The 72,089-nt window shown below is 44.7% G+C and overlaps 2 protein-coding genes across 2 annotated transcripts; both read left to right on the plus strand.

Moving 5' to 3' along the window:
- Positions 1-9,352: 9,352 nt before the first annotated feature.
- LOC116524616 (spermatogenesis-associated protein 31E1-like) lies at positions 9,353-35,223 on the plus strand. Its single transcript, XM_032239896.1, is given in 6 exon segments — positions 9,353-9,554; positions 13,086-13,203; positions 32,824-33,389; positions 33,392-33,793; positions 33,796-34,309; positions 34,311-35,223. Coding segments are annotated over 6 exon segments (2,715 nt in total).
- A 13,327-nt stretch (positions 35,224-48,550) lies between these two features.
- On the plus strand, positions 48,551-49,822 carry LOC116524617 (putative UPF0607 protein ENSP00000382826). The gene is given in 2 exon segments (XM_032239897.1): positions 48,551-49,415; positions 49,418-49,822. Coding segments are annotated over 2 exon segments (1,119 nt in total). The 3' UTR covers positions 49,672-49,822.
- Positions 49,823-72,089: the final 22,267 nt, after the last annotated feature.

Below are 72,089 nucleotides of genomic sequence, written 5' to 3' on the forward strand. Positions count from 1 at the left end.
ATATCTATAATCCTAGCACTTTGGGAGGCCAAGGCAGGAGGATAACTTGAGGCCAGGAGTTCGAGACCAGCATGGCCAACATGGTTAAATCCCATCTTTACTAAAAATACAAAATTAAATAAATAGCTAAACATGGTGGCACATGCCTGTAATCCCAGCTACTCAGATGGCTGAGGCATGAGAATCACTTGAACCTGGGAGGTAGAGGTTGCAGTGAGTCAAGATTGTGCCACTGCACACCAGCCTGGACAACAGAGTGAGACTCTGTCTTCAAATAGATATATAGATATCTGCAAATATATATTATATAATAGTTTTATATATAATACATCTGCAAATAATTATATATAAATTATAAAAGTTATATAAACATATACATATGATTTATCTTGATGGCTGAATTTGTTGGTACCCCCTTAGATTTGTCTGCAGTGAGTGCCTCACTCTATTCACTCTAGTCTTGGCCCTGGATTAGTAACCAACAGCTACAACGGTCTAATCTGGGTTTCTCTCATTCCAAACCATACTGCTTCCAAAGATCAAAAAGACCAGACAGTATCCAACTCCTGGAGGAGTTTGTATTGTGACAGCAGACCATGACAAGTAGGTGGGCAGTTACAACAGAAGTGACATCTACCACCATGGATATGACTACAGGGGCTGTGTACAGAAAAGTGAGTGTCTAACCTTGCCCGAACCCATCAAGGAAGAATATACAAAAGAGAAAAGGCTTGAGTGTAAAGAATTTCCCTGATGTGGATCCACCCACTCGCCTTGGAAGGCAGCAGTAGCTATAGCAAATTTCAGACAACTATTCATCTTTCTAAAAACTAGATTATAATTGTCTTTTACCTTTCCTGTGTTTCCCATCACATTCTAAGCACATCTTAGAACAAACGCTGAGTGGCATTCAGCTGAAGCTCGGTAAGTGCGGGTGGAATGTATGACTGAATGGATGAAGGAGGAGGAGTGACCATAACATCACCACCTCCCCCTTCTGTATACAGAGGGAGCAGCAAGGCTTCAGGTACCACGGCACTGTATGGGGACATCTGTTGACAGACAGCAGGATACAGCCACACTAACCTCTCCTAGGAGTCATTCTAACAGACTGATGCCAGGGACTTGGGCAAGTGCACACATGTGGGCCCACACAACACTGCCTTTGAGCAGTGTGTGGAATGTGGCCTCTGGAAGGCATGTGCTCTAAAGAGCCTCCAGTGTCCACCAGGCAGACAGATGGCACTGGCCTGGGAAAAGTCTAGCTCTGTGTCCACAGCAATAAAAATACCATCTACAGCCACATTGGGCAGGGCTGGAGACACACCAAGGGAGGCGGCGGCACGGGACAAGGGTGGAATAAGAAGCCACTGTCAGATCAGACCATGGCAGAGGACAGCTGCAGGAGCCACCTCTCCTTCCTGAAGAAGGCAGCCCTGTTCCTAGATGAGCCTGGTGTCCACGTAATAAATGTGTGACCTGAGCAACTAGCTCTCCTTCCCCATCTATTAATTGGGGGTGAAAGTTCCCACCTGGTTATGAGAATTAAAACAGGTACAAAAATGTTTCCCTAGTGTTGGTACCCAGTAGGTACCCAATAAATATTAGCTCTAGTTTTTAACAGATTTTAGAGTAGTTTTAATTTTACAGCAAACTTGATAGGAAGACACATTTCCCACATGCCCCTTGCCCCCACACACGCATAGTGTCCCCCATTATCACTAACCCCCACCAAAATGGTACATTTGTTATAACTGATAAACACACACTGATGCATCGTTATTACCCAAAGCCCATGGTTTGCATTAGGGCTCATTCCTGGTGCTATACATCCTATGAGTTTAGAAAAATGTACAATGCCATGCCTCCATTATTATATACCATCCAGAGCAGTTTCACTGCCCTAAAAACCCTCTGTACTACTCCTATTCATCCCTCCCTACCCCAACCCCTGAAAACCACTGACTGCTCCGTAGTTTTGTCTTTTACTGCCCCTATAGTTTTGTCTTTTTGTCAATTGTATTTTGGATCTGCCTTCTCACCCAGAAAAATAAAATATGGCTTCTAATTAATTATCACTGGGGGTTTCTCAGAGGTGAAAATGTTGTGCTACATAGAAAGACGTAGCCAATCCACTCGTGTTTCTCCTGAACGGAGCCCCAGAATAAAACCCAGCACTGCCAGTTCTGCAAGTGACTAGATCTATAGTAGACTGTTTCATTATCCACGTAGTGGTGGTAACAGCGGTGGGAATTAACAGCTCTTTGAAAAGCATAAAATTAATTGCAAGTTTGCTCATTCATTCATTGATTGGGTGCACTCTTATGAACCTCTTGTGGGCCAGATACTGTGGGCCCCTAGCTCATGCAGTGCTGCAACAACTCTACAAGGCAGAAACAGAGCTCAGATTGGTAACAGGATGTTCAAGGTACCAAAGGTAAGAAAAGACAAAGCTAGATTTGAACTAATGTGTGTCTGGCTCCAAAGGCCCAGATTATTTCATTACCAGCAAGCAATTCACATATTGAACAAGGCAGCAAGTTCTATGCTTGTAATGGTAAAAACCAATAATTTTTCAGCCCTGCCCCAGTGAGTCACAGAGGAGGTGATATTTGAGCTCCATCTTTGCAGCAGGAGCTGCTGGTACTGCTGGCCCAGCTCTCCTCTACCCAGTGGGCATACCCATCCCCCAGATGCTTTTCCAGAGAACTGCTTGTAGCAGACAGAAGTCAGCTAGCCTGACAGTGCCTGAGAGGTTATGCCCCCTCCCCATTCATCAAAAATCCAAGAGCAACCCCTCAGTCAATACCTGGCTGATTCAGAGTGGAAAAGTCTGATTATTCCCTGGCTTCCAGCGTGCTCTGTACACTCTGGAACTCCTTATGGGATCAACATGAGGCTGGACCACCTGCCAATCAATTGAAGCAGCTGAAAGCATCGCCTTGATTGGCATCATCCCCGCCTTATCCTATGTCCCTCACTTCCTTACAGGCTTTTCTTCCAGGAGCACTCGCTCACTGAGCCACAAGGATAACTATCCCCATTACAAGGATACTTCTAGGAACCTGACCCAATACAATCTTAGGGATGAGTGGAAATGATTTTTAATTAAGAAAAACAAGAAAGGCATTTCAGTAAGAGGAGACGTCTTTGATGGGGGAAAAAAAAGAAACTATTAAAACTTGGGTCTGACACAGCAGTATTCACTGAGAGAAAAATCAATCAAAACATAATTTAAAAAATACTTCAAACTTCAAGGTGAAGAGGGGCTCGCAGAGTTCTGTAAGAATGGAGGGGTTCGATGAGGAGAGATTTCATCAGGCTTGTGCTCAAAAAAGATGTTCCTTCTCCTAGCAGGACCAAGGGAGATTCATTGGATTAGAAGAGAAAGCCTAGAGGTGGAAAAATTGGATGCAAGAGGTGTCATCCAAACGATTTCTTCATTAGAATCAGGGAGCATCATGGAAAGGAGCATAGTATTTTTAAAAACTGATAACTAAAAATGTGAAACATTCATAAATAATATTCTTCCAATTTTAATGTGATCTGTTCTTGATGACTGTCTCTCTTTCCAATGATGATTTATTCAAGGTCTCAAGGGGTGAAAATCATCTTAAATCCAATTTTCCTGTGAGTCCCCTGCCTGCCAAGCACTGGGCACTGGTCCCTACCCTTGCTGCACCTACAGTCTGGTGGACTTGAGACCATGCGACAGCTGCCTCGAGGATTAGAAACAAACCAGCAATAATCTTTTCCTTCATCATGTCAGCCCTTCCCCAATTTGTAATGATATTTCTCATTTAATGCACTCTTATCCAATGTGTCACTGATTAATAGCATAATTTAGGGAAGACCAGAGAGTCCTGAGAACCCAATGTTTGTATAAGGGCTGATGCAATTTAAAGACCATGAGCTCCATCATCAGAAAGACACGGAATCCAATTCCAGTTATGTCTCTTGGTGGCTATTTGCCCTAGACAAATGTGTTAACCTCTTTTGAGTCCTATTTTCTCCTCTAAAAATTAAGGACTATAATATCTACCTTTTAACGTGTTTGAAGAAATGAAGTAGGACAAAAGAAATAGAGTTCTTAGAACAATGTCTGGCTCAAAGTAGGTGCTCAACAAATGGAAACAACTGTATCACCATTATTTAAATACTGCTGCAGTGATTCCTAACTTTGGACCAAGGGGATACACTATCTCTAGCTGGCATCTTCATCTGGACTTTCATCACCTGATTTGCCAACCACCTGTGTCATTTGAAGGGCGACTGTTAAAAACGAATGTCATCATGTGCCATGAGAGCTGGCATGTGGTTTCAGGACAATTATGGCTCAGACAGGCCACGTGGCATCTGAAAAACGCATAGGAAATATGTATCCTGGCATAATACTCTGAGAAGCGAGTCTTTGTCCCCTGTGCTGTTTTACTTCCAAAGCAAGAAGGTGACATCTGTCCATGTTCCACCTGCCTGGGATGTCAGAAACAGAGCAAATGGGTAGGGCCCCATACCAGAAGAGCCCAAGCATCTCAGCTGCACTCAGATGCCAGGAATTTAGGGAAAATGGGAGTGACTACCTACCCCAATGCCCTGCAAGTCCTCCTCCAGGCCTTCTGTAAGAAGAGACAGAAACCTAGGAGGCCATTACTGCAGCCCCTTTCTCCCATCAGGATTCCAAGGTCTGGGGCTTCAATATCTCTGCCAGTTTAGCTCCAAGAAAGTTGGCATCTGAAATCTCAAGGCCCTGGCGCATCCCCCTCTGCCGCCTTATACAGTCACTCCCCAAAGTCCTGTTGAGCAGCTTTTAATATCTCAACAAGAAACCACACTTCTGCCAGGTGCAGTGGTTCACACCTGTAATCCCAGCACTTTGGGAGGCCAAGATAGGTGGATCACCTGAAGTCAGGAGTTCAAGACCAGGCTGACCAACACGGTGAAACACCATCTCTACTAAAAATACAAAATTAGCCCAGCGTGGTGGCACATACCTGTAATCTCAGCTACTTGGAAGGCTGAGGCAAGAGAATCCCTTGAGCCCAGGAGGCAGAGGTTGCAGTGAGCCAAGATAGCGCCATTGCACTCCAGCCTGGGCAACAAGAGCAAAATTCTGTAGAAGGGAGGACAGGAGGTAGCAAGGGAGGGAAGGAGGGAGGGAACAAACAAACCACACCTGCTTATACCTTACCTGGACTACAGCAGCCTTATGAGGTCTCTCCCGGACACTGACAGGGAGAAAGCTGCAAACTCCTACCCTATCATTAGGGCCCCCTTTATGAACTTTCTGGGAAGCAGCAAATGTTTATATCTTGATCTGAGCAATGTTAAAGGTGATGGATGTGTATGTAAGTAAAAATTCATCTGGCTGTAAAGACTCTTAGTTCCATTTATGCACCCTACCATATATATGTTATTCCTCATTGGAAAAGAGTTTTAAAATGCCACTTAAAGTTCTGCGTGTATACTTGGGAAGAAAAAAAGATTACGAAGAATAAAAGCCAGGGTAACATAAAAATGGGGAAACAATGAACATTACCCATACTTGGTGATTTAGGAAAGAGGGTGTTAAACTTGAGTGGCAGGGGAGATGAGAAAATCATATGGATGTGAGGAAAACTGGACTCTTACCCAGCCAATTAAAATGTTTGAAATAAAAAACTAAAACAGTAGACTCTCTACTAAGCCTTGCAGACTGATTCTAGCTGGACTTTACCCCGAATGGTGGAAGGAGGCTTTCTATACTGGGGCAGAATACCATGTGCTTAAAAAACACAGTGGACAATGCTTTGTCATTTACCTGGTCCCCCAGCTCAAGATAATCTGAAAGTACCAGCTCCTCCCATGGTGAGACAATATCCAAGTCTTTAAACCATACCCAAATTTCAGTGTAGATGGGACCCAGGCGGACGTGTGTCAAATACTTCCAAAATATATTATTGGACTCTCAAGATTCCATTTACTGTCATTAGTGAAACAGGCCACATTATAAAGCAGTGGGTTTCCCATTCAGAGGGGAATGTGAATACTTGGGGAATAACACTGAGAAGTGGACTCCAGTCTGAGGAATAATCTTTCTCTTCTCAAAGAGCTCATGTTTTATGGCCTCCTGATGCTATGTGAGGAAAGCCATGGAGGGAGTTAGAACCACAAAAGGGTGAGGGCCTGACCCTATGTTCCACTGACTGTCATTCCAACCAGCTTTTCTTCAATGTCAAGGGCTAGTTTGAGGCAAACATTTTGAGGCAGGGTAGGTTGGTGGGGAAGAAAAATTATATTCAGAGAACAAGCTCACATTCCCAAGTGTTTGCTTGTACCTGAACAGGAACACCAAAATGAATGAAAGGTAGTGTCATCTATCGGGAAAAGAGTGAGCTGGGAGTTGGGCCTTTTCCAAATCTTGGCTCTGATACCTGTTCTGTTTGACCTTAGCCTGCCTCTAGCCCTCTCTGGTCATCAGTTTCATCTGCCATAAAATAAGGCAATTACTTTTTTCCAAAATTCAGTCATGTAAGCCCCATCTTCACTGTTTTCCAGGTTGACATATGCCACATTGTGATTTTTGTCACAGCCACATGTCATCTGCACTGTTTACATTTTCAGTAACAGTTGTCTCACTTCCTCACATTTTTTTCTCGAAATTGACTTTAAAAAGGAAATTTCAGGCTGGGTGCAGTGACTCACATCTGTAATCCCAGCACTTTGGGAGGCTAAGGAGGGCAGATCGCGAGGTCAAGAGATCAAGACCATCCGGCCAATATGGTGAAGCCCAGTCTCCGCTATACAAAACTTCGCTGGGCATAGTGGCATGCACCTGTAGTTCAGCGACTCAGAAGTCTGAGACAGGAGAATCGTCTTGAACTCAGGAGGCGGGGGTTGCAGTGAGCCAAGATCACGCCACTGCACTCCAGCCAGGCAACAGAGCAAGACTCCATCTCAAAAAAGGAGGAAATTTTATAGAATTACCATGGATAGAAATCACTATCGCTTGTCTGAACAGAGGCAGTGATGAACATAAATAAAGAATGATGCTTTTAATTATCTCTGGAAAGTGCTGCCTGTTGAGGACTGGCTGCCTGAGATTCACTCTGTCCTTTGGAAGCAGGGAGATTAGTAAATGGTAGCTGTGTTGAGGACATTCCAGCACCCACCTGAGATTTTCCTCTTTTCTAATCAAAAAGATTGAGAGAGAACTTAAAAGAGAATAACTTCTCACTACAGAACTCAAAGTTAATATCCTACTATATCATCTAATTTATCTCAGTACTCCTGTGAGGTAGCAAACAATTGATATTATCTAAGGTCTTCTCCTGCACTGATATCCCATTTATGCTTTCCTATAGAGAAAGAATGATCACAATTACTGGAAAATCTGAGATACAAACTATTCTGAGAAATAATGTCTTTCAATATCCAAACAGAAATGTTGTCAAAACATTTTCCAATTAGAAGGACCTTGAACACATATTAATAAGCAGATAGAAATGATGTGTGATTTGCATGGTCATCATATATTTTCAAATAAACACTTCCACTTGGTTTGGCAGTGCCTAAACCATTGTCCATCCTCTTGAGTAACTTAAACACTGCCCCCCTAAAATCTTGTTTACACCATTGATTTGCTTAATGAGGCATTTTTTCAGGCAGTATATAAATTTAGCCAGAGCCTATGTCATCAAATTAACACAGCTTCAAAATTAGTGAAGTTCAAATGACTCATGATATCAGAGATATTATTACAAAAACAGATATCAATGGATGTTACGGCCATATATTCATTATAACGAATTAGTTGGATTGACATGGCAAAGCCTTCATTATAGGACTCTCCAAGGGACTCACTTCTTTGGAACTATTTAAATATGACAATACTTAGTTGGACAGAAATCAAATGAAAAAAGCCTCAAATATCTTTGAATGATCTTACATTAATTGATACGTGTAGCCTTTCAACTGTAGCAGAATATTCACTAATCTTAGTTTTTTTCCTTCCTAAGTTTTTTGCCTTTTTGCTTTTGCTAATTATTTATGTGATCTTGGGAAAGTTCCTTTCTCTTTCTGGAATTAATATCCCACATTTGTTTTTAAAAGGGGTTGGAAGTTGGACTGGAGCAGAAGTTAGAATACTTTTTCTGTGAAGGAGCAGATAGTAAATATTTTCAGCTTCATAGGCCATCTGGTCTCTGTTACAACTCAGTCATTACAGGAAAGCAGCTGCAGGCAGTATGTAAATGAATGAGCATGACTGTGTCCCAATAAAACTTTATTTACAAAAACAGATGGTGGGCCAGATTTGGCCCATGGGCCCATAGTTTGCCTTTCTTGGACTAGAAGATCTCTGATTTCCAGCCCTGACATTGTCTTTGTGTTGAAGGGAAGACATTTGCCCAAAGTCTATCATTTAACAGAGCTGGATTGAAACCTGGGTCTCTAAATTTAAGTTCAGAAATCATTTCCCACAGCAGACTACCTGATCAACCAACAAAACTGCAACTACAAGACAGAACATCAAGTAATTACAGTCACTTAGTAACTGGCATCAGAGGCAAGAAACAATGATTTAGGCCATGGCTGCATTTCATTCATCCACCCCTTCACTTGTCTATTCATCCATTTAGACAAATATTTGACAGACAATTGACAAGGCAGGCAATAAGCAGTTAAAAATAAGCCACATTGCCCCTGCCCTCATGCAACTTACAGCCCAGTGGGGGAAAGATACAATGAATGAAAAAAAAAAAAAAACATTAACTACATCATTATGAACAATGCTAAGAAGGTGCTAAGAAGAAAACACACGGAGAAAGGATAGAAGATTTATCTGGGAGTGTCCTCAGGTACAGGAGTCAGAAGAGGCTTCTGAAGAAGAGAGTTTGTAGCTGAGCCAGGAAAGTTAAGAAGCAGCCATGGGAAGAGGAGAAGAACTTCATGGGTTCAAGGAACTGGGGGGAAAAAAAAAAAAAAAACCTGGTGTTGGAGTCAAAGAGCTGACATCCAGGAAGGTCATTTCCCAATGCGAGCCCCAGACTCACGATCAGCAGAATGGAAGTGCCAACGCCTTCCAGGGATGAAGCCATGATGCTGGGGTTCATGTCCTCTCCTCTTTTAATGATATATGAGTCCATTTTCACACTGCTATAAAAATAATGCCCGAGACTGGGTAATTTATAAAGGAAAGAGGTTTAATTGATTCATAGCTCCATATGGATGGGAGGGCCTCAGCAAACTTCCAATCATAGCAGAAGGTGAAGAAAAGGCAAGTAACTTCTTCACAAGGTGGCAGGAAAGAAAAGAATAAAGGAGGAACTTCCAAACACTTGTACAGGTATTGATCGACTTACCACCTATGCAAGTTATGACCATTCAACTTTACGACCACAATAGCCACGACTGCTCCACGTCTGGCAGCACAAACGTTGCCCAGCTGGGCGTACGACAGTGCGGACCAGCTTCCGGCAGCACTACCATCTCCGCGTGCACCGTTTCAACTGTACATATAGCCTACTCAATTTACGACCAAATCATGTTACGACCGGTCTGCGGTCCCAACCATGGTCGTAAGTCGAGCACTAGCTGTAAATCCATCAGATCTTGTGGGAACTCACTATCATGAGAAAAGGATGCGGTAATCTGCCCCCATAATCCAACCACCTCCCTCTCTTAATACATGGGGATTACAAGTTCCTTCCTCAACTTGTGGGAATTACAATTTGAGATGAAATTTGGGTAAGGACACAGAGCCAAACCATAGCACGTGAATACAAGACCAGTAGCAAGTTACTTAACTATCTTATGACTCCGTTACCCTGCCTAAAAGCTGGCATGGTAATCACGATACCCACCTCACTGGTGAGTGGTGGTAGAGAGGTTTAATGAGGTCACCCTGAAAGTGCTTAATAAACATACACTGTAGTTAGGATCAGAAAAATAATGGGGAGGAAGGAAACCTTTTTTAAACTACTCCATGCACAGGCTGTATTCAGTGATTATTTTCATTATCCTCACCATCCTATGTTACAAGTAAAGGATAAATGTATTCCTCAGCCAAAGTCACATTATGATTAATAGTGAGACCAGGATCTAGCTCAGGTCTAGATGATTTCATAGACCACAATTTACCTTGCCTTTCACTGTCATTCCAAGGAAACATCAGAGGCCCAGTTCTGTTCTACAGGGAAAGCCACCCACCCCTTGCTGGTGCCTGAAGAGCCAAGATTCTGGTGCAGGGGCTACAGTTCTGTTCAGAGCGAACAGGGCAGCCATCTAGGCTTGTGAGGAGGGCTCCCTGTCAACCAGGATCCAGGATCCATCCATCATCTCAGTTTCCGTTGTCCATCCCAGTCTCCATTCATCATTGCTGTCTTCATCGTCCATCCCAGTCTCCAGCCATCCATCCCAGTCCCCATCATCCATCCCAGTGTCCATCCATCCATCAGTCTCTATCCATCCATTTATCTATTCCAGTCCCCATCATTCATCCCAGTCTCTATCCATTTATCACTGTCTTCCATCCATCCATCCCAGTCTCTGTCCAACCCAGTCTCCATCATCCATCTCAGTGTCCATCTACTTATCAGTCTCTAATCTATTCAGTCTCCATCCATCCATCCATCCATCCCAGTCCCCATCATCCATCCCAGTGTCCATCCATTTATCACAGTCTCTATCCATTCATCCAAGTCTCTCTCCATTTATCACTGTCTTCATCCATCCATCCCAGTTTCTATCCATTTATTGCTGTCTTCATCCATCCATCCTAGTCTCCATCATCCTTCCCAGTGTCTGTCCACTTGTCAATCTCCAGTCTATCCATCAGTCTTTATCCATCCATCCCAATCTCCATCCATTAATTACTGTCTCCATCCCTCCTACCCAGTTTCCATCATCCAGCATATAGTCTCTGTCCATCTAGCAGTCTCCATTCCATCTATCCCAGTCTCTGTTCTTCATCCATCACTGTCTGTCCTTCACAGTTTCCAACAGATGTCCCCTGTCAGTCAAGTAAGCCAAGCGCCTTCCCTCCTAGGGCTTCCTGTGCTATTTTGTCTCCCCCTTCTACAAACAAGGACCCTAAGGCTCAGAGAACTGAAGTGACCAGCTTGGAGGTCATACAAAAGGGAGATGGCAAAGTCTGAATTCAAACCCAGATCAACCTGATTCAAAATCTACATCTTTTGGTATTTTGTCAAGAAGTTTCTCCTTAAGGATAGAAAACACTTGGGGTAGTGCATGGCACTTTAGGGAGTCCGGTTTTAAGGAATATGATAGGAAATGAGAGAAGGAGAAAGGAGATGGTAGAATAGGGAAGAAGAGAACAGGGCAGAAAGCATTTTCTGTCACAGAACAAAAATGTGGCTAACAAAAAAGTTATCTGGTGAATTATACCACTGTTTCCTCTTTCCTTTCTAAGCTTCAGTTTCATCCATCTACCCCATAGAGGTGCTCTTGTGAACCTCCCTGAAGATGCTTAAAGAATTAACAGAATAGCCTTTTGTTATCTGCATAATCACCAAAGAAATTCTACTGAGAGTTAGTTACCACTGGCTGGGCACAGAGACTCACACCTGTAATCCCAGCACTTTGGGAGGCCAAGGCAGGTAGATCACCTGAGGTCAGGAGTTTGAGACCAGCCTGGCCAACATGGTAAAACCCTGTATCTACTAAAAATACAAAAAAGTAGCCGGCATCATGGCAGTACCTGTAATCTCAGCTACTTAGGAGACTGAGGCAGCAGAATCACTTGAACCCAGGAGGTGGAGACTGCAGTGAGGTGAGATTGTGCCACTGCACTCCAGCCTGGGCAACAGTGAGACTCCAACTCTAAGAAAATAAAAATAAAAATAAAAATTTAAAAACCCATCACTAATTTATTGAGTGCCTACTATGAGCCAGGCACTGTACAAGGTATTTTCCCAACCTTGATTCTAAAAGACCTCTAAAATGAACAACATTAGCCCCATTGTAGAAACAAAGCCCAGAGTGGTTAGGGTTCCACAGTCACAGACAAAGGGCCACAGCAGAGATCTGTCCCTGGAGCTAATTCTAAAACCCCTGTTCTTTGTGCTCTCTCAAGAAATCGATGGGGTTGGCTTCAGTTGGGGAGAAGGCGTGACCTGGTCATGAGGAGGGAAGCAAATCCTCATCCAGAAGCCCCTTCAGAGCACCGTCAGAGGACTACCTGTGATAGCCGTACACCAGCGCGACTCCATGTGGTCCCCCAAATGGCAGCAGCAGCATCACCTGAAGGCTGGTTAGAAATCACATTCATGGACCCCCACCCAGACCCACTGAATCAGCAGCACCTCTGAGTCTGTCGGCAAGCTCTCCAGCTGTTCTGATGCCTGCTAAACTCTGAGAACCTCTGCAGAACACAGCCCCACGTTGCAATCAGTGGCAAGGAGCAACATTGGGCAACCACAGATTGAGAAAATTAGACACGGAAAATCATGCATCCTCCACCAAAGACTCAGAGTTCCTTGTGGAATGGGGAAGTGAATCCAGAAAGCTTCACTTCACAATTAAGAGTTCCTCCATCCTCGCAGGGTAAAGGAATAGAGGCTGAAGCCAGTACGTTAGAATATTCACTGGTGAAGCTAACAAATTAGACTCTTCACTGGCAAGCCAGTCCTGCTTTAGAAAACTGTTGGCTGGACATGGTGGCTCATGCCTGTAATTCCAGCACTTTGGGAGGCTGAGGTGGGCAGATTACAAGGTCAGGAGCTCAAGACCAGCCTGGGCAACACAGTGAAACCCTGTCTCTACTAAAATAGAAAAATTTAGTTGGGCATGGTGATGCACGTCTGTAATCCCAGCTACTTGGGAGACTGAGGTGGGAGAGTCGCTTAAACCCAGGAGGCAGAGTTTGCAGTAAGCCAAGATTGTGCCACTGCACTCCAGCCTCAGAAACAGAGTGAGACTCCGTCTTAAATTAAAGTTCTGCGAAAAAAGAAAAAAAAAAAAAAAGAAAAGAAAGCAAGCTGTGGACCCTGCTGCACCCTCAGCTCATTGTGGGAATTCTATCTCTGGTCAGGTAGTGAATCTAAACCCTCCACAACACAGGGCTTGCTTTTTCTTTGTGGTTCTCGCAGGAGATACTGCGCGCATACTCGCAGCAGATACTGAAAACGAAAGTTCTCTTCGCAGTTCCCAACTTGGCAGCCCTTTTGCTTTTGAGTTTATTGATTGCCTTGGGACTGAAGCTACAAAGTATGGATTACAGATGCTTGAAGAACATTTATTAACTCCAAGGGGGGAAGAAGTTGCGAAATGAAGTAGTTATTTAATCAAATTCTACTACTACTAATATCTTGCCTTCTTTTTCTTAAATCAACCTAAAATGTGTGGTCAAAAAATATCTGACTTCACTTTATTGTGGAAACATTCAACATTGAAAAGCAATGGCCCATAATCTCGGCACACTAACAGATTTTCATTTTTGCCCATTCTGTTTCAGGCCCTGTTTTCATAATCATACACAATTTTGCATGGTTGTGATTACACAGAAGCGATATTTAAGTCTTACTTTCTTCCCAGTTAAAGTTTCAGCCTGAATGAATTCATGCGTTATCTTCAGGATGATCATTTTCAGTTTCTGGACCATGGACACATGTTTTGGCATAACACTTGAGCATGTCACAGTGAGTCGGAAAGTATTTATTGAGCTCCTGCTATGTGCCTGATGCAATTCTAGGCCCCCAAGGATCTAGCATAAATGAGACAAAGCCCTTGCTGTCCAGACTCTAGCAGCCTACAACTCTAGGGAATGCCATTTGCATCCTGCGTAACACACTGGGGAGTTACTTCGTTAGGGCAGATTCCTTTCCTTCCTCTAGGGGGCAGGTAAATAGAACTGAAGGCCAGAAGCAGGCCGAAGGATGCATGCACCTTCATGACTGTTACTTCCATAATATTACTACTGATAAAAGAAAAACGTCACCCAAATTTATTTTAAAGGAGTTTAATGGGGCAATGAACAATTCATGAATTGGGCAGCCCTCAGAATCAGAGCAGATTCACAGAGACTCCAGCACAGCCACGTGGTGGAAGAAGATTTATAGATAAAAGAAGGGAAATGACGTACAGAAATCAGCAGTGAAGTACGGAAACAGCTGGATTGGTTACAGGTTGGTGTTTGCCTTGTTCAAACACAGTTTGAACACTCGGCAGTCTGAGTGGCTGAAGTATGGCTGCTGGGATTGACCAAGACTGAGTTACTGTTACAGATGCATACTCCTAAGTTAGGTCTTCAATCTTGTCCGGCTGTTAAGCTAGGTTACGGTTCATCTACAAGGACTCAAATATAGAAGTACGGAGTCCTTCTCAGGCCACATTTAGTTTGCTTTAATACTACACTGTTCTCCCAAGACATTTTACCAATTTTCACTACCAACAGAGACAGCAAATGTGTCATTTTCAACAGAAACTCATCAGCATTGAGTGCTAACATTTTTTTTCAAATATTTGCCAACTGAGTTAGTTTACAACAGTCCCTGGAGACAAACTATGGATTTAAATGTGCTCCCTGGCAGTCTTATTCTTCCTTCAGAGGCTTCTTTCAGTATATGAGATGATACTGTTGTGGACTGAATGCGTCCCACACCCAAGTTCTTATGTGTAGTCCTAACCCCAATGTTATGGTATTAGGAGATAGCAACTCTGGAAGGTAATGAGGTCATAAGAGTGGAGCTCTCACAAATGCGGTTAGCGCAAACACAAAAGAGTTTGCTTCCACTCTCTCACTCTCTCTCTCTCTCTCCCTACCCTCCACCATGTAAGGACACAATGAGAAGGTCATCTGCAAACCAGAAAGTGGTCCTCACCAGACACTAGACCTGCCAGTGCCTTGATCTTGGACTTCCCAGCCTCCAGAACTATGAGAAATGTTTGCTGTTGAGCTGCCTAGTCTACAGTATTCCATTATAGAAGTCCAAACTAAGACAGACACTCTCAGATGATGAATGTAAAACCATCTTTGCAAAAGTTATGTAAGAGAGAAAATTGTAATAGTAAGCTAACCCAAACCCCATCTAGCCCTTCCCTTAATTATTCCTGGGCTACTGGGCCAGGCTAACTTTGGAAGACATTTAGGCTATTAGACATTTAGACATTTAATCAGTTTTTCACATGCTATGCAAATGGCATACCTGGTCCAACCAATCTTTTCCACCCTAAATCAGATACCACCTCCTCAAGCTCAACTAATAGACCTTGACCAAAACTCAACCACTTTTGTAAAGCTAATGGCAGGCCATTAGGCTGCGAGGAGAGAAGGCTGAATCCTGTTAAGGCACAGACATTATTCCAGAGATTACAAGATAGGCAACTTCCCCAATTACTCATGGAAGTAACAATACTGTTGTAGGTTGGCCTTTTGGGATATCTTTCCAGGTTTTCTGCATGTCTGACACACATGGCTCCACCAAGACAAGCTCCTGTGGTCCCCACCCAGAAGCGATTCAGCCCACAAGAGGAGAGTTTTAACCCTCTATGAGTTCATCTCAACCAATCAGCAGCAAGCATCTGTTACCTGATCGCCCTGACCCCTTCCCCCAAACCACCTTTGAAAATCCCCTACCTATGAACGAGATGATTTCAGTGCAAACTCCATCTCCCATGTGGCATGGCTAGTCTTGCGTCTCTTAAAGTCTTTCTCCACTATAACACCATACTCTTTCTTTATGTAATGGGTAGGAGAACCCCTCAGGCAGTTACAAATGTCAGAGTTAAAACAGGCACTGATACACTTGAATGGTCTTCCTAGAGCATAAGGCAGGAGAAGAGTTTCCCATCGGGGTTTAAGTTTTCTCTGTGGAATAATCTAGACTCTCGTGTTGGGCATGAAAAGGAATGAGAAAGAGAACAGCATCCTCCAAAAACCCTGACCACCCAGGCAACACCCTGCTCCCCAGGAGGAACTGGCTTCCCTCCCATCATTGGCTCCCTATGCCCTCAGGAGCCCCCACTTCCAGCCCAGACACTTCCTCCTCGCGCAGGTCTTTCCTGACCTCCGTCCAGAAGGCAGGGCTGGAGGTTCCCCACCATCCCTCCTTGCTGGGGCAGACCTTGACTGAGGCCCTTTGCTATAGGAATAGTGAACTTGCCTTTTCTCCTGGGTTTTTTCCTATCAGGCCAAGAAGGCCCAGGACCTGTACTCAGCTGCCTAGTGTCCCCAGCAGTGACACATTCCTGGCTCAGTACAGGTTCTCAGCCAATGTTTGCATGACCCAATGCAGCAGAAGGGTTAGAAATAGAGTAGATACTCTGGAAAAATTGTTAATAGAAGATAAGTCACAGTCACCAGCCTGATGTGATCCTTGCCAATCTAATCCTTCAGAAATCCCCAATGAACTCCAGATTCCTGGTGACGCAGGAGCTAGAAATTATTTAGACAGATATAAGGGTAAAAGAGTCCTCAGCAGACTTTCCCTTTTAACAAAAAGCAGTCCCCAAATCATTTCTTTTCTAACAAAGAGCAGCCTGAATAATTGAGCTGCAGACATAGATAAGCAAGCTGGAAGCTTGCACAAGTGAATTCCGGTAGCTGTGACAAAAGAAAAGAGCTACATGGGGGCAGGTATGTTCAACATGGAGGCTCCATCTTCTCTTCTTTGTCACCATGTGTACAGTAAAGAAACAGGCAACAAGGCACCAGCCAGGCAGAGAACCATTTGCAAAACAAAAGATTAGGGTGAGGACAGCCAGAAACTCACACCCTATGCAAATGGCACACCCAGCCCTAACCAGTTTTCACATGCTATGCAAATGGCACACCTGGTCCAACCAATCATTTGCACCCTATGTAAATCAGACACTGCCTCCTCAAGCTCATCTATAAAACCTCTTGCAATTCACCGTGAAAGCAGCAACCCACTTCTCCAGGACCCCCCTCTGACACAGAGAGCTCTTCTCTTTCTTTTGCCCATTAAACTTCTGCTCTGAACCTCACTCTTTATGTGTCCACATCCTAAGATTTTTGTGGCTGTGACAGAACAAATCTCGGGTGTCACCCCCAGACAATAACACCACTTCAATGGATTCCCTTCCCTCAGCAGCTCAGCAACATTAGCAGGTCTTAGGTGTTTTTCCCATTTAATCCCAATCACTCTTTTCCTTTTATTTAATTCAGATGTCCTTAATTCAGACTTTGCTGCTGTTTACTGACATTCTTCAAGTTCTCACATGACTGTGTTCCATTTTCTAACACTACCCTAATCCTGTATTTCAGAATAGAAAAATGTATTTTACGATTCTTGGGCTTCAAAATGAAAGAAATAAAAATAGTCTCATATTTCATGAGCACTTTACACAGTACTACCCTATTCTCAATCCTCAAAAACAGCCCTGAACAGTGGTAGGGAAAGGAACCAGGTTACCTGCCTGAGTCACACAGCCAGTAAATGGCAGGTAGGATGTAAATCCTGGCAGCCCCTGCCCCAGGTCATGGGCTGTTTCCTCCATAGTCTTGCTGTAGTCAATATCAAATGCCTGACAACTCTCCTTTAGCTTGGTCACTGGCTTCCATGAGGATACCGGTAACTTCTCATGCCTGTTGTCCTGCTGTTAGCAAATGGAAGTAAATGCTAATGCTGTCTCAGTGTCACAGGACTATAAAAAGGAGAATCATGGGCTCCAAAGCCAACTGGAAGTTCTGGAGCCTTTGATGTGTCTTTGTGTTGCTCATCAGAACAGCTTGTTGCAAGGTATAATGTCTACTTTGAGAAAGCCCCAGCATGGCTCCTAGGCCTAGGTTGCCACAACACCCATAAATTGCAGCGACACTCATGTTTACTCCATCTCTGTCTGCTCTTCACAAATGGAATTCACACAATTCAGGTGAGCTGGAGAATCAGGCTTATGGGCATGCCATCTGGATTTGAAAGTGGAAAAATGTCCATGCTAGAAAGATGTTGGAAACAGTCAGCTGAGTCCTCTTGTTTTACCCATAAAGTTCAAGATCCTAGCCCCACTTTGGACCTCAGACTCCTCATCTGAGGGAAAGTTGAACTCACTCCTCCATTGAGGTTCATTCTAATCTAACCATCTAAGAGACTCGAGGCCCCACTGGGGCTCAAATCCAGCTCTCTGGCCTGGAAGTGCACTGATCTCTGGCCTGGAAGGGAACACGGCAGAAACAATACACAAAAATGAAGCCAAGCATACTTCTTCTAAGACAGCAAAAACAAGGAGCCGTGGCCCATTTGGGGGCTACAGATGACTGTCCTTTGTTGCACAAAACACAATTGATCAAGACTGGTTTCACTTTCCTTCCCACAAATAATCCAAACCTTCGGACCAAGACACATGCTGTCAGCCAGGGTGTTGAATACACACAGAACAAAGTGAATGCCAAGATTGAGGTACTCAGCTCACAGGGAGCTGGTACCCCACACAGAGAGCAGCAGGAAACAAAAAGGTGTCAACTCTTCACTGGCCGGCTACACTGTCTTAATCTTAATGACAGTGACTTCAATAGAAAAGGAATGCAGGAGCAGGCCATTTATCACTCTTAAATAATAAAGGTGCAGAAATTGAATTGGGCAGACTGGCTTTTAATACAGAGGGGGAAAAATATCAATTATGGAACTCGCACGCCTCCTAGTGGCAGACATGGATTACTGCCGTGGAGGATTCCTCTCCCACTTGGAGCTATCGGCCCTACCCCAAAGTTCACGGGACATGATCAGTCCAAATCAACTGACAGCCTCCCATGGACCAGGCTCTGGGCTATGGGCCGTTGCATACTTAGTATCATTAATGCTCACATTAGGTGACTCTCACTAGACCTATTTTATAGACAATGAAAGAAAATCTCAAAAAGCTTCAATCACTTGCCCAGTTACCAGGCTGGAAAGGATTCCAACCAAGATTTGTGGAATTCCCAGTTCAGGGCTCCTTCCCCAGCATCACACTGAGTACAAAGTATTGAGGATACAGAGATGAATAAGATCCAAAACCTGTTGGGCTGTTTGATCTTACCGAGTTCACATATTTTAACTGGGCAGGCAGACTCATATTAAGTAACCAGAATGCAAAGTCCTAAGTGCTGTTTGCAAAGGGGCAAGAATTGAGTGCAGTTAACATGCTCTGGGATCCCAGTCCTCCCAAAACCCGGAGCATCCCTGACCCAGCACCCAGGCCCGGGGAAGCAGGGAGTTCGGGCGTAGACACTGCATCGTTAGTGGGGCCAACTTGAAGAACTTCCTGCCTCACGCTTATGTAAGAAATGAGGCCCTGGGTTGAATTGCTGTAAAAACAACAGGCATCGTTAACCAGCCTAAACCTTCAAAGGCTCTAAGTCAAGGCAGAGTCAAATGAGAGTTAACAAGCTTTCCAATTTGTCTTTTACAGGGTTTGACTTGTCAGGTCAAGGAAGATAGGGGATCCTATGGGAACTCCACACAGAGAAAGTCGGGCTGTTATTTTGGCTTGTTGACAGAACTGACAGGTTAAGGAAATGACTGTGGTCAAAGATCTGGGCATCTATTTTTGCAAGGTAACAGGGTGCCATTTTCTGCTTGGCACTGGCAGCAAACTGTCTCACAAGAGAGAAAAACAGTCACAGATTTCTTCACATGCTAGCCTTTTACATACATAGAATTTATGTGATGGGGACTGTTTTCTTTTGCTGACGTATATAAATACATTTCTATAGAAATAATATACTTTACACACTATTTTGCAAACTGGCTTTTTCCACCTATACTGTGAATAGTTTCTCAATAACTTAAATATTCCTCTTTTGATAATTGTTTGAAATTCTAATTTACAGATTTAGCTCATTTTGAAATGTACAACTATTTAAAAATAGAAAATGAAGCTTATACAACCAAATTTTTGTAAAAATCCTTTTATTCCATTTATTTATTTTATTATTATTCTTGGGTTTTTTTTTTTTTTATTCTTCTTCTTTAGCTTCTTCTAAGGAAAACAACACTAAAAATTCCTTAAAGCTAAGGTGTTGTTACATTTTCATCTTTCGCATTTAAATCTATGTGTGACATAGATTTTCAAACATTTCACGAGTAGCTCCACATCTTTTATTCAAATACTATAGAGGTTAAGGGTGTGAACTTCGGTGTTAGGTCTGGGTTAAAATTCCAATTCAACAACATACTAACTGGGTGGCTTTGGGCTGGGCAGACTGCGCCTAAGCTTCATCCCCTTCTTTGTAATACATGAGTAATGACAACCCATGCTTCCCTGGGCTACTGCAAGAAGTAAATAAATAATGCAGCAATAACACTGCATTATCTTTTTGCCTGTCCCGTGTAAACGTAAATACATACATTATTATTTTGAATGGAAAGCCCTTTACATGAGACAGGGAAAAAGATAACATTCAATAAATGTTATTAGTATTTCTTCCCTATTAATTCAAACTACAGTTGACCTTGAACAAGAAGGGTTTGAACTGCGGAGTCCACGTATGTGCAGATTTTTTTCAATAAGAGTGTGCGCACCTCACCTCCCTCCCCTTCCACCTCCTCCACCTCTTCTGCTTCTGCCACTCCTGAGATAAAACCAACCCCTCACTTTCCTCTTCAGACTATTCAATGCTAAGACAACAAGGATGAAAACCTTTATGATGATCCACTTGCACTTAATGAATAGTAAATATATTTGTTTTCTTCCTTATGATTTTTTTTTTTTAAGTCAGAGTCTCGCTCTGTTGCCCAGGCTGGAGTGCAATGGTGCGATCTCAGCTCACTGCAACCTCCACATCCTGAGTTCAAGCAATTTTACCACCTCAGCCTCCGGAGTGGCTGGGATTACAGGCATGCACCACCATACCCAGCTCTTTCCTTTTTTTTTTTTTTTTTTGGATTTTCAGTAGAGACAGAGTTTCACCATGTTGGCCAGGCTAGACTTAAACTCCTGACCTCAAATGATCTGCCTGCCTCAGCCTCCCAAAGGGCTGGGATTACAGGTGTGAACCACTGCACCCAGCCTGTGACTCAATTAAATTTTCTTTTCTCTAGTTTACTGTAAGAATACTTACACAAATAACATTCAAAATATGTGCTGACTGTGTATTCCGCCAGTAAGGCTTCCAGTCAGCAGTAAGCTACCTGCAGTTAAATTTGGGGGGAGTCCAAAGTTGTACATGGATTTTTGACTTCGTGGGAGTCAGCACCCCTAAATCCCACATGTTCAAGGATCAACTAACAACCTTTATACCACTCTAGATCTATATACATCTGTGCCGTCTTCTGAGGTTTCTCTTTTGCCCCACTCCTTCGTCTAATGACTCTTGTACCAGTAGTCCCTATTAAGAAGGTGTCTTTGAGAAGGTCCGTGACCCTATGAACTTTGGTGGTGACGGAGCTCTTCAGGGGAAGAATTCTAAGCAGAGGTTGCAGCCACTGCAAAGACCCTGAGGGAAGAGCATGGCGAGTGTGTTTAAGGAAAACAAGGAGGCCGGGCACAGTGGCTCACGCCTGTAATCCCAGCACTTTGGGAGGCCGAGGCCGGCAGACCAAGAGGTCAAGAGTTCGAGACCATCCTGACAAATGTGGTGAGGCCCCATCTCTACCAAAAATATAAAAATTAGCTGGGTGTGGTGGTGGGCACCTGCAGTCCCAGCTACTCAAGAGGCTGAGGCAGGAGACTCACTTGAACCCAGGAGGTGGAGGCTGCAGTGAGCCGTGATTGTGCCACTGCACTCTAGCCTAGTGACGGAGTAAGACTCCATCTTAAAAAAAAAAATAATAGAGAACAAGGAAGCCATCTTATTGGAAAAACTTTTTTTTGTATGGCACTTTAAGCATAACACTCAGTACCCATACCAGTACCAAGATCTTGGAGAAGGTGCCACTTACAAAGACATTCTTAAACGTCAAACAAGTCAGTAGCCTTAGTTTTGGGGCAGGGGGTGTGGGGGCAGCATTACCACCCATACTTCGATTAAACTTGTGACTCCAAACCAGAGACCCCTCTCTCATCCCTCTAACCCAGTATTTCTCAATGTGGATGCATGGATACTTGGGGCAGGACACTCCTTCACTGTGCAGGACTGTCTCCTGTACTGTAGATCAATTAGAATCCCTGGCCCCTGCCTGCTAATTGATGTCAACATCCCCTGTCACTGTGACAATCGAAGCAACTTCAAAGTTACTCCAAATATCTCCAGGCTGAGAACACTACGTGAGGTCACCAGGGACCAGTATTCTAGACAACTTCTGGTATCAGGGTTTTGTGTGCTTTTTCATGAAAAGGCATACTATTCTGCAGATTGAATGAGGAGCCCTGTGCATTATGTAGCAGACATGTTGGCAGGAAAATCGGAATTTTTTTTAAAATGAAGTTTAGAGATGTGAAGAAATGTGTGTAAGGTAACACAGGTGAAAAGTGAAGGGATCAGAATAAAAGCCTAGGTCTTCTGGTTCCTTCTACACATACATGATCATTTAACTATCAGCAATTCTAAGCTCACCCAGCTCACTTCAGTCTCAGTAAAAGCTTTTCACGTAAAGAAGAGTATAATGGGGGAAATGAGCTAATTCTATATAATTTAACATTATAATAGTAACAGCTTTAATGAAAGCTAACAGTTATTAAGTGTTCGAAGCGCCAGGTATTGCTCTAAAGAGCTAGCCAATATTTCCTGTCTATACTTACTTGTACATGTAGGTATAATTTCACCACCCTTTTAAAAATCAGGGAACCAAGTCTTAGAAAAGTAACAGGGTCATGCAGAGAGGAAGGCAGAGGTGGGGTTTGATATCCATAACTGATCTCTTAACCCAGGGGTCCACAGCCCCCAGCTCATGAGTACCAGTCAGTGGTCTGTTAGGAACCAGGGGGCACAGCAGGAGGTGAGTGGCAGGAGAGCAAGCCAAGCTTCATCTGTGTTTACAGCCACTCCCCCACTGCTCACATCACCACCTGAGCTCCACCTCCTGCCAAGTTGGCAGCTGCATTAGATTCTCACAGGAGTGCAAACCATATTGTGAACTGCACATGCAAAGAAACTAGGTTGAGGGCTTTTTTTTTTCCATGACACAGAGTCTTGCTCTGTCGCCCAGGCTGCAGTGCAGTGGTGTGATCTTGGCTTCTGCAACCTCTACCTCCCAGGTTCAAGTAATTCTCCTGCCTCAGCCTCCTGAGTAGCTGGGACAACAGGCATGTGCCACCACACCCAGCTAATTTTCAGATTTTTAGTAGAAATGGGGTTTCACCATGTTAGCCAGGTTGGTCTTGATCTTCTGACCTCGTGATCCGCCCGCCTCGGCCTCCCAAAGTGCTGGGATTAAGGTGTGAGCCACCACGCCCAGCCTGGTTACAGAATTTTTATGAGAATCTAATGCCTGATAATCTGTCACTGTCTCCCATCACCCCCTGATGGGACCATCTAGTAGTTACAGGAAAACAAGCTCAGAGCTCCCACTGATTCTACATTATGGTGAGTTGTATAATTATTTCATTGTATATTACAATGTTATAAAAATAGAAATAAAGTGCACAATAAATACAATGTACTTGAATCATCCCAAAACCATCCCCACTGCCAGTCAGTGGGAAAAACTGTCTTCCACAAAACCGGTCCCTGATGCCAAAAAGGTTGGGGACCACTGTCTTAACCATTAGGCTATATTACCATCAAAAAGTATTTTCTTCTGCTTCTACAGCGGCAATTAATAAATCATATGGGAATAACCTTGCGGGAGTTCTATATTTTATATCAGGCTTTCATATAAAGCTCCAATAAGTCCCTTTTTGAAAAGGGTTTCCTTGCAACAAATCAACCAGTCTAAACAATGAAATCCCGGAATAGTATCTAGAAGCAAAATCACCCCTAATTACTATTAGGAAGGTGTTCGGCTGAATTTCAAAACACTTTTGAGTCAATAGTTGCCTTTTGGCCACTGCCATCCAAGTTATTTTAAAAAGCAAACCAAACATAAGACTTTTAATATGTTAAGCCATAAAGGTTTCTTGGGTGCCAAATGGGTTTCGATGAGCACTGAGTGAGCTGTACTAGTAATCAATATCACCCACCTTATAGTTCCCTGGGAATACGGAACACCTGTGTTTTAGAAACGAGGGACAAAAAGCTTGCCCATACTCATCTTTTTTTTTTTTCCCCCAAACACAAGATGTTTGAAAAAAGAATTCAACCACGGTGAAACAGGTCTGAATCCACCTCTTTTTCTACTGAGCCCTGCAAGACATTTAATAGCTGGAAGGCCTCATAAAGTATAAAATGCTCAAGCAGGAGAGTCACAGGAGAAACAGTTCTGGAGTTATTAAGAGCAAAGGGACTTTAAATATCACGTAGTCCGAATTTATCCCAACATCTTAGACATATGGGGAGAATTATTTTTTAAATGATTGCACAACTTGTTAGCAGCAGAACCAAATATGCTTAGTTGTTGATTCGTGTATTTGTAATTTTAACCCACTAACACTTCCCAAAAATTAGGATCATCAAAACACAAAGATGTCATCAAAACACGAAACTGAAACATGAGAGCAAACCCCCCGCCAAAACCTTTATTGCAGCCTTTTGAGAGATCCTAAAGCAGAAGACCTAGGTAAGCCACGCCTGGATTCCTGACCCACAGAAAGGGTGCACAAGAAAATGTGTGGTCTTATAATGCTAAATTTTGAGGTACTTTGTTACACAGCAGTAAAGATGTCATCAAAAAACTAGGATCATCAAAACACAAAGATGTCACAAAGACAGGAAATATATTATCAAAAGCTCAGAGCTAGGCCTGGGCAACACAGTGAGACCCCATTTCTACAAAAAAAAAAAAAAAAAAAAATACAAAAACTGGCCAAGCATGGTGGTGCACACCTGTAGTCCCAGCTTCTCATAAGGCTGAGGTGGGAGAATTGTTTGAGCCCAGGAGATTGAGGCTGCAGTGAGCCAAGGTCACACCACTGCATTCTAGCCTGAGGGAAAGAACAAGACCCTGTCTCAAAAAAGAAAAAAGAAAAAAAAAAAACCCAGAACCAGCAAGGCTAACAGAGTTATTGTAACAAGACATTACTTAGCTATTTCCAGCCTCCAACACCGAGAAAGGATTGGCAGGGGGCACAGGTAGTTATAGACATCCTATTGCCTTATCAAGGAAAACTGGTTACCATTTGTCAAGTGATACTAATTTGTGGTGGGAATCTATCACTTGACACTTTATATGACAGACATTGAAAATCATCCCCATTAATATCCTCCACATTGATTTTACTAAAAGTATACAGACGGTTTCTTCCAGTGGCCATGTCTCATATTGGCCATGAGTAAGAGTTAAGGCAGGACACGAAGCTGTTACTCAGTGATGTGTTTGTCTTGCAGGCAGCTGGGTTCACACAGCTCAGGTATGCATGTTAATGCTGATGGGTCTTTATTACTATGAGGACATACTTCAGAGTATAGAGATAAACGGATGAAATCTCACTCAGCCACTTCCTCAAACATCAACAGTCCTGGCCTAGCTTTGGACAAGGGCTGGTTCCATCTTTCATGAGCTGCACTCCCTGGTGAGACCTAAAATTGTAGCTACTCTTTTACTCACTGACTGACAAGATTCATATCCTTTGGCGACTACGCCTAATAAAATAGTACAGAACACAGAAATGGCCAAAGATCTTGAAAACTATATGGCATGGTGGCAGTAATGTACATAATGGCCCCTAGTGAATCAAATAGCCCTTAGGAAGTCCTCTCCTCTACTGACTCCAGGATTGAATATGAAATTCACTTTGACCAATGAGATTTCCCCTCACTTGTTACCCTCAGACCACTACGTACAGAAGCACAGACTAGCTTACTGGAAGATAAGAGACCATGTGAAGTAGAGAGGAGTGTCCCATCTGATGCCCCAGAGAAAAACCAGTGAGCTCCTCCTAGGCCATCCAGCCCCAGCCCACTGGCCAGCTGACCGCAGAACTGCCCAGTCAACCACCGACTCAGGAACAACAATAAAAAGGCCATTGTTTTAAGCCATTGGGTTTAGCATTGTATTTATACAGCATAGCAAACTGAAACAGATACCCACTGCAAGCAAATTATGAAGCGAGAAAAAGATTTCAAAGCATATTTGATCTTTATTTAATCTCTGAACTGAGTGGTCCTGTGCCCCCCAGTTTACAAGTGGACGATGTTCCAACAATCTGTAGAAGTGCTATGCAGAACCCAAGATGCATTTTCCTGCAGAAATGCTGACCAAAAGAATGACTGGCTTCCACAAAAGTGTATTTGACCCAATATAAAAGATATTGTTTAAGAGATGAGGTATAAAAATGTTTAATTATTATAATTAAAGTTGAAAGTGCAACTGAACTAGCAAATTAAAAATCTAAATGATGGTGCTTGAGAAAAACAAGTTCATTTTTAGATTGTTTTTTCCTCAATTACCTAAGTCAATGGTTTCTGTGGTGAGCAGCATCTACAGGGCTGCAGTGATTCCTCCTCCTATGATCCATGCACCTGTCTACCACCTCCTTTTGGGTGTGGACTGGACCCAGTGATCTGCCTCTAATGAGCAGATTATAGCAAAATCATGGTATGTCATGTTCATAATTAAGATACAAAAGACTATGACTTCTGTCTTATTGGCATGCTCTCTCTATTGCCTTCTCAGTTTGCACATTTTGAGGAAGCAAGCCACTATACTGGAAAGGCGCACATGGCAAGGAACGGAGGATGGCCTCTGGCCAACAGCCATTAAGAAATGGGGCCTTCAGTCCAACAGCCTGTGAAGCACTGAACCCTGCCAACAGCCATGTGAAAGGAAGCTTAGAAGCACATCCTTCCCCAGTCAAGCCTTGAGATGAGACCAAAGCCCCAGCCAAAACCTTTATTGCAGCCTTTTGAGAGATCCTAAAACAGAAGACCTAGGTAAGCCACGCCTAGATTCCTGACCCACAGAAAGGGTGCAGAAGAAAATGTGTGGTTTTATAATGCTAAATTTTGAGGTACTTTGTTACACAGCAGTAGTTACAGATTGTGATGTTCTGCATGCACATCAAAGTCACATGAAGGGCTTTTATAGCCATAATTTTAAAATATTATTTTTCAATTTTGAGTAGAAAAGAAAATCCTTGTTATTAAAAAATTTTCAAAAGAAAAAAAACCCACTTTTCTCCCCAAAATAACCTCTCTTTACCCACCCGGAGCATATCCTTCTACACCTTTTTTTTGTTTGTTCATTTGTTTTTTGGAAATGGAGTCTCACAATGTCACCCAGGCTGGAGTGCAATGGTGCGATGTCAGCTCACTGCAACCTCCGCCTCCTGGGTTCAAGTCATTCTCCTGCCTCAGCTTCCCCAGTAGCTGAGATTATACGTGGCCACCATCACACTCAGCTAATTTTTGTATTTTTGGTAGAGGCGGGATTTCACTACGTTCACCAGGCTGGTCTCAAACTGCTGACCTCGTGATCCCCATCATACCAGCTAATTTTTTGTATTTTTGGTAGAAGTGGGATTTTCACTATGTTCACCAGGCTGGTCTCAAACTCCTGACCTCGTGATCTGCCCCCCTTGGCCTCCCAAAGTGCTGAGATTACAGCCATGAGCCTCCACACCTGGCCTCCTTCTACATCTTTTTTATATAATTACATACAATCAGTCTTCTCTATCCATAGGCTTCACATCCATGGATTCAACAAACCACAAATCAAAAATACTCAAAAGAAAAACAATTAAAAAATCACAATGCAACAATAAATAATACAAATTTTTTTAACCAATACAGTATAACAACTCTTTACCTAGCAGTTACGTTGCATTAGGTATATAAGTAACATAGAGATGATTTAAAGTACACAGGAGATGCGCATAGATGATGTGCAAATACTACACCATTTTATATAGGAACTTGAGCATCCTCAGACTGTGGTACCTGGGAGGGTCTTGGGCCTGTTCCCCAAGGATACTGAGGGATGACTGTATGGTAAATGCTGTCATACCACACATAGCATTCGTCAGCTTGCCCTTTCCACATAACATGGCTAAGATCTGTTGGCAGACACAGACCTAGTTACATTATTTTTAACAGCTTCAGAATATTCCATAAAATGAATCATAATTTAATTATTTCCTTACTAAGAAATAGTTACTACGCTGCACCTAATTTTTTATATTGTAAATAGTGCTTTAGCAAACCCTCTAGGACATGTCTCTTTGTGCATGCATGTGAATAAAGGATAAATATGTGTAATTTTTAGAGGTAGAACAAAATGTTCCTTGTTGAGGCTGTAACAATAATCACTTTGACCAAATTATATAACACAAGTTTCCCCGCCCCTTTATCAATAATAAATATGTAGTTGTTATTCTTGTCAATATAATGGTTGAAAAATGTTACTTCACTTTCAGTCACGTTGTCTTACTATAACCTAATAACACTAAAAAACATGTGGATTTCATTTTCTTGCACACAAGTGAATTGTGACCATAAGTATCATTGTATATGTCTTCCAGGACTTTAGGAATTTTTTAATTTATGGATAGAATAAAAAGAAAAAAAGATTTCCTGAGGTAATTCACATGTGGCAGAAGAGACAAAAAAAGGAAAGGAATTTTGTTACAAGATGGGTTCAGAAGTAAAGTAAGCCATGTTCTCTAGGAAAGGAATGGAGTTGCAGCCAGGAGCCAAAGGAGGTCAAGGGGCAGTGGCCAGCCACCAGGTGGCAAGGAATAAAGTGAACAGACTGGGGGAGCATGGGCTGCACCTGGGAAACATATTCTTTAACTCCGGTGTTTAAAACTGTGGGCCTTGAAAATGCCTATATTTGTTTACTGGGAAAACAGTCGTCTATATCCATATTCCTTGAATCAATTCATCTGAAAAAGCCATGTGCTCAAATAAAACCCAGCAGTAACAACTTTGCCTTTGATTGTCTAAAAGGAAGATGAAATACAGTATTTGTAGTAACATAGCAGTTCTGCAAGGCATACACTATTCTCATTTTACAGATAAGGAAAACTGAGGCTAGGAGAGATGAAGTATCTTTGCCCAACTTTACAGTCATCAGTTGGCGTAGCAGAAATGAGCATTTGGTACCAACACGCTCATTCTTTCTACCAGGCTCTGCTGCCCCAAAAAGGATGGAAGAACTTGGCCCTGGTGCTAATTTCTCATAATCTCCTTGTATCATCTTGGGAATGCCATTTAAACTCTTTGGACCTTGAGCTTGATTTTTTTTTTGGAGGAAGGGGGTGGAATTAGATAATCTATGGGGTTTCTTCCAGTTCTAACATTTTTGGACTCCATTTACTATCTCCTGGACTACAAAGTTGAATTAGGGTTGGGGAGAGAGAGAGTGCATGCACTTTCATCTGGAGGCAAATACAGAGCATGTACCTTTTAGAGATACAATTCCAGAGCAAGAAATCATTCGTTTGGGAATGGGGAATCAGAGCAGGACAAGGAGGCCACTCCAGGAGACTGTTTCAGAAAGCTCAAAGTTTCAAGAAGGCTTTGACATTCAGTGGGATGAAATAGGGTTCAGAGCCAAGCTTGTATAAGAGGAGAGCGAGGAGAAGGGAGGACTAAAGAGACTAATTTTTGAAAGGTCGTACTAAAAGCCCATTTATTCAACATGAGTTTTGACAAAGCCAATTTTTCAATTACTATTATCTATTTGGAACTGTTTCCTGGAGTGAACATGAATTCTCCATTTATGCATAGTTGGCAACTAGAAACTAAGAATGAGAAAATAGGATCATGCTTAACGTAAGAAAAGGAAAGGAATCGATTTTTTTTAACAGTTTTTCTGATTATGAAAACAGACTCATGATAAAAAGTTTCAAATAGACAGAAATTATTAAAAATCACTTATAATCCCACTACATCCATCACGTAGGTACATTTCTTACAAGTTCTTTTCCTATACACACTTTTAAAACAAAATTGGGATTCTATTACACATGCAATTTTATCTGATTTTAAAAATTCAGTATTATAAATACAAAACATTTTCTCCAACTGTTAGAAATTCTTCAAAGCAGCATTTTTAACGGCTGCAAAATGTTCCATATTTGGGGTATGCCATGATTCACTGAACTCTTCTCCTACAAGAGGACAAACAAAAACCTATGTGACAGAAAAACATGAGAGAAGCCGGGAACTACGGGATTTGGGAGCTTTTCAAGTATTACGGGTAGTAGTAACCCTCTATCTGTAAAATGCATTGAGAATACTTTTGCCAGGTCTATTTCACTTTGTAACGTTGTGGAATCTACTTGCCAGAAAGTCTTTAAAAAATACGTCAAATATGTGTATTTTCTTTTTTTGAGACGGAGTTTCACTCATGTTACCCAGGCTGGAGTGCAACGGTGCGATCTCGGCTCACCGCAACCTCCGCCTCCTGGGTTCAGGCAATTCTCCTGCCTCAGCCTCCTGAGTAGCTGGGATTACGGGCACGCACCACCACGCCCAGCTAATTGTTTTGTATTTTTGGTAGAGACGGGGTTTCACCATGTTGACCAGGATGGTCTCGATCTCTTGACCTCGTGATCCACCCGCCTCGGCCTCCCAAAGTGCTGGGATTACAGGCTTGAGCCACCGCGCCCGGCCGTGTATTTTCTTTAAAAATATTTAGGATTTTCTGGCTTGCTTTAAAAGGTTTCTAAACTTCCAGGTTATTTTAAAAACATTCTGCCAAATTTCCATTCTAGATACTGATTATTCTATCTTTTTTACAGTGAAAAGCTTTAATTTATTAATTATTGAACTATGTAGTGGGTAGAATTTTAGCATTATTTAATTCTAGGCAAATAACCAATTGTGTCAAGATCACTTATTAAATAAACATTTTCCCCATTAAATTGAAATAATACCTTTTGTTTTCCATTACATTTCTGTAGATATTGTAATTTACTTCTATACTGTCTAAGCTGTTCCTAATTGTATTGATTATAGAGCCTTTATAATGTTTTATTTATTCTTCTACTGAAATTTTAAGATATGAAACTCAATCTTCTTAGTGCCATTCAGATGCTAACTGGAGCTCTATGCAACTTATGTAACTTGGGCCAGGCACAGTGGCTCACGCCCTAATCCCAGCTACTGAGAATGCTTGAGAATGGCTTGAACCTGGGAGGCAGAAGTTGCCATGGGCTGAGATCGTGCTACTGCACTGTAGCCTGGTAGACATAGCAAGAGTCTGTCTCAAAAAAAATACAAAAAAATATTTATGTAACTTGGGGAAAAAATGAAACATGCAGTCCTATCTTGTCAGAGACAGCAATCTCCTTCCATTTATTTGTTCATCTACTATTTTATGCCCTTCAAGTCCAACAATGTCACTGAATATTCCAATGATGTCACTTTGGAATTACTTTTGTCATTGGAAGGCAGGCCCTGGGTCCCAGGACAAGATTCTCCTCTCTGTGGAGAAGCGAGTTAGAGCAGAGGGTCAAAGCGCAAGGTTAGAAAGAAACACAGATTCACATGCTGACCCTGCTCTTATCTAGCCACATGGCCGAGGGCAACCTGCTTAATGTCTCTGAGACTCAGTTTCTGCCTCTGTAAAATGGGGCTGATAATACAACCTGCTAAAGATGCTGTGAGGATTTCATGAGCTTATGTTTATTAAAGGGCCTGGTGTAGTGTGGGGCACAGGGGAGGTCCTCAGAAATGGCAGCTGAGGCCATCTTCACGCAGCCCCGTTTAGTCTCCTAAACCCAGGGAGCAGCAACGTACTCCCTGCTGCCGGAGTAGCCTCTGCTCTGGGGAGCTTGGAGGACACTCAGCTTTCCAGAGAGCAAAATGCATAGAGACTGATTCTATTCATTAGGGCCAGTGGCTCTCAAAGCAGCGTCCCCAGACCAGCAGCAGCTACCAGGATCTCCTAGGTTTGCACAAGAGTCTCTTTCAAGGTGACGTTGATAACACTGCTTATGTAATAAACACTTAGAAAAGAATGAATTTGGACTCCTACCACATGTCATATGCAAAAATTAACTCAAAGTGGATCAAAGACCAAAAAATAAAAGCTCAAATTGTGAAGCTCTTAGAAGAAAACAAACATGAAAAACTTTGTGACTGTGGATGATGTAATGGTTTCTTATATAGGGCACCAAAAAGACAGCAGCCGAAGAAAAAAATAGATATATTAAATTTCATAAAAAGGAAAAAAGTTTGTCAAGGAACACAAGAAAGTGAAAAATCCTCTCATAGGTTGGAAGAAAATATTTGCAAATTATGTATTTTATAGGGAGGTAGTATCCACAATATGTAAAGAACACATCCAACTCAAAAATAAAATGACAGATAACCCACTTTACCTATGGGCAAATGGTTTGATTAAATATTTATCCAAGAAGATATAGAAATGGTCAATAAGTATATGAAAGGATGCCTACCATCATCAGCCATCAGGGAAATGCAAATCAAATCCACAGTGAGATGCCACTTCACAACCACTATCAAGGCTGCGATTGTAAACAATGAATAATAACAAGTGCTGGGTGAGTATATTGAGAAATCACTGCTGGTGTGAAAGAGACATGGTGTATCCTTGGTGGAAAACAGTCTGGTAGTTCCTCAAATAGTTAGACATCTAATTATTATAAAATCCAATAGTTCTTGCTCATATATTCCCAAAATAAATGAAAGCATAGTTATGCTAAAATATATAATAAATGTTCCTAAGAGCATAACTTGTAATAGCCAAAACAGCAACCCAAATGTCCATCACATGATGAATGGATAAACCAAATGTGGTGTATCCATACAGTGGAGTATTATTCAGCCATGAAAAGGAGTGAAGTATACATGCTACACTATGGAGGAACTTTGAGAGCGTTATGCTAAATGAAAAAAGCCAGACACAAAAGATCATATATTCTACCATTCTGGTTATATGAAAGGAGAGCCATCCACCAGGAGCAATCCCATGGCTCGCCTGGCAGATTCCGGCCACCTGGAGACCCACTGCCGCCCCAGGGGGAATTCCCAGGGATGCCCCAGCATCAGGCAGAAGACACGCAGGGGACCCGCCTGCCCTCCCAGCCTTCTGAATATTCGGGAAAGCACAGCAAGGATGGTCAGAAGACAGGATTCAGGAGCTCTGGAAGGTTCTCTGGGAAGGGGTGTTTAAGGTCCAAACGAGAGGCAGACCCAAGCCGGGATCGAGGGCAAGAGCTGGAGAGGATCCCAGCAGATCCACCCAGAGGCTCAGGATGGACCTCAGTGAAGCTTCTGGAGGAAGACAAGCAGGAGGCAGAAGGCGACTTCAGGAGGCCCTGGAAGAACCTATCAGTAAGTTCAGCACCCGGGGACCCAGACAAGAAGCATCCGGAAAATAAGTTGCAAATCCATCTGGGCAGGAAGGTGGGGGAGATCAAGGAGGGCCGGATCCCCAAGCCTGTGCCTCGCTCCCGGCTCATGGCCAAACGTGCTTTTCCCAAGTCTGACACCTGCCAGGACCCTGGGAAGTGGCACCCAGGAGAGGTGGGAAAGCCCACGTGAACACCTCCCAGGAGCTTTCCTTCCTCCATCCCTGCACCCAGCAGATGCTGGAAGCACATCTTTTAAGGTTTCGTGTGAGGCACAGGTGGGGTCCAGACCTCCGGTCCCTGGAGCCCATAAACGTCCGGTCACGTGAGGCTCAGCCCCCGCCCCTCCCACACTCCACCTGTCCCCTCTTGGCCTCCTGCGAGTCTCGGGTTGAACCTGTAGCCGAGGTTGCCATTTTCCTGGGAAAACCTCCCCAGAATGGTCCAGGAGACAGCTGGACAACAAGCAAGTTAGTCCCCGCCGTGATTGGCCCTCTCCCTTCCCTACCACCTGAGCAGGAGGAAGTCCAGAGGGCCCCGAGAGGGTCCCAGTCAGCTGACACTCAGGGAGATCAGAGGCGTCTCCCACTGGACAGGAGGACAGGGGGTCTCAGCCCCTCACATGCAGCCCTGGGGGCAGAACCTGGCACAGGGAGATGGTCCCAGGATCCGGGGAAACCATCCTAGAGGCGAGTACGAGTCCAGCAATGACTGGGAATGAGCCGTGGCCTGAGAGCGAGAGCACGTCCCTGGGAGACCCCTGTAGTGGCAGAGCCCTGCAGGAGCTCAAGGTAGGGACCCCATGGGCAAGTGCCAAGGACGCCCCGGAGCCCCTGGAGGTGGGGGAGGAGAAGCCTCCCGCTTGGGAAGTCACCTTGGAAGCCAGTGAGAAGGTAAATTAGGGAAGCATTCAGGTAGATCTGAGGAGATCAGGGGCTCTGGGGACCACTAGTAATCCCTCAGTGTCCACAGTTTGTGTTGCTGAGAATCCAAAGCAGCCGTGCCTGAGAGCGCAGGTGGTCAGTGAGATCGAGCTCACAGTGCAGGAGGATCCAGAGGAGCAGCTGCCAGGCCGTGCCTTCCGGCCGCCACGTGGACATGCTCCCCGCCACAGACATGCCACCTGCTCAGGCCCCTCTGTCCACCTCCCAGAGTGTGTCCAGTAAGAACACCACAGCTTCCCAGGGGCCACGTGACCTCCCATGAAAGGGAGGGAAAGGCCCAGGGCAGCAGGAGCCTGGGAGCCCAAAAGCGAAGGCCCCACAGAAGAGTGCAAAGGCACTGGGATCTGCAGACAACGGCACGGCCCACAAGAGGCCCAGACCAGGGGAGCCGGGACAGGGGACCAAGAGACCCAAGACCTCAGAAGCCAGTATGGGGAGCCACCCTGCCCACGCCAGGGAAATAGGAGACAAACAGGAAAGGAAATACGTCCACTCTCAGCCGGAGAAGGGACAGGCACCACCAGAAAGCAACTTCCGGAGACAGATCAGCCACCCTCTGCAGGGTCTACCCCCCAGGAAAAGTGGTGTGGGGCAGGAAGATGTCCTACAGAAAGGCAGGCCTGGGGCAGCTGGTGTCCAGAGCCGCGAGTCTGGCCCAGCAAGGTTGTTCATGGACAGCATGGCTGATGAGGCCTGGGCCATCATCATAGTTGTGGGACAAGTCTTGGTGGACAAACGGGGGCTTCAGCAGGGACATGGTCCCTTAGAGGTCAGTCGCCACAAAGGTAACCTCCATTCCCAGGAGAATGTGCGTTCCTGCTGCCGTAGGGGTTACTGCCACCAAGAACACAGCAGAGAGATGGGCGTTCTGACCTGCAGCCCCAAAGCCACCCCCAAGGGCCATGACTGTCATGTCAAAAATAGGGGCAGCAGAGACAGCAATTGGACCCCACGTCCTGAGGAGCCTGCACCCCCAGCTGGTCACCACCACCACAGGCCACGGGTGGCAAGCACCTCGGGCGGCCCCATCCACAGTCACAGGAACTGAGGTCCTCCTTAACCAGAGGAGGCTTCTCACACCTCTCCTGCGGGAAAGAGCGGGTTCTACTCAAATAAAACTGGACACCTACAGAACAAACCTGTCCTGCGTGGGTGATTACAGCCCTCATGTGTTCATGACTTCCACAGAGAGGTTCTCAATACACCTGCTTTTCCTGCAGAGGTGGTGGCTTCTGTCTGTGCCACGCTAGAGTACAGGAAAGGGCTCAGCGTCCGCTTCTCCTGAGCGTGGCTTCCAGAAGGGCTGGGCCTGGAGGAGGCTGACAGGGATGTGGAGGACCCCCTCTTCTCCCTGTCCCCACACTATGTCTGGTTTCCAAACTGGATCATGACCCAGAGCCTTTGAAGGACAGCAAACCCTATGGAGTCCCCGCCTGGGCTCCGGCTGACTGCATCCCCGCTCTCACTAAGGTGACCTCTGTGCTGCTGTAGGGCTGGGTCTGCAGGGGCCTCACGGACTGAGAGGGGGTAGGCTCCCCTCAGGCTGGAGGAGTGATGGATCCCAGGAGCCTCCCTGCCCCGTGGTAGCCTGGGAATGTGGGGGTGTCCTGTACTGGCCCTGGGTCAGAGGTGGGACAGCTCCATCCCCGATCTCCTGGTGGGGAAGAGAGGACATCTTCCCCAGACCCTTCCCTTCCTGCTAGTTCTGGGATGGACCGCCAGCACATGGCTCAGGCTTGATAACACCCCTGTGTTCGCATCTGGTGTCCCGACTCACTCTCCAGAGCAGCCTCCAGGACGAGCCTCCCAGCCCGCTAATGAGTGTGGGGTTGGCGTTTCAGGGCACCCAGGGCTGCTGCCTGCCCCTCTGGTGGAACCCTGTGGTCAGGAACCAGCAAAGGGGACCTTAGGCCCAGGGTGGGAGGTGGGAGAAGAATCAGGGAAGATGAACTTAAGTTCACAAGTGCAGGATCCACAAGCTGCCCGCTGCTGTAACCAGGGTCCTCACAGTCTGGTAACCGCTACATCCAAAAGTGGCTAGGGCCACTCCCAGGGGAGGGGGACCCCAAAGGCAAGGGCAGGCCTGGGTCACACAGCACATCTATGGCTCTGGGTCCAGGTGCTGGCAGGGAACATATGGGGCCTCAAAGGATCTGCTCACATAGTTGGCAGGGACAGTCCCCACAGGGCAGGGTCCTGCACCCTCTCTGTCCTGGTGCTTGTCCCTCCTGGGCATCCCCAGGGAAGGCAGGAGCAAGGGCTGGGCAGGCAAGAGCCAGTTCCCCAGAGGGCTGTGCCCAGGGCGCTTCTGGAGGCTGAGGACAAGGGGACAGGCCTGTCCCCAGGCCTGGTAGAACCCATGCAGGACACCTGTTGGGAACAGGCTCTGGTGTCCCTTTGGGCATCCAGGCTACTGCTGGAGCCAAGTCCTGTTTGGGATGGTGACCTGGGCAGCTCCAGTGTGGGCCCAACATCTATGGGACACAGGGTCCCGAGACCGGCAGCAGAGGAGCACCATGGAGACCCCGTGTAGAGCCCCACACTCAAAGATTCCCACAGAGACCCCCATATTCACAGAGACTTTCAGGTTCCCCACGGTGACCCCCCGAGGCCCTAACAGAGGTTCTGAGACCCCCCATGAAAACTCCCCAGAGAGACTCCCGCGCAGAGAAACCGCTGACAGAGACTCATACAAAGTCCCTTCAAAACCAACACGGAGATCCCCACAGAGACCCCCCACCCCACAGTGACTCTAACAGAGACCTCCAAGAGAAAATATATCAAAGTCACTTTATCACTCCCTAAAATACCAAGAACTGAACTCACTTGTTTAAAATGAGTGGCATCTAACTCATTACCAGCAACGGCTTTCTCCTGCCGGTCCTCTGCCCTCTTCCAGGTAAGATTCCTTGAGACACTGAACAATTGACAAGCCTCCTCCATCAGACAGCGTCCAACTTAGCGACAAGCCTCCTCCATCAGACAGTGTCCAACTTAGCGACAAGCCTCCTTCATCAGACAGCGTCCAACTTAGAGACAAGCCTCCTTCATCAGACAGCGTCCAACTTAGAGACAAGCCTCCTCCATCAGACAGTGTCCAACTTAGAGACAAGCCTCCTCCATCAGACAGCGTCCAACTTAGAGACAAGCCTCCTTCATCAGACAACATTCAACTTAGAGCAATCCCCGACCCTCTGACAGACCCTTCCCCAAATCACCCAGTCACAACCCCCATGCGGATACAAAGCTGTAAGCGTTGATGATAGAAGCTGTGAGAGTTCCTCTGATGCCGTCCTTCTGAGACTGCCCTCAGCTCCTCAGGTCATGCCCTTCCCTCACTGCCAAGGGAATCCCCCACACAGGGTCTAGGTTGGCCTTGCTTACGGGACTCCTGTGGGCCTTGCACTGGAGCACACGGAACAGGAAGGATCTCGGCTTGGACACAGCTTCCTCAGAACACCTTCTCTGACTCCCCTGTGAGGCCAGGCCCCCTGTGTTGGATTCCCCACCCTGGCCCTTCTTCCCTTGTGACAGCCTCTGCACCGTGAGCATCTTTCTCCCAGAACCCTGAAAGCTTCTTGTGGGTCCAGTGAGGAGGGATATGTGCCTGACCACACTCCCGGAACTTACTGTGCCCTGTTATAAATTGTTTCATAAAATCTTAGTGAACAGGCACAGGAATCAATGCTTCCTAATGTACCTCATACACAAGTTGCATCACTAAAATCATCCTTTCATAAAGGGTCATAACTCTTTTCGGTAGCCAATATACTGTTTCAAGGAAAATCTGTAAAAACAAAATGGCATTGATACTTCAAATTTGGCGTATAAAGAAATTTCCAAATTCAAATTATTCCATCTAAGTTACTTATCTTATAGGTCAAATATGAATATCCTTGTAGTTTTTTAATCCTTCAAAGTAAAATTTTGGTGTTTAGAGCATACAAGCTGAAAAGCAATTTTGCTTCAAAACATTCTTTCTAATGTGCCACACATTTATTTTTAAAAACTATTACCAAAGAAGATGTATTTTTAAGTAATTTAAATATACAACTTGTAACAAACACATATATTGTAAATCTACTCTTCTAAAAATGAGGAGCAGCTATGTCCACTTTCACATCTAAAATGTTAAAATATCTATACAACACACTGCTTATTTAAAACCAAATGTAAAATACGGTATTGATAATTCAGCATGCATATTCATTCTGTTTGAAAATTTTTTTAATTATTGAAAATAACTGAATATCTTTTTAAAAATCATCTGTTTGAAAGATGTTAGAAAAGAGAAGGTAGAAAAGTAGGACTGTGTTATCACCTAGCAGTTCAACCTCAATTATAAATACACACATACACGTATCTATGTGTGCCTATGTGTGCATACGTGTGTATACTCATACATATGTGTGTGTTGTAACGACATCACATTAGTATCACCCATTCTATTTTTTGCTGGCATATACTGTTTTTATTATTCTAGAAAGCAAGGCACATCACAATCTCTAGACTTGAGCCCAAGTAACTGTTCTCTCTCCAGCAGTTTCTGCCAGGTCTGCCAGTTTTTGGGTTTGGAAATTCCCTCCTTGCTCACCCCTTATGGGCAGTGTGTCCACCCCACCTAAGGCCCTCTGGTTCTGAGGGAATGTATTATCTTCCTGGGTCCACAAGGGGGCGTAATTTCAAAGGCCAAAACTTCCCAGCACCATAACCTTGCCCCCTCCCCTCTTTCTCCATCCAGGGATTAGAGGTCTTTAAATTTTCGCACACACAGGAAAGGACCAAAGGTCAATCACTCCAGCGGAAGTTTAAAGGAACTCTTTGCGTTGGCCAGGGGGCTTGGAGAAGGTGGGAATTCCTCCCAGGTTAACAGTCCCCTGCTTCCTCACCTCCGTGGAGTCCATCTTTGGCTCCCCTTCCACCAGCCTCGTGGAAGCTTTCTCTCTGTCCAAGATTTCCTCCTCTGGGGTCCCCTTCCACTCAGCGTGGAAGCTGCTTTCCTCTCCGGGATTCCAGACTTGGGTCCCCTTCCACAATCCTTGTGGAGGCTTTCTCTCTCTCATCTTTTTTTCTCTCTCTCTGCCTAAATAAATCACTTTCTGCAAAAACTCTTTGGGATCTGATATTTGCTTGCAAGCACACTGCACCATGGTCCCCTCTCCCATTCTTAGGTAAGTGAAAGACCAAGAGTCTAAAAAAAAAAAATCCTCTCCGGGGCACTAAGCGCTCCCCTGCACCCCAAAAACCAGGCAACAGTTCCACTCGAATGCTCTGAAAATCTCATGAGCATAAAGAGAGTTTTCTTCTAGGAAAACAATAATGGCTCAATGACTGATACCCTATGGGTTCATAAAGAAAGATGAATCTATTTGATTTGTCTATTACCCTGGAAGAGCATATTGAATAATTTCCTTTTTTGGAATAAGTAAGAGTGCAGTTGACTCAAACCATCTGGAAGTTCTCTTTAGTTGTCAAATTCTGTGATTTCAATAGGAAAAGATGGCATCATCCACCCAGCGCTCACCTGAGCTCCTTCTCTGTACCCTGAGGAGGATCCTGGGGGCTGAAGTCACAGCATAGGGTGCTTGTGAGGCATCCTTACCCAGGACCAGCACCAAGGGTGTTGCCACCAGGGATAGCCAGCGTCTCTGAGGACCTCTGCTGTGGGCATTCCTGCAACTTCTTCCCTGTCCCTCCTCCCCGCACCCACACACTTCTTCCCTCCTTTCTGATCAAGAATATACCTTGGGAGCAAGTAGGCAGGAACCAGTAACCTCTTGAGGCCCGGCGCTTCCAGAAAGAGATCAGCAGCTCTCTGTTCTGGGGATGTTTCCAGGAGTTTTTTTCTGCCTGGTGGAGATGTAAGGGGGCTACTGCTCCTTAACACCCTCTTTCAGGGATGTCTCCCTGGTTTACTCTCTCTGGCCAGGGCATTCGTTTGGAGCAGACAAGCCCATCCCCGTCCCAAGTCAACATCTGGAAGTTGCTAGGTCATGGGTTCCAGGTGTTTAGAGCCTCTCATCAGCATGTGACTTGGTTGTGATGATAAAGTCTGACCTCACCTCAAAAAGCTCAGCTACAACCTCTACACATTGTCCCTAAAAGCAAATTTCTCAGGCAGCTGTGGAGCTGAGCCCATGGCCTGGAACGTCAGCCAGGGTGTGTAGCCCTCACTGGGCATTTCATTCCTGTTGCCAGCATGGGGCTGGAACCACAGTGGGTACCCAGCAGCCCCCTGTTGGAAGGATGAATTTGAGCACCCTACTCCTCATGGACAGCTTGGGCTCATTAAGTTCTCAAGAATCCAAAGGCCTGTGACAACTAGGACATCCTCCCACAGGTGAATTCAAACTGAACAAAAACCCCGCAAACTAAAGGAAAAAAAAAATGAGCGAAGAAACTATGACTTCTTCCCACTAGGAAGACTATTTCATTCGTTATTTTGGAAATGACAATCTTTCACTTTTCTTATCCCCACTTTATAAGGAGCGCTGCTTTGCTGGGCTGCTCTAAAAACAGTGGGTAGTCTTGTATGTTACTCTGGACATTTTTAGGTTCCGGCTTTATCCTTTTATTTTCAAAATGTGGTAAAACATAGATAACATTAAATTGATTAATTTTAACCATCTTGAACTGCACAGATTGGTAGCATTAAATGCATTCCCATTTTTATGCAAACAGCACCACCATCCATCCATGAATGCTCTCATCCTGAGAATTCTGGAAGTGTGTCTGGAACTAGCATCTTGTTTGGGAAGTGCAGTATTTTTCTATCAGTGAAGCACTAAGAGTGGGGAGACACCTTCTGAGGGGGGCATCACAGCAGGGGAGAGGAGCAGGAGACAAGCACTGGCTGCACTGATACTCAGGCCACTGAACAGTGGAAACAGTCCAGTCTGTGGTACCATTTCCCCATTGGAATGTCGTGCCTTTTCCTACCCATTTTTGAGAACTTTTTGCATATTATGGATAATATTAAGGATAATAACCCTTTATGTGTCAAGTACATTGGGATGTTATTTTCCCCGTCAATTTCACCTTTCCACATTGTTTATCGAAGTTATTTGCCAGAAGTCAATTTACAACTTCTTATGTTGTCAAGTATGTAATACAGTCCCTGAAAATTTCAGGAGATTTCGATCTTGGTTTAAAAGGTATCCTTAGACCCAAGTTATTTTTAAAATACATTCTTTTAAATTTTTGTTCTAGATACATATTGTTTTGTTTTACACTTAAAAGTTCTTATCCATTTACTTTGGGGTAAGATGGGGAGTAGGAGGCCAACATTATTTATTTCCAGAAAAACAACCAATTCTGCCAGGCTCATTTACTCAACTTTCCCCCACTTAAAGTAAAATCATATCTTTGTTTACTATCAAATTGTGATAAATATTGTGATTGACTTTGATACCCTCTAACCTGTACCTCTGATTTAACTGCATTGATTATATAGCCTTCTTAATGCTTTCTTTACACTTCCATCAAAATTTTAAAATTAAAGCTTGATTCTATTTTTATCTCATTCAGTTGCTTACTGTAATTATACTAAATTTGTATAACTTGAGGAACATGAAATCCTTAGTCATAGTCTGTCATCCAAGAACACAGACTCATTCCATAGGATCATCTATTATTTTGTATACTGCAGTAAATTTTGTGTCTAATTTTTCAGTTTTCTGAAATTTGTAAATATGCTACAATGTCACCTTGGAATTGCTTTTGCAATTTGTACAACAAAATTTTATGTTAAGCAAATCATTGAAATAGAAAGAATTTCATGAAGTCAAGGTGGTCCAGGTTTGCTCGTAACAAGCCTTCGTCTCCTGCCTTCTCCTTTTTTCCTCTACTCTTCCTTCCTAGTCCTAGAGCACTAGGATAAAAACACGTCCATGCAGCCACCTTATACAGAGTCCCACCAGAAAGGAGTCCCCTGAAACTCAAGCCAAATGCCAGAGGCAACACAGAGAGGATCCTTGGGTGGTGCTGGTGAAGTCTGGGTGCAGGCCCTGTCCGGGGTGTACTTACTGAAGCAATCTGGCTTCATATGTCTTGCAAACAATTTCAAAGCAGCTATAAATCCCTAGACCCAGAAGCCCAGACATCAGAAACAAACAGCTTATTTGAAATACAAAAATCGTTCCCAGACCTAAGGGAAGGGCAGCGGTCTCCTCAGCAGTGAGTCAATCTCTTCGGGTCTTTCCATGGAAGACACAGACTCTTCCTGGTACTAGAGGCAAAGAAAATTCTAGTGATCTTGCAACAGCCCCTTCATCTTTGCCATGTGGTGGGCTTTGCTTTACCAAACTGGGTACAGAGGTTTGAGGAATTAGCACATGATCAAATTATGAGAACTGGAGCTTTGGGTTTGCAAAAACCATCATGAGCACAGCACGGAACAATGTCAGCTTCTCCTGATGCAGGAAAGGTGAGGCCTAAAACTCTGACCCTAAGAGTGAAGACAAGAGATACTGTGGAAAGTGGAGGGACTAAGAATAGAGGTATGAATATGAAAGTTATAACATTGATCTAAATATATTGATAGAAGCCCCATTTTTATACCAAAAAGGCAACAGATCACTCCCTTACATAGGCATTTCAACAGGTCTATTCTACAGAGATGCTACTAACATATTATGTATGCCCAAAAACTCAAACTTTTTGACCCTAAGTAAAAATAGAAAATTTATATTGTGAATCTGAGTACCCCCATATATACAAGTGAAACAAAAGTTTTATGAAATAATCCTTGATGCTCTCTCATATAATCAGTTCTATTCTACACGATTGCATTCTCTTCCATTTCATTCCTCCCACTTTTTAAAAATAAGATGATGGAGGGCCTAACAAGATGGCACATGAGAGGAGGGGAATGTCTGTGCCCTCCATAATAAAGGATAAAACAGTGACTAAACAAGCTCATTTGAACTGGAGGGTTTGAGAGAAAACCCTGGACAGCAGAGAAGAGACAGAGAACCTGTGGGTCAAGGAAACCTGTAGAGGTGGTCAGATAGAGAGAAAGTCCAAATACCCTGCTCTGCCACACCATCTTCCGAGTCGGGATCAACTGGGAACAAGACGACCATTTCCTTAGTGGGAAAAACATAAGCAAACAAACTCCAGCAGTCCCATTACCATCGCAGATACCTGCATTCTTTGTTGCTGGGAACTCCTGTAGTCTCTACAGATTCTGAGCTCAGTTTAGGGAGCTGCTTGATGCCCACAGGGCTATACTGCCCCAAAGGAGGGACCCACATGCAGCACCATCTAGAAAGCCAAGCCATAGCTGAGTCTCTCCTGCTCCATGAAGTAGTGGTCACTGCCTCCTTCCATCCCAGAGGCTACCCTGTCATGACAAAAGGATTCTCCAGGAAAGCAGCTATTGCTCTTTATATCATAGAAACAAACTGTCAAAGAGGTTTGTCTTCCACATCCTAGTGACTGCAACACTCTAACTGTGGACTGATTTCTTGTGCCATCAGTGTGCTCATCAACGGGGCCTGTTGCTTCCAGGAGATCCCCATACTAAACCTGCAGACCAGCCCCAGTAATCCACAGCCAGGAGAGTGTTTCCAGGGGAGTCCCATCTGAAACTGGCAAACCAACCCCTGTGACTCAGTAACACTCTCACTAGATAGGCATGCAGCCTCCTGAGACCGCCTTCCTGCAGCCCGCAAGCAAACAAACTGCACATGCTCCTGCAGTCTAGGTCACCAAGGCACTCACAGGTATCACCAAAATGGATAATAGCAAAGGAAAAAAAAGGGCAAGAGAAGAGCACAGATACTGCACTACTGTGTCCTCCTAGAACTAAAGCAGAGGCAGCCCATCCAACTGACACTCTAAGATACATCTCCGGGTGAAAGTCCTTCTCACGTAAGTCACTCTATACAGTTAGAAAAGGTGACCATGTCAGCGGTATCATAAATATAAATATAGGAGATAAGAAACATGATAATGCAATGAAAGGTGCACAATAATTCTTCAGAACATTACCCTAAATAAATGAAAAATTTCAAATTGCCCCAAAAGGAATTTGAAATATTGATCTTAAGAAAATTCAATCAGATACAAGAGAGTACATATAGACAACTTAATCAAATAATAATTTTTAAAAGCCATAACCTGAATGAGAAATTCAACAAAGACATTGATATCATTAAAGAAAACCAGCCAGCCAACACAAACCTTAGGAATGAGGAACTGAACGAATGAAATAACAAGTACAACTGAGAGCTTCCATGGCACACTAGATCAAACAAAAGAAAGAATTTCTGAACTTTCAGACAGGACTTTTAAAATAACCCAGCCCAAGGGAAAAAAGGGAAAAAAAAAAATCAAAGCCTAATCATAACACAAAGACTTGTGCTATGCCATTCAGATAACAGATTTTGGCAATATAGAAGAGAAACAAGAGAAAAGAGACAGACAAAGACACAGTAAACTTATTCAACAAATTAACAGCTGAAAATCTCCCAATTCTTGGGAGAGATATGGACATCCAGATCTATGAAGCTTCAAGGGTTTCATCCATATTCAAGCCAAAAAGGTCTTTTCTCAGGCACATTATAATCAATGTGTCAAAAGTCAAACACAAAAAATTCCAAAATTAGCAAGAGAGAAGCATCAAATCACAAGTAAGCAAGTCTCCATATGACTATCAGGAATTTTCACAGCAGAAACCCTGAAGACTAGAAAAGATTAGGATGATATATTCGAAGTGCTAATGAGAAATCTGTCAGCAAAGAGTACTGTACTTAGCACAGCTACCCATCAGAAATTAAAGAAATAAAGTATTTCCCAGACAAGCAAATGTTGATGGAATTCATCACCATAAGACCAGCCTGACAGGAAATGCTTAAGGGAGTGCTTCATTCACAAGTGAAAGAACAATAACTACTAATACAAAAACACTGGACACTATCAACTTAATTGTTAAAAATAAATTCAGTCAAATCGAGAATTGTACATTACTGAAATGATCCTTTAGAATCTCTCAAATCACCCTTGAGAAAGTTGAACATCCTTTATTTTCATATTTACACTGAGTTCTTAACAAATACACAATACAGAACAATGTAAATCATGGCAAAAAGTATAAATTTTGTACATTGGCATGGGATGTGGAGGGAGTATAGCATGTTCATGTGTGATCACAACTCTTTATCAGCTTTAAACGGTCTATCGTAACTATAAATTTTTCATTGTAAGCTACAGAGTAACCAGAGGGAAAAAATTACATCAGATATGTCAATGAAATGAAGACAGGAATCAAAGCTTATCAGTACAGACACTCACCAAACCATAAAGAAAACAGTAAGAGGAGGAGGAAACAAAAGATCTACAAAACAACCAGAAAACAATTAACACAATGACAGAAGTAACTTCTTACCTTTTAGCAATATCCTAGAATATAGATGGTTTCAATTCTCTAATGAAAGGATGTGGAGTGGCCAAATGGTTTTTCATACATGTTTCCCTGGTCCAGACATCCAAGAGTATGTCTTTCTCTTGGCCATAAGAAAATCTAGAGTGTCGTAATGTGTGGTGAAGGGTGGATCTAGCTAGCATGCTCCCAAAGACGAAATTATGTTGATCATATTTTAATCCATTACATTGTTCCACTATACAGGTATTGATCGACTTACGACCTATGCAACTTACGACCATTCGACTTTACGATCACAATCGCTAGTCACGACTGCTCCGCATCTGGCAGCGCAAACGTTGCCCAGCTGGGCGTACAACAATGCTGACCAGCTTCTGGCAGCACTACCATCTCCATGTGCACCATTTCAACTGTTATCCCAGACTCGGTACAGCAATTTGTGTTTTGTGTCTTGGATATTTTTCATCAAACCCCTCCCAAGATGTCTACCAAGAGGAAATTGTCTTTGTCTATGCCTCAGCCTGCCAAGAAGGAAAGAAAGGCCATCGATCTCGACACAAAAATGAAGGTAATTAAGCAGTACGAAGGAGGAAAGAAAGTGAATGTGATCGCATGTGATACGAAGTTATCACACTCGACTGTGTCGACGATTTTGAAAGATAAAGAATTCGTGAAGCTGTGAAAGGTTCTGCACCCATGCGATCAACAGTTACAAAGCAACGAAGCAGGCCCATCCACGAAATGGAGAAATTGCTATATATTTGGATGGAAGATCAAATTTAAAAATGGACACCATTAAGTCTTTTTACTGTGCAGATGAAGGCAAGAAGTCTATTTCAGACTCTGAAGGAGCGTGCTGGAGAAGATTACAGTAGAGAATTTGTAGCAAGCACTGGCTGGTTCCAGAGATTCAAGAAAAGATTCCAAACGCATAGTGTTCGAGTGACTGGAGAAGCAGCGAGTGCGGATGAGGAAGGAGCACGTAAGTTTGTTGATAGTCTGGATGAATTAATTACAGATGAGGGATATCTAGCAGAACAGATTTCCAATGTTGATGAAACTGGATTATTTTGGAAACGGATGCCAGCATGCACTTATATTCACAAAGAGGCCAAAAGCATGCCGGGATTTAAAGCATTTAAGGATAGGCTAACTCTGCTGCTTGGCGGGAACATCGCAGGGTTTAAGCTGAAGCCGTTCTTAATTTATCACTCAGACCCGCATGCATTCAAGAATGTTAACAAGCACACACTGCCCGTCTACTTTCGTGCTCAACGTAAAGCATGGATGACACAAGGATCGTTTGAAGACTGGTTTATGAACTGTTTTATTCCTCAAGTTCGAGAATATTGTTTGGAGAAAGATATTCCTTTCAAGATTTTATTGATACTTGATAATGTGCCTGGACACCCACCACATCTAGGCGATCTCCATCCAGATGTAAAATTTGTTTTTCTTCCGCCAAACACGACTCCACTCATCCAGCCTATGGACCAAGGTTCGATTGCTACATTAAAGGCCAACGAAATGTTTCCTATGGTATTTTTTACACCTGTATTTTGTATTTTTGTATGCACCTGTATTTTGTAATTTTGTATGTTTTGCAAATATTAAGCCAGTTGTACTGGTAATGCAGTGTTTTATTTAAACCTGACAAATGTAAAAATAACAAAATGGTGTAGAGATGATACAAATGGCATAAAATGAACAAAGAAAATTATGATAAAATATGACTTAAAGATTTTTATAACATCATTTCACAGTACTGTACATATAGCCTACTCAACTTACAACCAAATCGTGTTACGACCGGTCTGTCGGAACCAATTGTGGTCGTAAGTCGAGCACTAGCTGTAACTTGCAAATAAATAATGTACTTGCTTTCTAGACACATCCAGGAAGACTAGAGAAACTGGCTTTTATCTATATGGAATAGTCCACTGGTGAATTTCTTTCAGGATAGACCAAAGCTGATCTAGAACATCATCTTTACATACTTAGATTCTTCCCACCAAACAAGAAAGGACATATGGGCTGAAAGGCTCCATTAGAAGAGCAACGTGGGATGGTGCAGTGCTGACAGCTGGTGATCCCTGCCCTACATCTTTGAAGAGGACTGGAACCCAGAGTGGGCCATGGTCAACTTATGTGTTGAAGACCTCCTTCTATGTATGCATGTGCTTATTACAGACATGCCACGGTGCTAAGTACCCTAGGACTACAGAAAAATTCAGGATACATACTGTATCCACGATGAGGAAGCACACAGGCAGAGTGCTGGCTGTGGAATCACACAGCCTGGGTTCAAACCCTGGCTGGGTCATGATCACCCAAATGATATGAGGAAAGTTCTCAGGCAAATTTGTAAATAGAAGTGGAGACCCTGCCCGCCAGGAAGGGAAGTGGTAAGGGGCGGCAGTCAGTCAAGGCGGGGCACGCATCCTCTCCTGAAATCTGCCGGGCAAGGCCAGGACCACAACGGAGAAGGCGGGCCTGGTTCCAGGCGGCAGAGAGGCGCTGAGGAGGCCCTAGGGGAGCCTGGCAGGATCTGGCTACTCCTACACTCTGCTTTTAGCAGGGTCTGGCCCTGTAACCAAGGGGACAAGGCCAGCCAAGACATGGCCACTGGGTGCCAGCCAGCACCTGGGCCAGGCACCAGGTGGGAAGGGCTCTGGCAGATCAGCCCTGCATGCCCCACAGCTGGGCCCATCCGGGGCCACACACCTGCCCCCAGGAGCAGGACGTCCCTGGGGCTAGAGAGTCCGGCTAGACTGGTGGGGAGCCTCGCGCTGTGCCCTTTGACTCCACTTGTAGGTGCCCTTGCTGGGCTCCTGTGCACTGCCCCACACCCTGCTCTGTCCACCAGCCCCGTTGAGATATCATAAGAGCCCAGCTGCCCAGTGCCCGCCCGGCCACAGACTAGTGGGTGACTCAGGAGTACCCTCTCCATTTCTGACCTTGATTGTTGTCCGTGCACAACTTGCGCAATATGGGAAATTTCCTAAGCAAACTTCTTTCCTGGTTCCACCGCAGGCCCCGGCAGCGGCGGCAACCGCAATGGTCTCCTCTTGTCCACGCAGACTTTTCGGCTGGCCGGGTTCACCCCACAGCTCCTGTTTGTAGGTCTGCCCCGGGAGCCCTACACTGTTCTCGATTCGTCTTGAACCATCAGCGAGGTCTTGGGCCTCGTTTTCCAGTCAGCTGGAATATCCAGAACTTGAGCACCCTACTGCGGGACCTGCCTCCTCTGGCCTGGAGGCCCCCCTCAAGGGAGAAACCCGTGCTGTCTGCACGCAACTTCGCACGCGTCAGCGCCGTGAGGATCCCTCGTCTAAGACTCAAGCTTCCCCTCCAACTGCCTTCGCTGCAAGTGCTGGGCCTGATTCTGAAGACGGAGGTGAGGGCAGAAGAAGAGCCGGAAGAACCGATGGAGGTGGACGATCAGGTAGAGACCCAGGGGCAGGAGGAGGAGAAAGGGGGCCCCTCTAGCAATGGGGGAGCAGCATCCACCTCGAGGCCCCTGGAGACTCAGGGAAACCTCGCTTCCCTCAACTGCAGTCCCAGGACCATAAAGGGAAATGTCCATAGCAGGAGCCTGACGGAAATGAACAGGACTGACAAGGCCCAGGTGCCTGCAATGAGTTTCCACTCCAAGGGCCATGGAGTGCCCAGCACACACAGCCCTGCAGGAGGCGTCCTTCTCCTTGGGAAGCCTGACCCAGCTCCAGCAGTGCTCCCTGACCCAGCTCCAGCAGTGCTCCCTGGCCCAGTTCCCGGCTGCTCCCATTGCCCAGACAAGGCGGCCTCTCAGGTGCTGGGGAAAGACCACCTGCCCAACTCCTCAGGCTTGCAGATGGGGGGAAGGAGACCCAGCGCAAGGATCCTGCAGCTCTTGTAGTAAGCAGCTCTTCTCCACCCAGAGCTGCCAGCCACAGTTCCCGACAACCAAAACGGTCAGGGCAACCCCAGCAGCTGCCACTGGTCCCTCCCCAGCAATGGAGGTGGGGGAGAGACAAGGGGTCCCCACCCCCTAAACGTCCCCACCTATCCCTGGAAGGATTCACGGGCAACACGGCGGGTTACGTAGAACATCAACATCCGGGAGACTGAAAAAGCGACATGGGAGGATAAAGAAGAGTGGTAAACTGCAGTGGCAGCCAGCCTGCCCCGATGTCTCCCCACCTGCTGAGACTCCCTGCCCCAGGCCACCTCCATGTCAGATCCCAGCTCCTCCTCCTACCTCTGAGGTGGCCCATGTGGCTGCTGGGCCCCTCATCCTGCCCCTCTCTTCACTTTTTACCACACCAAGAATTGAGTAAAAATTGATATCTATGGCCGGGCACAGTGGCTCACGCCTGTAATCCCAGCACTTTGGGAGGCCAAGGCAAGTGGATCACCTGAGATCGGGAGTTCAGGACCAGCTGACCAATATGAAGAAACCGCATCTGTACTAAAAATACAAAATTAGCCAGGCATGGTGGCATCCTGTAATCCCAGCTACTCGGGAGGCTGAGGCAGGAGAATTGCTAGAACCCAGTAGGCACAGCTTGCGGTGAGCTGAGATCGCACCGTTGCACACCAGCCTGGGCAACAAGAACAAAACTCCATATAGATCTAAAGAATGTTTGCATGTAGATATCTTGCAACAATAAAACATGAAGAAACTTGCAGATCAACAAATGTAGGGACCTCATAAAATTCAAATGACAATTTTAATGTATTGAAAGAAAGGCAGAACAGTCACTCCCCTCCACCGTGAGAAAGTGGCGCTCCCTGCCCACGTGCAGATTCTCCTGAGATCCGCAGCTGCATGCTTTGCAGTAACTGGATGCTTCCCCCACTCACCCCTAAAGTTACACAGAGGCTCTTTCTACATCCATTGGCTTTCACTTGGTAAGAACACAGTATTTCACATTAACTCCTTACGCATTTTTTAAAAAATATTTCCCTATAACAAAGAAAACGTCACTTCCTGGCCCCCAAAAAGTCTTAAATAGCTAAAAATACAGGTCTTGAGAGCATAGGGAAGCTCTCTGTTAAGTTCATCATCCAAATGAATCAAAACATGTTGATCTTGATCAGTTACTCACATCTACAGCAATATGACCCTGTAGGCACCTGATCTCCTCCAATAATATTTTATTTACAAAATCAGGCTTCAGGCCAAAGTTGGCTACGGTTGGCTGACCCCTGTTCTAGTAGAAGAGATATTCAACAACTAATTACACGAATAGCAACCACTAAGTGCTATCAAGTAAAAGTTCCCGACACTAAAAACCCTGTAAGAAGAGAGATTTAACCTATTCAGGGAGATTAGATTGAATACATGTGCATTTGGGTATCTGTACATAAGTGTACGTGGACAGGTGTGTTGTGTGCACACATGTTCACCTGTGTAATGAGTTAGCGTGCATGTACATATAGTATTGTGCATGTAAATCTTTGTGATTCTGGGTGTACATATATGTGTATTTGTGTGTGCTTAGTGCTTCTCTGGCCATAATGGCTTGTATTTCTGGCCAAGAGACTTGATTCTCCCTGATTCAGCCATGAGTGTGCATTTCCCAGGATCAGGGTGACTAACCAGGACATCCCAAGAACTTTCTTCTCTGCCCCACCCATCCTGCCAACTCCATTTTCAGGTCTCAGAGGTTGAGGCTCTGGCCCCCGTGTGAGCCCCACAGGAGATCTGCAGAGCCCTCAGGTTGCCATGAGCATCTTATGGTCTTCCAAGAAGAGAGGCCAGTCCCCGAGTGGGCCAGGGCTGCTCCCATCAATCACAAGATGCTGGGACCTGGATTCATGTGAAAGGAGAAACCAGATACTGGGGGCTGAGGGTCCAGCTGCTGCTGGGCTGGGAGTCAGCAGCCTCTGTGCTTCCAGGACTCACCCTCCCCTGGCCATGGGCAGTGCCCTGGGCTTTGGGGCAATTTGAGACAATGAAAGTTTTTATTTCCTCTGGCTATATTTTCTACACATATTTTAATGTACGTACAATCACACAAAATGTTGAATTTTTGTCCTGCTTTTTAAAATATTTTAATTAAGTTAGATTATAACCTAAGATTATCACATAAGTATTTTTCAGTGTTATTAGAAGCTTTTCAGAAACATCACTTTTAATGGCTGCAGAATACTATATATAAAAAGGTTGTCATTTCCCAGTTTTCTACTGTGAAACACTAAGGCATTTTATCCTGTTACAAATAAAGCTGAGATCAACATCTGTAGGCACGTTTTTTCCTGCATTTTGGACTGGATAGGAAATGTGTGTTTTGGCTTTTGGCACAATTAAAATCTAAGAAGGGAATAAGAAATTTCATTTTTGTTGCTATTTGCTTTTCTTTTTTTCTCCAGAAAAACAATATTTGGATAATTGGCAGCACACCTGGGTTCTGGTGAGGGCCGTCTTCTCATTGCATCTGCTCAGGGTGAAGAGCAGGGAGTGAGAAATCAAGCTTTCTTGGGTCTTTTAATGAGGGTACCGATCCCATCATAAAGCTCTACCCTCATGGCCCAATTACCTTCAAAGGCCCCAGTTCTACTATCACATTGGAGGTTAGGAGGACAACACATGAATTTGGGGAAGAGGACAGAAACAGCCCCTCTCTAAAGTGTTCAGGCTTTACAGGACTAGCACCAGCTCTCAAGCAGGAATGCAGACCCTGGAGCCGTTTTGCAGGGTCAAATTCCCACTGCACTGGGACCGGTGTTCGAAGTCCCTCTGGGGACTTTTGTCATCCCTCACTCTGGCCTAAACCTAAAACATGGCAGCCCATTTCATCAACGTCATGCATTCTCACAGGGGCACAAATTGATTTGTGGGAAGGATAAGACAAAAATTGTTAGCTCCGTTTATGTGTAAAGCACAGATAGCGGGTACATGAAGAGATACACAGTTTATCTGGAGATAGAGGGTACAGGAACAGATATACCGTTTATCCGGGGATAGAGGGTACATGCACGGATACACAGCTTATCCGGGGATAGAGGGTACATGCACGGATACACAGCTTATCCGGGGATAGAGGGTACATGAACGGATATACAGTTTATCTGGTGATTGAAGGTACATAAACAGATATACAGTTTATCTGGGGTATTACAATTTCTCTTTGGAAAGGAGTAAATAGATGGCAAATGTCTAAAATCCTCCTTAAGAGAGAAATAATGGGGAAAAAAAGCGGAGAACACTGGTCTGTATCGTGTGGCAAGAGAACTATAGGTGTTCCCAGTGGGACCCTAGGGTTCCTAGGAATTGGGAAGGGGTCAGAGGTGGGTGGGCTCTAGAAGTCTATAAGAGACCCCGACTGCCCACCACACCCCTCACATGGCCCCCTTTGAGAGGGAACAGTCTTGAACTTTGGGGTCAGGGATGGAAAGTGAAAGAGGACTCTCAAGGTCTTGGACATGGGCCTCTCTGGTTGTCCCTGAGCCTCTCCCAAGGAAGAGCTCAGCTGGTGAAGACCCACTGTGCTCCTTGTGTGAACTCGGAGGAGATGCCCAGGCCCACCCCAAGCCTGAAGTCTCCACTCTGGGAAACTCAGCCAGCAGCTTGCACATGAGCACATCACAGATGCGCCTTCCTTCCTACTCATCTCCCCTCCGTCCTAGAATCCCTGGGCTAGCGGGGCCTATTGGCGGTGTCCTTCTACCCCTGAGGCTGGAATCTGGTGCTAGCAAAGCTCGGCTTGTGTGGAACAGAGAGTGATCCCAAGCCAGGGTTATTCCCACCCGCCCCAACAGTAGCCCCAGCAATAAAGGCCCCTCCTGACAGGAGGAGGCTCCACTGTGCTCTTTCTAGTCAGTAACCCACCCCTGCACCATCTGAGGTTACCACTGTCCTAGTGTTTTCCACCATAGAAGACTTTTGCTTTTTTTTTTTTTTTTTTTAAAAAAGACAGTCTCTGTTACCCAGGCTGGATGGAGTACAGTGGTGCCATCTCGGCTCACTGCAACCTCCTCCTCCTGGGTTCAAGCGATTCTCATGCCTCGGCCTCACAAGTAGCTGCAATTACAGGTATGCACCAGCACACCCAGCTGATTATTGTATTTTTGGTAGAGATGGGGTTTCAGCATGTTGGCCAGGCTGGTCTTGAACTCCTGGAAGAGGGAGCTGTCTCTACCTGCTTTGGCCTCTCAAAGTGCTGGGAGTACAGGTGTAAGCCACCATGCCCGGCCAACTTTGGCATGTTTTGAATTCATGTAAATGGAACCACACAGTATTCACTCTGCAGTGTGTCTCCTCCTTTGACTCATCTTAATGCCTGTGAAACACATCCATGCTGTGGCCTGTATCTCTAGTTCACACATTCTCATTGCTGAAGAGCATTCCCTTGTATGGAGGGACTACAATTCATTCATTCACATTTCCTTCTTGATGGACATTTGAAATTATTCTATGTTTAGGCTATTACAAATAAAGCTGCTTTTAATATTATTTTGTAACTCTGTAGATATGTTTTCATGTCTCTTGTGTAAATACAAAGGAGTGAATTACTGGCTCATAAGGGAGGCGTATAACTTGAACTTTATAAGAGGCTGACAATTTTCCAAAGTAGATGTACCATTTGCACTTCCAACCGCAACTCCCGTGGATTGGTTTGTTTTTTTTTTTTTGTCATCATTAGGAAATATCAGTCATTTTAATTTTATTAATTTTAATCGGTGCAGTGGTATTTCAATTTGGTTTTAATTTGTATTTTCCTAATGACTGATGATGTTGGGTCCTTTTCGTGTGCTTGTCACTTGTGTATCTTTTTTGAGAAGCACCTACTCAAAAGGGAAAAGGGTTTGACCTATGAATTGCAATTCAAAAAATAATCACTTTTCCATTTTAGAATAAGTTTCCGTTTATGTCAGAAAAAAATTCCATAAAGTGTAATTCTATGAGGATAGGAAGATTGGTAATAATTCCAGCTGCAGACTGGCCATCTCCCCCTTATTTTCAAGGCATCAAAACTCCTTAACCCAGTTCCAGAGCTCTTGACTATGACTGTGCTGTCCTTGGTCTAAGTACCATTTTGTCCAAGCAAGCATCATGTCCAGTAAGCTTTTATTCAGAGCACTTGGTCACTCAACTCTTTTCTTATCAATGGGACCTCACGATTTAAATGTCACCTCAACTTTCCAGCCTTCCCTTGTAAGATTTCCATGGGTTATTCTGATTACTTTAACCAATGGCACAAAAGCCAACGTCCAACCACCTAAATATGCGGGTTTCCCTACAGAGTGAGGTCAGACGTTATCATCACAGACAAAAGTCACCTGCTGGTGAGAGGCTAGGCTATTATCAGCCCTGGCATCTCTGGATGCCCGGTGAGGCCCGTGGGTCCTTTTCCAGAATAATGCTTTAAAATGACTCAATAAAATAAAGCACACTTAAAAGTAACAATATAACAAAATATAAAAGTTAAGTTGGCAATATGATAATATGTGTGCCTCTGCATGTGCTTCCGGTGGGGCTTTCTGAATGGTATAAATTTGAAATAGTGACAAGTATGAACAATTCTATAAGATATAGAGACCAATATCCTATTTCTCACACATGACATATGACTGCTGGGTACTGCTCTGGTTTGTAGACAACATACATAGTTGAACAGAATGCTAATTTTTGCTCAAAGATGAGTGAAAAATAAAAATGCACTTTTTTCAATTTATGAGTTCATGGAACTTTGCTGTGGACTCAGTGTATTTCCCAAAATGTAAATGTTGAGGCGCAACCCCCAATGTGACCGTACTTGGAGTTAATAGGTAACTGGGGTTAAATTAGGTCATACATGTGGGGTTCTAATCAGATAAACAGAAGAAGAGGGAGCTGCCTCCCATCCTCCACATACAGGCATACCAGGAAAAGGCCGTGGGAGGACACACTGAGAAGGTGGCCACCTGTAAGCCAGGGAAACTGTCCTCATCAGAAATGGGAACAGCCAAAAACTAGCTCTTGTACTTCCCAGCCTTCCAAACTTCAAGAAAGTAACTTTGCTTTTTAACCCATTCAGCAAAGCATAATAAGACAGGAATGAAGGCTAAGACAAGACCCACCCCCAGCACCCCTCTTTGCCTCTAGACCAATAACCAGGCTCAAGTCCCAGCAGACCCCTAACGGTGAAGAACAAAGTGTAATCCAAGGAGGGGCTGAGCTCCAAAATAACTACTTGAGTTTCCTAATGTATAAAGACAGAAATCCAGGGGACAAGTGTGAGAATGAATAGTGAGTGGGGGGTAGCGGAGGAAGGAACACAGAATTGGGTCACGCTGAATTTGTTGATTAGGCTCACTCAGCAGAGGTTCTGCATTGAATGTTGTAGCTCAGGGAGGGAGAAAGGGCTCTGATATTTGTCTGGTTTGTCATCTGAAACATGCACCAGAAGGTGGCCCACAGTGAGTGAGCTGGGAATGCCAGACCTGCCTTGGTGTAATGCAGTGGATGGGATTCACAGGCATAGTGAGATTCTAGTGTTAGGGTGGATCTGTCATTTAAGACCTACTCACACTAGAAGAGCCCCTGAAGGCACATGAATATTCTCGTGAATATGAGAAATTATTTATGAGGGAACCCAACATTCTGGAAGAGCTCTGGGGTCACTATTCTTTGTATATTAGACTTACACTAGGACCTGGAGTGGCTGAATGGGGTATCCTAGATGCAATGGGAATAATCATATCCTGGGACTGCAGGGGTCAAGTGGCTGGTCAACCACCAAAGTCAGGGTGGGTGTGGTTACCACGAGGGACAGCAGAGTTGTTCAGCAATCAAAACATTCTGGCCTTTGCAGACCTACAGTGTAGTTTGTCGATCGTGCTTGCTCCTAGGCATGAAATTGGTAGGAAGACTAATAAATGTTTGCTTAATCGAGGTAAGCATGAAGGTTTTAGGTTACCTAAATAAAAGTCTAACCTGTATCATAAAAGCACACGTCACAGCTTCTCAATCAAATCCAGATTTCTGGGCCAGTTTACAGACCTGGAACACTGAATGTAGGAAAGGCTGGGTTCCCTTGAGGAAGGCCCCTGGTAAACCGGCAAACATTTGTACTGTTACTCTTTCTCCTAGTTTTTCCCAAAGGACATTTGGCCTTTGATCGGGGTAAGTGCATCGGGGAAAAGGAAATAATCAGACTTTTCAGGAACTACTGGACACTGGCTCTAAACTCACACTGACTCTAGGAGAACCAGAACACCACTGCGCCCTCCAGCCAAGACAGAGGCTTACGGAGGTCGTGTCATCAGTGGAATTTTAACTTGGGTTCATTGCATAGTGGACTCTCTGGGTCTCTCAGCCCATGCTATGGTTATTTCTCTAAATCTAAAATGTATCATTGGAATAGATGTAATTACCAACTAGGAGATTTCCTACATTGATTTTCTGACCAGTATAATGAGAGCTTCTATGGTGAGAAAAGCCAAGTGGAAGCCATTGCAACTTCCTATACCCCGGAAAACAGTCAATTAAAAGCAATGCCACATTCCTGGAGGTATTGCAAAGATTAACGCCAACATCAGTGACTTTAAGTGCAAATATCTCTCTCTTCGACTGTCCTTTTTGGCCTGTGAGGAAGTCAGATGGATATTGGAGAATGACAATGAATTATTACAAGCTTAAGCAGGTGGCTAAACCAATTCTAGCTGCTGTGCCAAGTGGGTTCATTGCTTGAACAAATCAGCGTATCTCCTGGTACCTGGCATGCACCTATTCATCTGGCAAATGCATTTTTCCTTATACCTGCCAATAAGGACTACCGGAAGTAGTTTGCTTTCAACTGGCCAAGCCAGAAATACAGCTTCATTGCTCTATCTCAGGGGTATACCAACTGTCCAGCCCCATGTCATAGGATATTTTGCAGGATCTTAAATGCTTTCCCTCCCAGAAGCTAGCACACTCTCCATTGCACTGATGATGTTACACTGACCGGACCTAGACAGTGAGAAGAAGAAAGTTCTATAGATTACTGGTAAAACACTTGTGTGGTTATGGTGGGAAGGTGGGAAGTAAATCTGACCCAAATTCAGGGCCTTTTACTCTGGTGAAATATTGCCATGAGGAAATTTCTAGGGGTCCAGAGGTATAGGGGATGTTGAGATATCTCTTTTAAAATGAAGAGTAAGCTGTTCAATCTGGCCCTTCCTAGAATGGAAAAAGCAGCACAGCACGTAGTGGGCCTCTTTGGAATTTGGAAGGAACACATTCCTCATTCAGGTGTGTCACTCTAGCTTATTCACACAGCGACCTGAACCGTAGCTGGATTGGAATGCGGCCAAGAACGAGAGAAGGCTCTGCAGTGGTTCCAGGCAGCTGCGCAAGCTGCTGTATCACTTGGGCTTTATGTTCCAGCAGATGCGATGGTACTGGAAGTGCTGGTGTCAGGTGTTAGGGACAAGCTGCCTCTGAAAACCCGCTGCATGTAAGCCGACCCCTTCCCCCACTCCGATTGCTCTGCAGCTGCATTCCTGAACCCCTACCTACAAGCCACATCAGGCTTAAGCAAAGCCTGATTACAGCCATCCAGGCAGCTCCAGGGAGGACAGGGAAAACATACATTGGTTATCCATAATTGTAAATTCCCGTTTGACACATAACTGTAAAAAACTCCTGGTTTCTCTTTTTTTAAAAAAACTGCCACCACAAAAGTCACAGGATAATGTATTGTAGGTCTAAGTTAACAAACTATCTCTGTGCCTGTTACCAGCGGATAGATTACCTCAGTCCTAAAAGCCCCTCATGTCCCTCTCACCCCTAAAAAACCCTCGTTCTGTGAGCTCAGCGCTGCCTCCCCTGATTGTTACGGAGCAGCCCGCAGGTTAATAAAACTTGCTTGCCTGACTTTGGGTCTATTCTCCTTTCTCTCGGCTACCCTTATACTCTGAAAGCTTCTGACACTGCAAGGCCACCAAGGGTGGGGCCAGATCACTTCTGTTTGGAATCATATAATCCCCACACCTCCTGATTAGAAACCACACACGCCACAGGCTACACTGCGCCATGAATTCCGTGCTCCCTTCTCAGACCCTGTCTTTTACGTCAGCTAAATTCCACTCTCCATTCCCAAAACAAGATTCTCAGGGGTGAGTACTGATGATGGGTGGACTCCACCTGCCTGAGCTCAGGAGTTCAGGGGTTGGGCGGGGGGTGTCTGTGAAGCAGCAGATCACGCCAGAGTCCAGCTCACCTGCAGGCTTCCTGGACAGATTCAATGGAGGGCTCCACAGATGGGCCTGTCTTGGAATTAACTGTGGTTCTTGAATCCAAATCCACAAAACAGCATGGATCCTGCCTTAGGGATACAAGCTTCTCCCTCTCTGGTCCCAGGCTAAGCCCACCACCCCAGGAATCCTCCATGGTTTTAGTTCCTACTCCTCCAAAGCTTCTTCTAATCCTGTCAAGTTAGGTTCATGGGCCCCACTGCTGGGGCAGCCATGACTGAGGCTGAAGCACAAGCTCCTGGTCCCCATTTGCTGAGCAGCCCCTGCACCCAGGCAGACACTCCTAAGACCCCAAGCCTCAGCAATCCCATGGTCCAAGGAGACTCTGAAGCCAGAAGAGCCGTCTCCTGCAAGCTCTTTTCTCTTCCCCACTAGATGACATGGGAGGCTGGTCGAGCCACATCTGACCCTCTAAGACCAGCTCTACCATATGTGGTCCCTCCCTGCGGAGCCTTCAGACCCTAGCCAGTGATTTCCCCTGTTCCAAAAGAACCTCTGTATCCTCTCTTCTCTGTATCCTCATTTCTCCCTGCCACCAGGGAGATGGACCCCTGTGACTCAGAGTGGTGTCCAAGGGAAAAACTCCTCAGATTCTAAATAGTCTTAGACTATCTAGAACTCTGCACCAAACACTCTTTTTCCAAGTATTTCAGGCATTGTGGGTCCAGAACCCCAGAGGTGGGTTTTTAAAGCAGCAGACTGGGGAAGGAGAGAGGATGAATAAGCAGGTCTTGGGGAGGGATGGAAGAATGGGTAGCTGGCTGCAATAAGGAGGGAAACAGGTGGGAAAGTCAGGGGACGTGGGGCTGAGGGGAAGAGGAGTAAGGAATGCTTTACAGAGGAGCTGAAATGGGATTTGCGACCTGAAAGATGAGAAGGAACTATTAATGTTACGTCCGCATAACTACCCTTCATAATCCCAGTTTGTTAGTGATCCTCCAAGTCTGCTGTGAACTACGCGAACAGTCTTTGGTATAGCTCATTTTAAGGCCTGTCCAACCCCAGAGAGGTTAATTATGAAATCCACATTAGTCATACAACTGGGGATTCAAACTTGAAAATCCATTAGCCATAAAAAAATCTATCCTGTTTGAAAACAAAACGTGTTTTTCTTTCTGAGCAGTTGACATCACGAAACAACTCTTCCTTTAATGTTCTCAAAGAGACTCATTCCCCCACACTATACCTTCTTTATAAATCTGTTATAAAAGTAGTTTCACTCATAGGTCTCATTCATTCATTAATTCATTCAGGACGGAATTTCACACTGTTGCCCAGGCTGTAGTGCAGTGACACAACCTCGGCTCACCGAAATCTACACCTTCTGGGTTCAAGCAATTGTGCCTCAGCCTCCTGAGTAGCCGGGACTACAGGCATGCACCACCACACCCAGCTAATTTTTTTTGTTGTTGCTGTATTTTTAGTAGAGACGGAGTTTCACCATGTTGGCCAGGATGATCTCGATCTCCTGACCTCGTGATCCACCCGCCTCGACCTCCCAAAGGGCTAGGATTACAGGCATAAGCCACTGTACCCGGCCAGGTCTCTGATTTTTTTAAGAAAACTTCAGAATATTATTTTTGGATGGTTATATTTTGGATAAACTCATTCATCAGAAACCTGGTGAAGCTTTTTTCTTTGAACCTGAAAATGTTTTGTTTTTGTTTTTTTCCAGTTTCAAGAGTTTCAGACATCGTGGTTTGAATTTCACTCCACGTTCAAACTGCTTGGAGGTCCAGTGGGATCACAACTTGGCAGAATACATCCTGGTTCCCGAAATTAAGCAACAGTTACCAACATCTGAGCTTCCACACTGAGCTACTGAAAGGGCATTTTCTTATCACAAGTGGAGGTTTCCTGCTGGGCCATGGGTGGAGCAGAGCTGGAATTAGGGGAAGCAGGCCCAGCTGAAACCCTTCTCAGCCCCACACAGCCCCTCCTGCACCTCCCAGATTTGCTGGGCCTGTCATTTGAGGCTAAGTCATATAGACAAATTCAAAGTTCACTCTGGGACACAGGCAAGGAAAGACAACAAAACACACATTCTCCTCTCCAAAATCTTTCCCAGGCTCTGGGGTATTGCTTGACACTCAGTAGGCAGCCAATAAAGTTTACTAAATGCCTGAAAAGAAAGAAACAAAGGGATAGGGGGAGATAAAAGAGAGAGAGGAGGAGGGAAGAAGAAAAATGAAAAAAAGGAAGAAAAAAGATTCTGAAGTTATTTTAAATAAATGCTCATTTATATATTTATTTATATTGCCTTATAGTAAATTAACAACAAACAAAATTGAGTGCTTACTATGTGACAGGCACTGTGCTAAACTGCATTATACACATTAATTCAAACCTCATGATTACACCATGAGGCAAGAAGCATCATTAACCCCATTTAAAAATAAGGAAACTGAGGTTAAAGAGATCAAACAACTCGCCATACTGCCAAAAATAACTGTGGGGTCTGAATCTGAATGCAGGTCTATCTGATGAGTAACCTCTCTCTTTCCCTCAATAATTTATCCTCAGGGATCCTGCACACTTTAAGTGTTTTCCTGTTTTTGTAAGGGTGATAACCAATGCAGGTGAGAAATAAAATCCTAAGTCTTTCAACCAACTAATGGACACCCTCTTAGCCAAGGAGACCATAAAGAAACTTACAAACTGAGTTCTTGGCCGTGACAGGGTGGGAGAGGAGGTCAGATAGATCTTGTGGTACCCCCTCGCTCCCTAAATGCCACTAGACTTTTTTTCTTAAGAGTTCGGCAGAAACCAGCCCCTTCAAAAGATTTGCTCCACCACTCATTTCCACCAACCACCTGCTGCTGCCGCTGGACTCCCGGCCATTTTTGTGATTTTGACCCAGCAACTGACCAGCATTCCTTCCTAATAAGACACCACTGATCACAGACTGATTCTGGCCCGTCCATGGAGGCTGCACACAGGGACATTTCTGTGTCCTCCATTTCCTCTTTCGACTTATAGAGCCTAAATTCACTGCATATAAATGTTAAGTCCCCACTCCAAAGTGAACATGGGACATACATAACATGCACGTTTTCTTACTATGCATGCGTACCCCCTCATGAATATTCATAGCTCTTCCTATAACCTGTTGAATATGTGTACTTGGCCAACGTGTTCCGCATAAATTCCTGTCTCAGCCTTCTTCCAAGTGCCTGCTTTTGGTTTCCGCTGGAGGCTATGCTTCCCATCCTGCAGCTACAACCCTTCATAAGAAATTAAGCTCTTTCTCGACATATAGATCTCATGATTTTAAGTCAACACAGGTCATGGGCACACAGGTGTTAAGATTTAGCATTTAGCAATTGCATGGCTCATAGAGTTCAGCCACCAGAATCCAGGGGTTGCCATTCACAGGCTAGGTAGGCTGAGACAGAGGCAGGCTTCTCTTTAATGCCAAAAGTGAGGGAACAGCACCCTAAGTAGAAGAGACAGTATTGCAGGTGTTAAGGCAGGAAAGAACATTCCAGAAACTGACTCATCTTGGCTCCATTGACAGGAGTAGTGCGATCAGAAGGAGTCAAGAACCACCATGATAAAGACTTTATCCTGAGTGCATCAGAAGGCCCCTGAGGGGTGTTAAGCAGATGAGGGATATGGCACCATTCATGTTTGTAAGTAAACATTCTAGCTACAGTGTGAACATAGACTGGAGCCACTAGGAGGAAACCCCTTGACCAATCACTCAACCAGCCTCCTGACTTAGGCTTGGTGCCAGGGGAAATAAATGATTTCTCTGATCATTTGGGGGAATCAAAATGGTCCCTAAAAGGGATCACCAAGGGACGCCAAAATGATTCCAGCTGACCTGTCTTCCAACAATGCTCTGTCTGGAGAAGCAGAAACTAAAGAGAGGAGTCATGCTATAATAGGGGCAATGGCGGCTGAAGGACCAGGAGGGGATCACAGGATCCTCCTGTGAGGAAGAAAGATTTCTTTGAGCAGGATCTTCAAGGATGAATAGGAATTTAACAGGCAAATATGGAGGGAATGGCACTGCGGGCAGAGGGATGGCATGGAGAAAAGCATGGAGGCATGAAGCAGTGTGCTACACTTAGGAAACCTGATAAGGTTCTGCATGAGGGGAGCACAGGATTCAGTAGGAGTTGGGAAAAGGCAGTGGGGAGGAGGGCGGGCTAAGGCCCCATACAGATCCAGAAAGACCTTGCACATCATCTTACAGGAAGAGGACTTTCCCTCAGTGAACAGGGAGCCTCGGAAAATGACAGAGAAAGCAGATTTTCTTTTTTAAATGATACTTGAGGGGAGGACCTAGAAGAGAGAAGCACTGAGGGACCAATAGAAGAGAGAAGCACATGCTGTCAATCTCTGAAGCAAGTGACCTGGAATCCACCAGCCAGTACAATCCCATCCTGAGCAGCTGCCCCCAGTCCCTGGCTTCTCAAAAAGGCTCACACACCTGCTGGGCATGCTCAGTTTGGAACAGCCCTCTCGCGGTCCTAAGAACCAGAAACCAGAGAAACTCGGAAGCGGGAAGATCGTGGGAAACCAAAAAGAAATTCTGGTACAATTCAACCTCAGAAGAAATCAGAGAGTCCGGTGTCACTTCTACTCCATAAGCCCTTCCCGGGGAGCTCTACTGTTGTCAGAGCCCCTCCAGGTACCTGCCTGGGACCCCATCCATATCCCTGTGGTTGTCCTGTCCCCTGACCTCTCCTCACTTCCCCACATCCTCTTTACCAAGCTCAGTGTGTCAGAGTGGGAAGAACATACTTTTACCCAGAAGACCAATGGCCTGGATTCCAAAGTCCCAGATTAACTACTCTCTATCCCTGAGCCTCAGTTTCCCCATTTAGAGTCCTGCCTCCCTCATAGATTATGGATGGAAAATGGGCTTTATAAAGAGCACCACTGAAGTGAAAGAAATCCTCTCCCCCCCTCAGAAAGTATTTAAATCAACCTGATTTTAAATCAACTGCCTGATACAGAGATGATTGCTCCCTTCAGTCCACAGTGTGGGTGCTTAGTAAGGACTGCTGTTGTAGGGACCATGGAAGTTTCCAGAAGGGCAGTTCTGAAGCTTAAGGCTCACCAGAGTTGCTCTGATGCTTCCCCTTCAGTTCACAGTCAAGACCACTGAAGCCTCCCAAGAGGAAAGGACAGGCCAAGGTCACTTCAACCAGGCCCCCTGGAATTTAAGTGGCTATCTGTTTCCAATGCCAAGGACCCACCTGTTTAGACAAGCCTGCCCTCCTGAGACAGAGATGGGCACAGCAAGGTGGACGGTCCCACAAAGAGAAGAAAACAGCCAGGCATTGTTTCCCTTCGGGGTCTGGCAGGGCTGAGCCTGAGTGGGCAGAGGAGTGGGCTGGAGGCTCTGGCAGCCTGGGGGGCAGCCCCTGTCGTGGGGAGGGAAGCACGGAGTTGTGTGTGGCAGCTGGGCTTACAATGAAGACGCTGTTCCCTCCCTGCAATATATCTGTTCCCTTAAGGGTGGAGGGCAAAGGAAGAGAACTGAGTCAGGGGGCACCTGCCAAGGCCAGGGAAAAAGCTAGAGTGCCCATCTAGAAGATGAGAAGTGTCGAATATCCCCATGGCAGCCCACCCTCACCCTCAGCCACCTGGCAAAGATTAGAGACACAGTGGAAAACACCGATTCCCTTCCTCGGCCACAGCTCGTTCCCTCTGATCCTTTCTCTTATTTCAGTAAGTAGTGCCATGCTGTGCTTTGTGCTTTGCCTGCTTTTGTCATTTTTTTTACTTTTTACTATCTAAGCATTTCTTTTATGCACTTCCCTAAGTCCCTTTTGGTAACTTATTATGTTGACCTTGGAAATCAGAAAGTTCAATGCTGGTGAGTTTATACTGAAACCAACATGTATTCATTCGATCACTGATGATTCTACCTTCTGCAAAGGAATCTGATGACATGGATCAAGAAGAATAAAAATGTCTATCCCCTTTCCACTGAAACTCACTCATTTGGGAAGAATTACTATGTGCTAGCACTCACATATCTCATGAAGTACGATATAATGCAAATCAAGTTTACAGATGAGGAAACTCCAGCTGAATGACTTTAAGGAAGTTACCCGAGATCACACCATTTATAGAAGAGAGGTCAATCCCAAGTCTTCTGACGCTAAAGCCAGTGCCCCTTCCACAGTGCCAGCCTTTTCAGGTCACCCCATAATCCCACTCCTGGGAATTCATGCTCAGAAATTTTACTTTCAAATTTTAAAATCAAAAATAAAAAGTATTCATCGTATTGTTCATTACGATTCCAAAACCTGGAAGCAATCTACATATCAATTATAAAGGAAAAATGAAGCAAACTGACAATATTATTCAACAGAAATTCAAATATTATAGATTATAGCAACATAGAATGTTTTCATAACTGAAAAATGGGTATATTATGAACACAACATAATTACGTAAAATCACAGTAGACAAGACACCAGGCGATATGAAAGCACTATTTACAAGGAAGTAGAATTCTAGATACATTTTTCACAAGTGTTTTTTAATCCCATTTTGATATCTTAACATCAAACAAGTCAGTTTATAATATCCCGGCTGGTTTTTCAGTGCCAGATGTGTGTGCTTTCCCAAATTATCTGTTCTCTCTGTCAATTCAAGTAAATTTAATTTTACTCTACAGAAATAAACATACAATGACTTTCTTTAAATGAGGATTCTTAATTCTCTATTCTACATGAGATCTTTTATAATTTTTCACTTTCTCTTTGGGGACCTTAAATTACAACAAAAATCAGGCCAGTATCTGCCATTGCTCCTTGCCTTTGGCAGTCACTATTGCACTGGGACGACAGTTTGTCATTCACCCACTCTGGGAAGAGAAGACAAGACAACAGAAGGCAGTGGCGCACTGAGGGGAGCCCACCGTGGCTTCACCACAGCCGGCAGGAAAGGTGCCTGCTCCGCACGGGGCCGCCTCTCAGCACCTCCACTGCTGCCAGCCTATGAGGATCTTGAGATTTCCAGTGTTTTCATCAGAGACTGGTCACAAGGAGCTGGAATCCCCTTAAATGAGTTTGGGTTATGCAGGACTGTGTTGTAAGGTTCCTGGAGATATCTGCTACACCCCAAAAGCACAGGAAGCTCAGGCAGGCTTTGTGGGACTTGGGAAGCCAGTGATCCATCCATCCTTCCTTCCTTCCTTTTTCTACACCCGCCCCCCCAACCACAGGGTACACAGACTTGATTTTAAGATTCCTGGAGATATCTGCAACACCCCAAAAGCACAGGAAGCTCAGGTGGGTTCTGTGGGACTTGGGGAGCCATTGATCTTCCCTCCCTTTCACTCCTCTCCACTTCCCTCCCTCCCCTTTTTCCCCCTCCCTCTCTCACAGGGAGCACAGCCCCAGCCACTCCCCAAGATCAGCCTCTTCCCCACCCTTGCCTCAACCCTCAGAAGGCATCAGGTTCTGTCACCATAAACTGGGGTCCGAATCTGCTGGGAACACTGATTTAGCACAAAGAGGTCTCAGTGCAAAGCCCAACGTGGAGGTGGGTAGATCAAAAAGGCTAATCCAAGAACACCCATCCTGTCCAAAGAAGCCAAGAACAGACTGCGTAAAAAGTCAGGGCTTGGTAAAATACCCAGGGCAACAATCCAGGGGAGAAAAAAAGAATATTTATCCTTAAAATAAACAGAAAAAGAAAAAGGTCGGTAAACCCTACTGGGTCACAGTTTCATGGGGGGCAAGAGTCCTCAGGCTGAGCCGCCGTGAGGCTGTGCATTGTGGGGATCTCACTGTGGGGATCGTGTGGCAGCGCCTCACATGTGGTGCCCACTGACCGCCTCAAGCAGCAGAAATCCGGGGCAAAAAAGTTACAACAAGAAAAAGGGAACGGTGGGTGTTTACTGGACAGCATCAAATCAGCAAAGATAGCAGAATTGCACGTTAGGAAACCTGACTGCCACTAATTTACCAAGTAGCAAATTGAGCAAACCACTCCCTTCTTTGGGCCTCAATTTCCCCATTTACAATGTGAAGAGATTGGACTAAAGAACCTTCCAGCAATGGCCCTTGAGGCAGTGGTGTGCTAAAGTCACTCTTACTGGCTTGTGATAACCAATTGTTAGATTAGGGGGAGTTCTGTGAGCCTGGGGTTAAGCACAGCCATTAGAAAAAAATAAATATGCATTTTAAAATTAAAAACTAGATGTAAATATACATTTACAATTAAATACATTACACCAAAAACCAACAGTAAATGTACTCAAAGTCCTTACTTCGTAATTATTTTACTAGAGTTCACTATTATCTATGCCAGGGGTCAGCGGCATTTCTGCAAAGGGACAGATAATACTTTAGGTTTTGAGGGACACAGTCTCTGTCACGTTGTGGTGTTTTTTTAACCTTTTTAAAATATAAAAACCGATCTTAGCTCATGGGCTACATAAAAACAAGCCACAGGTCAGATCTGACCTACAGGCTATAATTTGCCAACCACTGATCTCTGCCCTGAAGGTTATTTACATGCATTTCACCTGTACTGTGGAAGCATGGTATAATTGTGTGCTGCTACGAATGTTTCCCCAGCTCCATGTTGTGATACGGTAGTACCTTAAAATCGGCCACGGCGGGAATCTTTACACGATGAAATGGGCAAACATTGCAAACCAGATGCTTTTTCCTGAAGAGTCTGTTATTTCAACATTCACCAGCCCTCCACTGTCCCAAAGTCACAATAGAGACAATCTCAGAAAGTGTTTCCCAACTCATCCAGGAAACCCAGGCAGGAAAGCAGAATGGAAAGGGAACTCCAGGCAACGGAGTCAGAGGAAAAGCAAGACTGAGGGATACCCCGCCCTGCACGCCTAGACAAGACCTGATCCACAGGGGATCCTTCGTGACACCCCTCACATTTCAGGTTCACTTTTTGATGCCCAAAGTGTATGCTATTTTTCTCTTCTGTCGCTTTGAAAAGGCTGTTTCTATCTTCGCTGCTGCCCTCAGCAGTAACAGAGCAGCTGAGGTCTGCTCAGAAGCTGCCAGGGACAGACACTGTACAAAGGGGTCACGGCTGCAAGGGAGACGAAGGGAAAGGCAGCCTGTGTGGAGAGGCCACATCTGCTATTCTGGGGTGGAGTGAGCTGGGGCTTCTCCTAAAATAGAACAATAACGTGCAGGTCTAGACTAAGCAGCAATTTTGGTTTTAGGGAAAGCCGATACCCAGCAGGATGAGAATAACCCTGAGAAAGTTTGTTTTCAGCAATTTGGGCTCAATTAGGCAGGAAAAGTGCCTGGTAAGAAACAAAGATACAACCAAAACCAGGAATAGGCCTTTGGGGCATTTGCATGGGGACCCTCCCACGAATTCCCCTGACAGCAAACAGCAGTAATGTTGCTGCTGTTGGAGAAACGGAGTTGCAGCCTTAAGTCTGTTGGAAAAAGTTGTCTCTGTGCCCTATTTCTCTTAAACACCAAGGGAGAATCTTCCCCGGACACGTATACTTGCCTCTCACCCAGTCTGCTCTGCTTCTCCCAGCTGATCGTCATAAGGAAAACTGACGGAAACCAGGAAGAAGTCATGCTGTTCCCCAATTCCCAGTTGTCTAATCCAAACAACACAAAATACTGGGGAAGGAGGGGACGAGAGAGTAAGGTTCGGTGGGGGAGGCAGATGCACACAGAGGAGGTAGTCAGGGACAGCTACTTAGAGAAAGGGACCCTTGAACTAATCCTCAGAGAAATATGCAAAGAATGAAAGAAAAGGGCATCCAAGGAGCACAAAAAAGCTAGACGTGGCTGTTACACATCAAGGCGTTCTAACTCATTAGCCATAGGAGAAATTCAGGTTAAGAACCACAGTAAGAGGCAAGAAGCCACAAGAGAACATTACTCCCCCAGCATCAACAAGGAAAAAGTCAGCGCCTGTAATCCCAGCACTTTGGGAGGCCAAGGCAGGTGGATCATGAGGTCAAGAGATTGAGACCATCCTGGCCAACATGGTGAAACCCCGTCTCTACTAAAAATACAAAAAAAATAGCTGGGTGTGGTGGCACGCACCTGTAGTCCCAGCTACTCGGGAGGCTGAGGCAGGAGAATTGCTGGAACCCAGGAGGCGGAGGTTGCAGTGAGCCAAGGTCGTGCCACTGCACTCCAGCCTGGCGCCTGGTGACGAAGTGAGACTCTATCTCAAAAAAAACAATAGACAAAGTCGTAACTTCCTTTAACCCATCAGAAAGCCAAGATTACAAGGCAATCAGGAGAACTGAATTCCAGAGTGACAAGCCCCTCCATAGGGACAGGAATACACATTCTCCCACCTTTGCCAGAGCCTCTTTGGAGAAAGCGGTGGCTGCATATAAAAGAGCTAATGCTATAACAAATTCTTTTTTAAAATTGATGCATAATTATTATATATATTTCAGGGGTACCTGTAATATTCTGAATACATATATACAACATGTAATGATCAAACGAGAGTAATTAGAATATCCGTCACCTCAAACAGTTGTCATTTCTTTGTGTTGAGAACATTCAAAATCTTCTCTTCCAGCTATTTTGAAATATACAATAAATTATTCATTTAACCAATTCTGAAAATCCCAGTGTGGGTGGGTGTGACAATTGAGAATCCCTGGGAGCCCAGACACAGGAGTTCATACTCCCAGCTCTTTTCCACAACCTGTACCAATGCTCAAAAGAAAGACTGGGGCAGGCAGCAGAGCCAAGAGAGCCCTCGCTGGCCCACAGGCATGAAGCCCCACCCATTTTCCATAACTCTTCCTTATAAGAAGCCAAAGACTTAAGGGTAGGAGCCGACCTCTTTCCCACACCAAAGCCCTGGGCGAAGACCCACCGTCTGGAGAAGGGATAGAAACCAGGCCACCTGCCCCTGGAGGAGAAGGAGAAAACTCTCTGCCCTATTGTGAGCCTTACACTAAGTAACAAGCCACAGCCATCTCCTAGGGGGGCAGGAGCAGAAACTCCCTGCAACTGGTCTCAGAAAATGAGTTATCACTCCACACACCACCAGAAGGGCTAAAACTAGTAAGACTGATGATGCCAAGCATGGCAAGGATATAGAGCAACAGGAGCTCTCATATGCTTTGGTAGGAGTGTGAACCGGTGCAACCAATTGGGAAAACCATTTGGCAGTACCTACTAAAGTGAAGCATGTGCATATCCCATGGTCAAGCGCTTCCACTTCTAGGTATATATCCAAGGGCAATGAGTACACATGAGGCCCAGAAGACTTACAAAAGAAGATTCATGGCAGAAATACTTGAAATAGCTCCAAACCGTAAACACCACAATAATCCACGGTATTATGTATAAAATGGTAATTATATTATCTTCACACAGTATAATAACTCGTATACAATAACAATAATGGACAAACTACTGCTACCTTCAACATGAGTAAATCTAGCCAACATGTTGAACAAAAGAATCCAGTTAAAAAAGAGTCCATGAACTCACTTACATGAAGTTTAAAAGCAGGCAAAAGTAACATATGATGATGGAAATCAGATAGCAATTACTCTTTGGAGGGTAGTTACTGGAAACGGGGAGGCGGTTGACTCTAGAGTCTTGGCAATGTCCTACTTCTTGATCTGGTTCTGGGTCACAATGTGAAAATTCATCAAGCTGTACCTTATTATGAGGTTTTTTTTTTAACTTCGATGTTATACTTTAAATAAAAAGAACAGGTTACTTTAAAGAGAAGTGACATAGTATGATGAGAAACAAGTCAGCCAAGCTGAAGTCATGAGAGAAAAGACAAAAGGCAGGTAGGGTAGCTAGAACATGGAAGAACTTCTCGAGTCCCAGACCAAGAGGTTTACCCTTTGTTCCATTGGCAAAGGAATGCCACCAAAGGCTTTTTAAAAAATAATCATAGATTCATATGTAGTGATAAGAAATAATACAGAAAAATCCTTCATCCTATCTCCCACAGTGTTGATGTCTTACAGTACAGTGTAGTACAGCCATGAAATTGACATTGATGTAATCCACCCACCTTATGCAAATTCTACCAGTTTTACATGCACTCGCATGTGTGTGCACATGTTCAGCTCTATGCAATTTTACACAGGTGTAGACTCCTACGACTGCCACCACAGTCAAGATACAGAGTAGTTCCATGACAGGAATCCCTGGTGCTACCACCCTTTCATAGAACCGTTAAACAAACAGTGTACATCTAAACATGGAATACTACTCAGCAACAAAAAGAAATGAACTATTAATACATGCAACAATTTGGATGGATCTCAGAGACTTTGAGTGAAAAACAGTCTCAAAAGGTTACGTACTGTATCATTCCATTTATGTACCATTCTTGAAATGACAAAATTAGAGAGTCACAAAACAGATGAGTAGCTACCAGAGCTTAGGGAAGGGAGAAGGAAGGGAAGTAGCTATGGCAGAAAAGGGACGTGAATAACACAAACCAGAGAATCCAGCTCATTCTAACTGCAGCTCTGGCTTCCCAAGACTTTCATCCTCTCACTCCTCAACCTTACTACCCTACCCCATCCCACTGCCACCTGCTGCTTTAATATCTAGTAAATTCGAAATGGCTTGGGCCTTGATGAAAGGACCCTATTGATAACGGACCCTCCATACTGGCAGCCCAATATGGTGTCATCTGTCCAGTGGAAAAGGGAGCTTGCCCCTGCACTCTGTGACTTCTTTTCATTCTCCTGCAGACTTCCTGGAGAAGCTGAGAGCCCTTTGACATACTTAATGCATGAGCTGTCTTGTGAGCTTTGGAGGATTACTTGGCTTTTTTCTCTCTCTCTTGCTTCTGTTTCTTCCCTAGATGTAATTCTATTAAACGGCTTTAAAAATAAATATGTTGTTGCGGGAGGCTGGGTGAGGGGGTAGTTAGTATGACATTTCTGTTATTTTGAAATTAGACCCATGGGAAGCCTCCAGGCACACAGTAAACTCTGACATAATCCACTTACAAAGGGGATTAAGGAGGCTGATGAGCTCGCACGAACAGGCAACTCCCTGATGTACTCACAGATGGTACACTGGGCCCCAGGAGCCAAATAAGAAGAGGAGGTACATTTCACAAATGCACACAAGGGAGAAAAATCCATGCCCTGTTGAGAGGTCCACCCTGCCTAGGGAACAACCAATCCATGAATAAAACTTCGACTGGACTAAGACTCTGTGAGCCAAATCCTGCAGTTCTGGCTGCACATACATCTCTGTAGAATAGCGACTACCTTTGAGATGGGGGGAAGGGCTTCTCAGACGAGGGACATCTGAGCTGAGCCTAAAGGATGAGTAGCTTGCCAGGCTGGAGTAGGGAGTAGTATTCCACAGGAAGGGAACCCCATGAGGAAA

This window comes from Sapajus apella, unplaced genomic scaffold, assembly GCF_009761245.1.
Source record: "Sapajus apella isolate SASKATOON/1434 unplaced genomic scaffold, GSC_monkey_1.0 scaffold46, whole genome shotgun sequence".
Taxonomy (NCBI): Eukaryota; Metazoa; Chordata; class Mammalia; order Primates; family Cebidae; genus Sapajus; species Sapajus apella.